The sequence below is a fragment of the Pongo pygmaeus genome, chromosome 9 (genome assembly GCF_028885625.2).
Source record: "Pongo pygmaeus isolate AG05252 chromosome 9, NHGRI_mPonPyg2-v2.0_pri, whole genome shotgun sequence".
In the NCBI taxonomy this organism is placed as follows: domain Eukaryota; kingdom Metazoa; phylum Chordata; class Mammalia; order Primates; family Hominidae; genus Pongo; species Pongo pygmaeus.
Window position 1 is genome coordinate 28,071,248 of NC_072382.2, and position 72,089 is coordinate 28,143,336.

The window sequence follows — 72,089 nt, forward strand, 5'->3', positions numbered from 1 at the left end:
AATGTAAAACCTTTAGTATTATAAATACTATAAAAATACTTTGCATAACTTAAAAATTTGTTTTCCAAGGTTGAATCGATTATATCTTTAAAGTGTCTGGAAAAAAAAACCCTTAACTTCTAATTTAATGTAGATAAAAACTGCTTTATTTCATGACTATTTGTCATCCTAGCATCCACCTCCCTTTTTCTAAATAACCCTTACATACATCATCCTTACATTCCATTCATTACTTCTAGTCTTTCACTGCCTTAATTTCTGAATTCTTCAAAACCATTTTCCATCAATCACTACACCCTTAAACTCTGGGAAACAGCCTTTCTCCCTTTTTGTTTTTCATGATATATTTTGTAGAAAATTTTTTGGGATCCCAAGATGTGGTAGGTATTTTCGAGTTGTAGCTTCATATATACAGTTAGATACCACAGAAGCAGAGAATCATATTATTGTCATTGGGTATAGTACATGCCTGTTTTTTATTTCTTCTCTACAATGATAATATTCTAAAGTATAACTGAAGCACGGAACAGAGACCAAAAAAAATCCAAAAAAAAAGAAGAGGGAACAAAGACACGTTTGCCCTGAAGAAGACAATCACAATTAGGTGTATTAATTCTTGTTATTACATTTAGTTTCCTAAAGGAGTTCCAGAATACCCACCTATTTTAAAAAGAAAATTATATGAATCCCAGTGACAAGAACATTAGTCAGAAGCAAATGTGAAATAGTAGTTTCTATTGGCAGGGATTCAGAAAATAGATGCCAATGTTTCTCAACCTTGATTGTAGTGAAAAAGATAAATAACTACGCAAAAATTCTAGCAGAAGGAGTAGCATATTGTATCTGCCCAATCCTTATGACATAAGCTATAATTATTTGCCCAAATCATCAACTTTGAAGATCAGGTTTTTAGGGTACAAGATATTATTAGTGAACGTCCCGTAATACATCTATGGCAGAAACCTCTCCATATAGAATGGCATACTGTGCTCACAAAATAAAAAGGTGTTTCTGAGGGTAAAACATAATAATGCTGACTGGAAATGTCACCTAAAAATTAAGAGTTTTAGGATTTTTTTCTCTATTGGTCATACTCCCAATTCATCTGGAAAATACAGAAAAGGATAAATAAAGAAAAAAATATATATCATAATTCCACATTTCATAGATAACCATGTTAACATTTTCCTACAATCCTAGAGCTTCATTTCATCACACTCTATTTAAAATTCTGAGTTCTATTTTATTTTTAAAAACATTGTACAGTAGTTCCCTCTTAGCCATGGGGAATATGCTCTGAGAACCCCAGTGGATGCCTGAAACTGTTGATAGTGCCAAACCCTATATATACTATGTTCTTTTGGTAGAACAGAGGATAATAGAGGCTGAGAAGAGTAGGGGGAAGAAATGACAGTTAGATAGGAAAAATAAATTCTAGTGTCAATACCACTGTAGGATGATTATAATTAATAATAAGACATTATGTAGTTTCAAATGGCTAGAAGGAGCATCGTGAATTTTCCCAACAGAAAAAAAATAAATGTTTAGGATGATGGATATGCTGATTACCGATTACCCTGATCTGATTACTATAGATTATATGTGTCAAAATGTCACTATATATCCTGTTAATAGGTACACAGAGTTATTATTGTATGCCAATTTAAAACTTAAATTTAAAAGAAGAGCAGAAACACAGATTATCACGTTTTAATTATAAAAGGTCATTCTGCCACTGACTGAAGAAGGAATAGAGATAGTATAAAGAGGAACAATGACTGCTAAGGCTGAATTTGTAAAAAGTGTATTTCTTCATCATGTACACTTAAAATTGAACATCTTTCAAATAATAAGACACTCTTCAAATTATCAAGAGTAAATTTAAGATTTTTTTATTACAAAAAAATACAAATTAACCAATGATAAAGTTAATTCAGAAGTTAAGCACAATAAAGATTAACAACAACAATAAAACAATTATAACAATTCTCAGAAGAATGCACAATTGTACACATGAATTTTTTATATATGTGATTTTTTTCTTTAATATTTTCAGGCTGTGGTTGACCAGGAGTAACTGAAAAAGCAAAAAGGGACACTTCAGATAAAGGGGGACAACTGCAAACACATTTATTCCTTAGAAATTACGGTGTTTGGGTCAATTATGTTTAAGTATATTCCCATACGATAATTTACTTATGGAGTTTTCTTTTTTATTATGTTAGTCTTTAAAACACTATTTGAGTGATATTTTTTAGATATACACTATTTTCTTAATTTATTGTTTATGTAACATAGTCAATAGGTCAAATCTCTAAGTTGTATGCGGTCCAATTGTTTTGCCAATTAGTTAAGCTAATTTTCCTTTCCACAATGATTCCAGAGTTAGCACACTGACATTAAATATTTTGCTTTTTTCTTTGCTAATTTGTAAGCATAAAACTGTACATGGTTGTTTTATTTTAATACATATTTTATTATCGTTAAAATTTCTTTTATTCTAACTTTTAAATCTTTTAAAATTAATAATGATTATTGCTTTTTTGAGATACATATGTCTTCAAACTTTTTTCATAATTTATTTCATTGCTTTTAAATTTTATTCTGCTTCCTCCAGAGATAACGTAATTGATCAAATATTCTCATATTTTAATGGTGTTATTTTTATGTTTCATCATTTTATCAAATGAGAATTAATTTTTGATAAGGCAGATTTCTTAAATAATCATATATTGAATAACTGTCTTTATAATATATTGGAAATGTTTATTGTATACCAAATTAAAGTATTTTATGTAATGTTATTTGTTTAAACTCTATTCATTTAGTTCTCATGATCTTCATATTCACTTTATAGCAGCATCACTTCTTTTAAGTTATTCTAGTTTTAATATGTAATAATGTTAGGACAAATCTTAATCCTGCATCCCTATTCGTAGTCAAAATAAATAACATTTCTTCCTTTTCATTTGGTTATTATATCACATTCATATTATTAGTATTAATGAATTTTAAAATCAATTTTTCGTGTTTCTCCTATAATGATTGCCCCAAAAATATGATTTTTGAAATTAAGATTACATTAAAGCATTATAAGTTGAAAAGTACCTTTGTGTTTTTCAGCCTTTTTATTCATGAAAGTTTACAATTTTTAATTTATACCGTACATTACTAAGAATAAATGAGATACTAGAAATAGTATATTTTGATGCTTTTTTTATGGCTACAAAATAGTTGATATAATTTATTCAACTGTGATCCATTTGATTATTATTTACTTTATTTACATTTCTTTTAAATTTTAAGATTTTACAAATTACAGTATAATTTTTATGATGCATAGCTTATATATGTATTTATACTCTTTTATCTTAATCACTGTAGAAAGTTTCTTAGAAAGAAAGATGATTAGGTCAAAGGCTATACATATATAGACAATTCTAATTTGTACTTTCTCATTATTTTTACAATAATAATTCCAACAATCTACATTTCCAGTAAAGTATAAGATTTTCCCTCATTTTCTATAGTTGCATACATTGAAAGCTATCCACTTTAAAAATTTGTGTGATGGTACTGAGTAAAAATTTATGTTTGTTGGTTTTGCCTTCCTACACTTCCCTCCCTTCCTCCTTCCTTCCTCCCTCCCCCTTTCCTTCCCTTTCTCTTTCTCTTTCTTCCTTTCTTTCTCCTTCCTTTCTTTCTTTTTTCTTTCTTTTTTCTCCCTTCCTTCTTCCTTCCTTCCTTCCTTCCTTCCTTCCTTCCTTCCTTCCTTTCTTTCTTTCTTTCTTTCTTTCTTTTTCTCTTCTTTCTGTCTTTCTTTCTTTCCTTTCTCTCTCTCTCTCTCTCTCTTTCTCTTCCCCTTCCCTTTCCCTTTCTTTCCTGATTAAACATAAGACATTTATTTCTCACAGTTCTGGAAGCTGGGAAGTCCAAAATCAAGGTGCAGGTAGATCTGTTGTCTGGTGAGGACATTCTTTTTGTCTTGAAGATAGACGTCTTTTTGTTGGATCCTCACAAAGTGGACAGAAAGAGACTAGAACTCTTTCTCATGAAGGCTCCACCCTCAAGACCTCATCTAAATCTAATGACCTTTCAAAGGCTACACTTCCTAACACCACCCCTTTTGGGGCTAGAGTTTTCACATATGAATTTTGGGAGAATATAAACATCTACATGTCATTTCTTTTTACTCATTTCACAAATATTTATTGAATGACTCTCATTTGCTGCTGATTGGTAATAAAGACATAAACAGTGAACTAACAGACATCATTATTTTGGAGCTTACATTTAGTTCAGGAAGACAAATGATGAGTAAATAATTCATAAATAAGATATTTTAGTTAGACAAAAAGTGTTATAAGTGAAAAATACTTAACAAAACTCAGGGAGGGTGGACTACTTGGGTTCTTTATATGTCAGGGACTGAAGTGATGGCTTTGATGCTAGTCTCTAAAAAGCCAGGTAAAGTACTTCTCAAGCCATGGGAAGAGTAAGATAAAAGACACTAGTAGAATTGTATTTTTATAACACATTCACACTCACGTTCCAGTCCAGATACTTATTAGTTGAATATTTACGTCAGTGGTTATAGTCTTGGGCTCTAAGATCTAATAGCCATGGATTTCATTTTTAACTTCTCTAATCCTAAATTTCCCATCTTTAAAATGTAGTTAATGTTATGTATTTTACCAAGCCACTATAGAATTTACACACATAATATATAAAATGTCTATTAAAATATTTATTTTCATTAACTATTGATGTTATTATTATTACTGTCAAGTAGAGACAGCTGATACAAATGATTGTGACCTGGCATTCACAGTTACAATATATAGATGAACATCCAATTTCTGCCTCATAACAGCTGCATAGCCAACTTATTAATTCATTTATGAAACAGATTGGTTTTGTCTTATCTTTGCTTATTCCTGGAGCGCTGTTTGGTATCCAGTTTCTTCCTGCACCAAGATCCCCCCTTTCATCACTATGATACATTAATTAATCCACAAAATTACTCAGTCATTGAGTACCTATGCTTGGTCAGAGATCTCCAACATAAAAATTGTCTGGTAACCCTCCTAAACCCTTGTCTATCTCTTAATCTCTTACTGGTATAATATTCCCTTTCTTTTTCTCTTTGACAGTGTCCCACAAAGCAACTAGAATTTCTGCCTTCTGGCTATTCCCTGAGAGTTCATTTTTTTAGATATCGGTCTTATTGGCAGGGCGCGTTTGCTCATGCCTGTAATCCCAGCACTTTGTGAGGCTGAGGCGGGCGGATCATGAGGTCAGGAGATTGAGATCATCTTGGCTAACACAGTGAAACCCCGTCTCTACCAAAAATACAAAAAATTAGCTGGGCGTAGTGGCAGGCGCCTGTTGTCCCAGCTACTTGGGAGGCTGAGGCAGGAGAATGGTGTGAACCCGGGAGGCACAGCTTCTGGTGAGTCGAGATGGTGCCACTGCACTCCAGCCTGGGCGACAGAGCCAGACTCCAAAAAAAAAAGAGAGAGAGAAAGAAAGAAAGAAGAAAGAAAGAAAGAGAAATCTGTCTTATTGCCAGGCTCTATTTCTAGACTTGTCCCTTTGTCCCAGTGAAGACAAAATCTTATAAGTAAATATTTTATCTACAACAACTATTCAGCAAATGAGATTACAATTGCTTGTATTTTTGGTAGACCTAGAAGTTACTCACAGAAGTTATACCAGTATGAGTTATTGTTCTGAAAAAGATAGACTTGAAAAAAGACTACTACAATGAAATTATTAAGAAAGCTCGAACTAAATTTTAGCTGAAATGTCTTATTTGCAAGATTATTTATAAAATTATTTATTTGCAATTCTTTTCTCAGAAAAAACTGGAAAAAGCAAAGATAGATTTTCAGAAACAATATTCATTTATGCTCTAAGGCAACAATAATAATAACAGAATATGACTGTAATAAGTCACATATTGATTGCTAGGAAGAAACTTATTCCAGTAAATAGTAAGTAGGATATGATATAATCACATCAATTGGAACTACACCCAGATATAAAATAAAGCTAATTGCCACAGCTGACTTCATTTCAACTGAAAATATAGTAATTAAAAAGACTGAAAAGATAAATCTGTATTGCTAGAATATTAAACTATTTCAATAAATTTTAAAAACAACATTTGATGGACAGTTATGTTTAATGTTAAAATAACATTACCTTTTATCTCAAGTGAAATCAGCCACATTGGTATGAAAATTTCTTTGGGTATACTGTTTAGCTTCTAGTTTGTGGTAAATGGCTTTTGAAAATATGCTTCTTAGATGTTAAAGCCGGAGAAATCCTGATAGGATTATATTTAATATAAACAAAAGAGCTTGAGAGAAAAAAAGATACACGAACACACACACACACACACACACACACACACACACACACAAACTTTACGAGATTTGCCTATTTTTCAAAGCCCTTAGTAATTCCTGTTTGCTCAGTGCAAATCAACTATTTCTCAATTTTAAAGGCACAGTAACCATCTTTCTTTACATCCACATTGTAATTATTACTTCTCACCAATCTGTATTTTAGCGTAATTCCTACATAAATGGCAAACTTCCTGTCTTTGACACTTCTTGACTATAAGATTGACTGTGTTAGAAGCCACAGGTAATTTTTGTTACATTTGCATCATATTTTCTTTCATTTTCCTGGAATTGTGGTTGTGTTCCAAACTCAGAATCTGGTCATAAGCTTTAATTGTTGGTGCTTTTCTAGGAGATAAAAATGCATTTATTTTCTCATGATATTCTTTAGACTCTAGTAACTTTGAATCTTAGAAGGATCTGCAGTCATTACAATGGCTAATCATATTTTTTGAAAATGTAAAAATCAATCCAATTCTGAAATTAATGTAGTGTTGTTTGGATCTCTTTATATCAGTGCAGGAAACTTATAGTTCCTTAAGAATCACAAAGAGAGAAAATGGGCAAAAGGGCACAGGCTCCAGTTACATAGAGTTTGTCTAATTTGAGAAAAGAGCTATCAGATAAATATATAATAAAATATATATAAATATATAATAAAAAAGATCACACACACACACACACACACACACACACACACACACTGAAGTTGGAATAGAGAGAGAGAACCCTGTCCAAGGATCCTCAGTGTATCTGAAACAGTATCCAAGGACATTCTAAGGGTATATGGTTCTACTGCCAAGTTTTACTCTGGAGCCTCAAGTTAAAATTCCCATGACTAGGCTAAAGCTATTTAGAAATCCACAGCTGGACAATTTACTAGCAAAGAGACATATATATATTATTTGGAAAGGCAGAAAAGACTGAAAATCATTAGGTAAACACCAGCTGGCAGACAAGATAGAAGAGCAAAAAAGAAAAAGACAGGTGACAGAAACAGATGGAAAAACCAGGATGGAGAAAAGGTATTAATATAAGTGTGTCAGGGGTACAAATTCTATAACTTATGAGCAGGGCCTGCAAGTTAGGCGTCATAAGTATTAAAATTATGACCATGCAATTAAGATTATTGAGCTAAGTAACTGACAGGAAAGAAACAGGCAGATATTCACAAATATATGGAATGAAGACAAAAATTTATGGAGAGGCCGGGCACAGTGGCTCACACCTGTAATCCCAGCACTTTGGGAGGGCGAGGCAGGTGGATCACGGGGTCAGGAGATCGAGACCATCCTGGCTAACATGGTGAAACCCCATCTCTACTAAAAATACAAAAAATTAGCCGGGTGTAGTGGCACATGCCTGTAATCCCAGTTACTCAGAAGACTGAGGCAGGAGAATGGAGCGAACCTGGGAGGCAGAGCTTGCAGTGAGCCAAGATCACGCCACTGCACTCCAGCCTGGACAACAAAGCAAGACTCCATCTCAAAATAAATAAAAAAATAAAAAAATAAATAAAAACCCCAAAAAATTTATGGAGAAAAAAATGGATAAAAAGAGAAACAGAATGATGCATACACTTTATGTTTTCTTGCTGCAACGACTACATCTAAAACAGGATAAATAAAGGATGATGCATGGAGATTGTCCTCTATATAACAACATTTAGATAGATAGCCCTATTCCATTTAGATAAGCCTACTATTTTCCATTACTTAGGAACTGAGACCAAATCAGTTTTAAATCTATGATGAAATGGTTCTGTTCTGCTTATTCCTTAGATGAAATTTCACACAGTGTAATCCTCTCATTATGAAAGTCAATTTGAAAATCCTGACATCTGAGCAAAGTACTGAAGAAGGCATTGCCCAGAATCAACAAGAAACTGTCCATTCAAAAATAAATAAATAAATAATTGAATGTATTGATTATTATGTTCCTGACATAGGCTAGGCACTGAGGATTCTGTTACAAACGAAAGGGAAAAAATGTGGTCTTTATTCTTATGCAGCTAAAGTTTAGAGACGGAGAAAGAAAGAAACAATTTTGCAAATTAGTGTAATAGATACAAGTTGTGATAAAAATCAATGAAGAAATAATGCAAAGACTTGGGCAAGTATATAGCAAGTGAAGGTGGGGAGAGGCTGAAGTGCTGGGGTTTGGGATGAAAAAGAAGACTACCCCGACAAATAGCTGGATTCCTGATTGAAGTAGAACTAGAAATCCACACAGGAGTGGGGAAGATAGAAATAGAGGATGATGGTTGGTGGAGTACATTTAAAGCAAAGTAAGGACCAGAGGTAAAAACACCTGCCTGGGAGGATTATCAAGAAACCAATGGTTGTTATTTGTTAGAATGAATGGGTGTACCGTGTAGGAGGAGGCAGGAGGAGCATGCAGGGATAGATTATGATGGCTTTTGACATTTAGACCACGTTTTGACAGTACAGGTGATGATATGTGCATGAATCATAAAACAAATTTAAACAGAATATTCATAGAGGCTTTAGTAGAGTCCTATGGAAGGACAGTACAAGGAGGGATAATTCTTACTGATAGGTTAGTGAAAGCTTCTTGGAGGGGGTTATATGTATGTAGGGCCTTGACAGAAAGGTGATGTTTTAATTGGAGACTTGAGATGAGATGCACAGGTCAAAAGAATTGTTGTTGCAAAAGCACAGAGGAAGATGTGACTGGGATTGGAAATAATGAGTCTATGTGAATGGAGACAGTTGGTGATAGGGCTGAAATTACAGACTGGAGTCAGATTGCAGAGAATTGTTAATGCCTGACAATGCTGGTGACATGAGAACTTTTTATTTGATCATACCTTATTTTGTAAGCAAGGAGAAAATGCACTATTTAGAGCATGAGATTTGGGTTTCAGTCCCAACCCTTTACTTACCAGTTGTGTAATTTGACAATCTACTTAATATTTATTTACTTATTTTCTTCATTGAAAATGCAGAAAATGACATCATTGGGATGATGCAAGAACTAAATGAATATTCAATAAGATGAAGAATGAAAATATTTAGCTTATGAGTGATTTTTTAAAAGAATTTGAATTTGGCTTCCTCACCAGTAACATGTCTCCTTGCTTCTTTGATGTGATAGTTTTGAGACGGGTGAGAATCTAATAGATTTGTGGTTGAATTTGCTTTGTTGTTATGAAGTCCACCCTATAGGCACAATAACATACTGTTGGTAGGAGTTATTCAAGCTATTCTGGAGATTATTTGGTAAAGTATACTAAAAGCCTTAAAACCATGTATGTGCACTGTTTGAACCAGTAAGCCACTTCTTCAATATTAGAAGACATTAGAAGAAATAATCAGCCTTGTATAAAACTTATGGATGAAAGTATTCATCACAATATTATTTATAATAAAAAATTGCAAATGTTATAAATGAACAATTGGGAAATGGTTAAAGAAGTGATGGTGCATTGTGTGGTAGAATATTATGCATATGTTTAAAGAATCATGTTTTCTAAGATTATTTGGAAGCACGTTTGGTAATGTCAAGTGGAGTACCCCAGATACATTTTAGACATTTATCATCATCATCTGTTCTGAGTGGAAGGCTGTTCAGAGAGGCTAGAGGTTCTTATTCTGGCTATAAATTACGTGAGTAAAATTCTGCTAACCAGTTAAAAATACTGTACACCCATGCTCAATATATAGTCCTGGAAATAGCAATTGAAACATGTCTTCTCACAAGAGAAAATGACAGTTTTAATGATGTATTAGATGAATTTAAACTTTAAGTCAGGTGCTGCAAATTGGAAAGAAGACTTGTGGTGTTTTAAATTGCTATGGACACTTTTAAGAAACTTAGAACCCTTGTTTATTGCTATGCAAATTACAATCTTGAGTGTTTTTTGAAAATAAAGTATTAGAAAAATGTGTAATAAAGATGTAAAATTAAAAAATGGAATTCTCCATTAACTGTGGATTTCACTAAATAGAATTACAGGTGAAGCAGATTTATCCATCGAGACTATCTGGTATGCGTTATGTATGTAGTCTGTTGATGCTGAAAGATGTCTGTGTGCCTGTATCAACATGTGACTTCATGTAAAGTTTCTTCGTGTTCACAGTTCTTAGCAAATGCAGTTACAATCCATAGATAGCCAGCAGTGGATGTTACTCCAGGAAAATGCAGGATTAAAATTGTCATTGTGTAAAAAAAAAAAAAAAAAAAAAATTTAGCTTAGAGATTGGCATATAAAACCTTAATAAATATCATTAATATTAATAAAATAATTTTACATCAGCATGTGGAATATTTATATATACAGTATAGAGGGCTTAAAATCAGTAATTGAAGCCACTGTAGAAAATAAGAAGTGATGAGACCTTGAGTAATGGCTATTGGAGTATAAAGGAGGGCAATAATATTCCATAGACGATATGAAGGAAAACCAAATGCCACTGCGTACCTATTATCACTACAAGGGCACTAAGCTCTGAGAAGTAAAAAATGCCTATGTTTAAGTAACTGAGGCTTAGGAACATGGTGTTTTGCCATTAATTGAAATCAGAGCACAGAGGAAAGGAACCTTGTTGAGGAGGCAGGAGTTGGTGAGTGTGAACAGCGTTCTCTGGGTAGTGAAAACAAACATGTCTGATAAGAGAGGATATGCATTATCGATGACTCGAATTCAATTTGTTCATTTACCCTATAAAAGCTATCAGAAAGGCAGGGTGCGGTGGCTCACGCCTGCAATCCCAACACTTTGGGAGGCCGAGGCAGGTCAATCATCTGAGGTCATGAGTTCGAGACCAGCCTGGCCAACAGGGCGAAACCCCGTCTCTACTAAAAATACAAAAATTAGCTGGGCAGGGTGGCACGCACCTGTAATCCCAGCTACTCGGGAGGCTGAGGCAGGAGAATCGCTTGAAGCCAGGAGGCGGAGGTTGCAGTGAGTCAAGATCGTGCTCCTGCACTCCAGCCTGGGTGACAGAGTGAGACTCCATCTCAAAATAATAATAATAATAATAATAATAATGATAATAATAATAATAATAATGCTATCGGAAATAAAACCATTGTGGTTAAATTGATCTCATGATGTATTCTTAATTTACCTCATGATTTATTGATTTATTTATTCAACCTGCTGCCTGTGACAGCTTGAAACATACCACAGATGCAAACACAATCGATGTGCAATTGTAGAAGCTGTAATTTTTTGTTTAATTTTTTATAAACTATAACGAATGCAAAATATATAAATGTACAGCTTAACAAATTATGATAAAGAGAATACTTGTGTCACTATATAGAAGAAAAAGAGAAGGAACATTGAAGCCTCAGAAGCCTCCCTCCATTCTCCTTCTCAGTCACCTCTCATTTCTCCATTTCCCCAAGTTTTACATTAATTAATATGTATAATTTCATCTATTCATCTTCAAAACCTAACTATTTATCTTCAAAACCATTCTTTTTGTCTTTTTTACTTTTAAAGTTAATGAATATGAAATAAAACACTATGAATTCCCTTCCGCCTGGTTTCTTTACTTCAAACTTTTATGTTTCATCTGTTGGGTTGCTTGTATTTGTAGTTGTTCATTTTATACCTGTGTAGTATTGCAATGGATGAATATACAACACTTTATTTATTACTTGTATCTTTTATGGGCATTAGGGTTGTTTCTATTTGGTGACTATTATAAATAATATGTGTAGACTATATTTGTTTATGTTTGATTGTGCAAAAATACATTCATTTCTGTTTGGTTAACATATTGCAATTGAGTTGGAACAGCATCACTTAAGCATATCTTCAATTTTACTAGACAATGACAAACTATTTTCCAAAATAATTAGGACCATTAGCCAATGACGTTATGGATGAGAATTCCTGGTTGTATACCTCACAGCCCACATCTGGCATTGTAATTTGTTTCATTTATTTATTTATTTATTTATTTTTAATTTTTATTTTATTTTAATTTTTTTGAGACAGGAGTCTCGCTCTGTCGCCCAGGCCGGAGTGCAGTAGCACGATCTTGGCACACTGCAATCTCTGCCTCCCAGGTTCATGCCATTCTCCTGCCTCAGCTTCCCAAGTAGCTGGGACTACAGGCATGAGCCACCATGCCCCGCTAATTTTTTGTATTTTTAGTGGAGATGGGGTTTCACCGTGTTAGCCAGGATGGTCTCTATCTCCTAACCTCGTGATCCACCCGCCTTGGCCTCCCAAAGTGTTGGGATTACAGGTGTGAGCCACCACGCCTGGCCTGTTTCATTTATTTTAATAGGTGTGAAATGGCCTATCACTGTGATTTTGAATTCTTTGAGAACATTTTGCCTGTATTTATTGGTTTTCTACTACTTCTAGATTTCTAAATGTTTTTATTTTGAAAGGATTTAGACCTATTTTAATACTTTATTATTTCTTGTGTCTGTTTTGGTAAGTTTTATTTTTCTATAATTTGTCTATTATGCATAATTTTTGATCTTATTTAAATAATATCTTCATATTATATTCTAATTAACATTTGAATGTGTAAAGTATATGTAGCAATGTTCTCTTTTCATTTCTGAATTATTTGTAACTTTTCTCATTTTATCTGATCATTCATAATAGATATTTACAAATCATATCAAGCTTTCGAAAATAATTTCCACTTATTTTTAAGATCATCTAAAATTGTAATTTTTAATTATATTAATTTATGTTTTTCACATTCTTATTTCTACTTAATTTATATCACATTTCTTTTTCTAACTACACACTAATTTTCAGCAATTCTTTCATCTTATACATGCATGTATCACTTTGAGATCCTGATTTCAGTTCTTTTGAATAAATACCTAGAAGTGGGGTTGCTGGATCACAGGGTAACTCTATTTTTAACTTTTGAGGAACGCCCATACTGTTTTCCATAGTGGCTGCAGCATTTTGCATTCCCACCAATAGCGTACAAGGGTTCCGATTTCTCCACATCTTTCCCAACACATATTGCATTTTTTGAAATTGATAATAGCCATCCCAACAGATTAAGAAGATATCTCATTGTGGTTTTGGTTTGCATTTCTCTGACGATAAATATCATTGAATATTTTCTCATATGTGTTATCCATTTTTATGTCTTCTTTGGAGAAATGTATTTCCAAGTTGATAGGTCATTTTTAAAATCAGAGTATTAGCTTTGCTACTGTTGAGTTATAAGGGTTCTTCATATATTTTGGGTATTAGCCATTTATCAGATGTGTGGTTTGCAAAAAAAAAAAAATGTATCCCATTCTATATGTTATACCATACAGAAAAATCAACTCAAATTAGACTAAAACTTAAAGGTAAGACCCAAAACTATGACACTCCTAAAAAACTGGGAAAAAACTTAATGATGCTGACGTTGGCAATGATTTTATGAATATGATACCAAAAGTACACAGGTAACAAAGCCAAAAATAAACAAGGGGAACTAAATTAAACTAAAAATCAGGACAGCAAAGGAAGCAATTAACAGAATAAAAAATCTATCTATGGAATGAGAAAAATATTTTCAAATCCTATTATCAACAACTCACATTAGTATCATACAATTATTTGTTAACTTACAGGCCTATATTTGATACATTGTTATTAGCTAAAGTCCATACTTCAGATTCTTTATGTAATTCATTATTGTTGTTGTTGTTCCAGGACCTCATCCAGAATACTACCTTACATTTAGTTGTCATCTCCCTTTAGATTCCTCTTGCCTGTGACAGTTTCTCAGAATTTCCTTGTTTCTGATGACCTTGGCATATATTTTGTAGGACGCCCCTCTCTAAAAAATTCACCTGATGTTTTCCTCATGATTAGACAGAGGTTATGAATTGGAGGAAAGAAGATCCCAGAAGTAAAGTGCCATTTTCACTTACATGATATATGACTCTTGATAATGACCCTCATCACCTTGCTGAGATACTGTTTGTTATCTTTCTATACTCTGAAGTGACACTTCCCCTCTCCCTTTCTACACTTTATTCTTTGGAAGAAAGTCACTGTGCACAGTTCACGTTTAAGAAGAGTGTATTCATATTACCTCTCCTAGAGAGGTAATTATCTTAGCATATTTTCAAATATTGACCTATCTGTGTATCATTGGATAAATGCTACTAGGTTGTACTTTATTTTTATATTTTGTTTGATTTGATATGCTAACATCTATTGAGGATTTTGCATCTACATTCATGAGAGATATAGTCTGTTGTTTTTCTTTCTTGTAATGTCTTTATCTGTTGTGGTATTAGAATAATTCTATCCATGAGGATATGTAGGAAATGTTTCCTCCATCTCTGTTTTCTGGAAGAGATTGTAGAGAATTTGTATATTTTCTTTCTTAAATGTTTGGTAGAATTCACTAAAAAATTTTCTGGGCTTGTTGCTTTCTTTTTTGGAAGGTTATTACTTTTTGACTCAATTTCTTTAATAGATATAGGCCTATTTAGGCAATCTCTTTATCTTTCTGTAAGTTTTGGAAATTTGTGTCTTTCAAGGAATTGGTCATTTTTGTCTAAGTTGTCAAATTTGTGAAAAAAGAGTTGTTCATAATATTCCTTTTTTTTAATGTCCATAGGATCAGTAATGCTGACCCCTCTTTTATTTATGTTATTAGTAATTTGTGTCTTCTCTCTTTTGTACTTGGTTAACTTGGCTAGAAGTTTGTCACCATTAATGATCTTTACAAAGAACTACCTATTAATTTTACTGATTATCTCTATTGTTACACTTTTTCAATTTTATTGATTTCACTTTTATTTTAACCACTGCTTTATTTCTGCAAGCTTTAGGCTAAAGTCGCTTTTTCTCTAGTTTCCTGAGATAGAGGCTTAGATCACTGTTTGCAGATATTTATTCATTTTAGTAATATTGATTTAATACTATAAAATTATTACAAAAGACTTTGTTATATCAACATAACTTGATATGTTGTATTTCATTTTCATTTACTTCAAAATATTTGTGAAATTTATTTTTGAGACATTTTATTTATGTGTCATTTAAAAGTGTGTTGTTTAATTTCCATGTACTTTAGGATTTTCTAGTTATCTTTCTAGTATTGATTTCTAGCTTATTTCCATTGTGGTCTGAGAACGTATTATATAAGATTTTTATTAACTTACATTTATTACGATATATTTTATGGTCCAGAATGTGATCTATTTTGGTTAACATTCCATGTGAACTTTGAAAATCATGTATATTCCAATAATGTTGTATGGAGTATTCTGTAAATGTCAGTGAGGTAAAGCTGATTGATAATGCTATTCAGGTCGATGATATTTCTTTCCAAAAGTTTTGAGTATAATAACTTCTTAAACTTAGCTATTTTGAAAATGAAAACAAATATTCAAATTATCAAAGCCTAATATTGTTATTTTGAAATTGTTCAAGGAAAATAAAGTATTTAGAGCCTATAATTCTAAATATACCTAATAATTTATATGATTTTTCTCTGCATTATTAGTAGTATTTTATAAAGTCAGTGTTTACTTAAATTCACCCCACTATTTATGTTTTCATTATATTTTATTCCTTACACACTTCCAAAATCCATGTGGTATAATTTTCCTTTATTTTCAAGAATATTCCTAAGAATCCCTCTTATTTTACTTGTACTGATAGTAAATTATTTGTTTTTGTTTGCCTAAAAATGTCTTTATTTCAACATCATGTCTTCAATCATAATTTTCTTTGGCATAGAATTCTGAATTGGCAGTTATTTTCTTTTTCTCAAATGACAATATCATGTCACTATATTTTGGCTTCCATCACTGTTGAGAAATCATCTGTAAATGTCACTATTACTAATTTGAAAATAAGAGCTCTTTTATATTTTTACTTGACGAGTTTTCTTTAGTTTTATTTTGACGGTTGATGTGTAGATTGTCTTTTGTATCCACTCCACTTAGCAGCAAAAAAAATCTTGAAAAAATGGGCTAGTCATATCCATGCATTTTAGAAAATTTTCATATGTTACCTTTTGTATTATTTCTGTTTCATCAATATACTCCTCACTTCTGGGACTCGAATTAATCATATGCTAGAGATTCACCAATATGCTATTTGTTTCTTTTCTCCTATATAAAAATTTTTGAACTTTTATCTCTAAATGTTGCATTCTGTTTTGTTTGTTCTGGCCAAATGTCAAATGTATTGTTTCTCCTTTGCTTTGCATAATATGCTTTTGAGTACGTCCATTGAGTCTTTGTTTTAGATTGTTATGTTATCCACTGCAATAATCTATATATTTTTCAATATGCTAAGTCTCTTTTTATATTTTTGGTACTCTATCCAATTATTGAATCTTAGTTTTTAATCTCCTTGAATGTAGAAATAATTTTTTTTTAAAACTGAGTTTGGCTATTGTTGCCTAGGCTGGAGTGCAATGGTGTGATCTTGGCTCAGGGCAACCTCCACCTCCTGGGTTCAAATGATTCTCCTTCCTCAGCCTCCCAAGTAGCTGGGATTACAGCCGCCCTCCACCACGCCCAGCTAATTTTTGTATTTTTAGTAGAGATGGGGTTTCACCATGTTGGTCAGGCAGGTCTCACTCCTGACCTCAGGTGATCCACCCACCTTGGCCTCCTAAAGTGTTGAGATTACAGGCGTGAGCCAAAGCGCCCGACTGAAATAAATAATGTTATCTTCAGTCTCTGTCTGATAGTTCCAATATTTGTAATTTCTTTTGAGCTGTTCTCTTTATTCTTATTTTTGAAATTCCTGCTCATGTCATTTTCCTGGCTCATGTCATTTACCTTCTTTTCCTGGTTACATTTGATTGTGTTTGTAGTATATTGTCACGTAAAAAGTACTTGCAGAGGTAAATTTGAGGATGAGGATTATGTTATCTGTAATGGGATTGTGTTTGTAGTATACTGTCACTGAAAAAGTACTTGCAGAGGTAAATTTGAGGATGAGGATTACGTTATCTGTAACGGATTTTTTACTCCAGAAATTGTTTGTAATTTACTTCTGCCTGTTATCCGTAGACTTTAGCAATCATTAATTACCTTAATTCAATTGCATGGTTTGGAACTGTCCAGACTATTCATATTATTTTATGATAGACTCCACTATGTAGGGATGCCAAGTTTATTACATTCAGCTTTACTCTTAGATTGGAATTCTTTGTATTGCAGGAAGGGAGTGGTTACCAAAGTCTACTGCATTTACTTTTTTTTTTCTTAGAATTATGAGGCTGTCCAAAGTACAATCCAACCTTTCAGCCACTTCGTATGGATCGGCAAATACCCAGAACAAATTTAATCCTGAATGTTGTACCTTCATGACCCTTCTTCTATTCCTAGCAGACCAATGCCTCACTATACTTTTAACTCTTCACTTTATCTTAATTAAAAAAGAGTTAATTATTTAGTAAGAAGTAATTAGTAGTGGAAATTCTATGTTTTAAAATTTAGTAGATCTTTGATCCATTTTCTACTCTACCAATAACTGTATCTTCATACATCTTTCAATTCTTATCCTTTATAAGGGTAAATAGAACATTACCATAATTATTTTATTTCTAATTCAAATCTTTCCTATATATTTTGCTTGTAAGTTCCATTCAGTTAACTACAAACTGGTGTATTCCAGATGAATAGAAATATACAGGAGTTTTTTTTTGTTTTTTTTTTTCCCAGAAAATAAGCAACAAAAATGTTATTTTTGAGGTTTAAAGACTATATAAATATGGAATATTTAAATGTGTACTTACTGTTCATTAATTTTTACATTGGACAACATAGTTGGTAATATTTTATAAAAGAATATTATATTATAATCATCATAATATTTGTGATCATTGCCCCTTCTGTGATAGGTGCTGTGCAGAATATTTTCTTTAATTACCTGTATCTGATAACTAAAATTTAGATTTTAAGGATTTTGGTGCCCCTTACTCTACAAGTTAGAATTATTTTTTTTAAAGGTAAGTAACTTATCCAAGGTGCACATGGCATGAAATAAATAAGGCAGAATTAAAAACTTTTTTATCTGATCCCAAATTATTTGTTCTTCACATAATTCCTTTATAAATTGACACATAATTAATAAAAGCAAATTTATCTAATATTTTAAATTGCTGTTGAGTAAATAGGAGCACACATATAAACTCAAATTGCATTTGAATAACTAAATGTGATTTTTTAAAAGAATGTATTGTACATTTCAACATTTTCTGTGTTTTCTATAAAATATTAATAATACAAATTATTTTATCGTTTTACTTAAATAACAATTTACTTAAATAACTTTTTACTTAAATAATTTTTTACTTAAATAACTTTTTACTTAACTTTTTACTTAAATAAATTAAGAAATCTTTGATCAAAAATGTTCTCAAAAATTATAATAGGATTGATTTTCTGAGCATCTAATTATTTTTAAATTTTGTATTATAATTACTTGTCAGCATCAAAATTCACTGGATCAATACTATGCAAACACATTAAGTGATATGATATACAGTGTATCATGTTTAGTAGAGAGAGAAAAATGAGGTAAATTATTTTCAATCTCAGAGTACTAATTTTATTTGAATTATAAATTACTATCACTTTGTAGATCTAAAATAAATTTAAAAACAAAAATGAAGACCAATTTACTAGCTCTGTATCAATTTTTGTTCTGTTTGTTTACTTACATGCATTATAACAATTAAATGTCATGTGTTTTTTTACAGTGTAGCTCAGAGATATTAAAAAAATTGTGAATGTCACAAGGCCATTTTTTTTCCAACCCCCAAGTGTACCAATGAGTCACTCAAATATAGACCTCAACCTTTTTGATAAAGGAAAAATACTTTATCTGACATAGCCACAATTTGTGCTTTTTACATCCCTTTACCATCATTGATCAACTGTGTTTTATACAGATCATGATTTTTCATCTGCTCTTTATAAAATTCTTTATATATGATTTATATGTTGTTTTATGTTTTATATGGAAACTCTCAAAAATGTGAAATTACTAATTTAAGATAACAGCTAGTACAAGAAGAGCGGCAAACAGAATAAAGGTCTCCAAAATGTATGTACTTTCTTATATGGATTTGGTAATTATCAAAATCAAGTTGATTTTATATCTAACTTTGAAGTTTGCATGATGGATATGGATTATTATGCTGCTTTGGGCAGAAGTAGATATCTTTTATCCACAGAGTAATTCTTTGTTGTTGAAATTCCAAGCATACTTCAATATTAAGCAGATGAAATTACAAGACTCTAGCATACCTATTTCACCTATTGATAAAATCAACCTTCTAAATTACCAATAGCAAAGCATATTTAGCATTAACTCTGCTAATTCATGGAAGAAATATTTTGCCTAAATAACTAAGCTAGCACATTTTCTTTTAGAGTGTCAGACTAAGTATACTTATTGGTGAAAGCATATAAACACTTTGAGTGTTTGAATTTCATAAGGAATCAGCCAGGCTTACAGAAAAGTGCGGTGGTCTTTAATAAATATTTACCTCTTACTAAGTGCCATGTGCTGAAGATAAAATGAAGAATATGATGTATCTCCATTCTTTAGAATATCCTATTCTTGTAGAAAGACTTTCATTATTTAAAAATTCTAATACGGATGGCCATAAACTTTCTCTTAGAGTAAGGTTTTGTTTTATTACAATGTATATATTATATATGTTATATATTTTATATATGTTTTATTAAAATATATATATATATAACTGTGCTAGAGAACAGAATTTCATTAATTCGTCAGTTTTTATTATTATTAACAATAGCATTTACAATAGATTTTTGGTGCTAAATTAAATCTCAGAACAGTATAAATGAAAGCATTCTGCCTATGAATCAAGAGACTTAAGTTTTTGGCTTACCTATCTCGATAACCGGCTGTGTGATGGTGAAGAATCATTGGCTCTCATTCTACATCCACCAAGTAAGGAATGTGAAACAGATACTCTGTTGAAAATTTACAAGAAATTAAAAATTTAATGATTGAAAAGTATTATAAAGTGTTACTTAAATATTGGTCAACATCGAAATTATACACAATTACAGTGTATTTCTTACCCTATTTCTACAAACATTGTATTTCTTAGAGGATGGGGTTATGTCTTAATGATTTTTTTGTTAACTCCTATAGTATTTAGCATGCTGCTGGTTGTGAATATGTGACTAGGTCAAACCTGTATCCTTTTTTTTTTTTTTTTTTTGGTCGGCATCCAAAATCTTTTTAATAAAAGGGTAGGATCCAGGGTTATTATTATTTTTTTTGTTTGGAGACGGAGTCTCGCTCTGTTGCCCAGGCTGGAGTGCAGTGACGCGATCTAGGCTCACTGCACCCTCTGCCTTCTGGGTTCACACCATTCTCCTGCCTCAGCCTCCCCAGTAGCTGGGACTACAGGCGCCCGCCGCCACGCCCGGCTAATTTTTTTGTATTTTTAGTAGAGACGGGGTTTCATAGTGTTAGCCAGGATGGTCTCAATCTCCTGACCTCGTTCGTGATCCGCCCCGCCTCGGCCTCCCAAAGTTCTGGGATTACAGGCGTGAGCTACCGCGCCAGGCCCTGGGTTAGATTTTGTGGACTTGGCTGGCCGGTCGGCTTCTAGCACGCTCGAACTTCCGGCCCTTGGAACGGACGTAGGGTTTGGTGCGGCGTTTCCGGGGCCTTGCCGAAATGCCGGTACACCTCTCGGCCTTTGAGAGGACCGGAGAGCAGGACGGTGCCACAGCCCTTGGGGTAGTCCAGGGCCGCGACGGGCCCGGCTGGTCACGCGCAGCGCATACACCTTCAGTTTGGGCACCTCCTGAACCCGCACGTCATCCCTTACGGTCCCCACAACCACGGCCGTTTTGTTTTCCCGGCCAGGAAGCTTCATCTTGCGTATCATCCGGAAAAGGGACAGAGGTGGCCCTTGGTGCGACTCATAAACAACCTCTTCAGCACAAACTGGTTGAATGTGGAGTTGGTTCGTCTGGCCAGAAACCTGTACAGCTTGACCAACAGCCTCAGGTAGGTATCCGGGCTCTTGGGCTCCTTGCGGGGAACCTTTCGGTCCTTGTTGTGGAGGATGTCAACTCCCATGATGGCGTCTCCTATCTTCTTTCTGTATAATAGGAAAAACTGATGCTTTCAAATAAATACCAAAAGGTGTTTCACATATTTTTCTCTGTATTTAATGATTTGATTTTGAAAATCTGAAAAAGATGATATTCAATAATTATTTGCAATATAATTGGGCTATTTTTTTTACTAAAAACATAGATAACCTAATCAAAATTTGATTGTAGACTTGCAAAAATAATGAGTGGTTGCAATTACCAACTACTAGTAATAAAATTATTAGTTTTCTTTTAATCATTCTTGAAAGGTACTTCTCCCTGATTGAAAGGATAATAAATCTCATATCTTATCTAAATAATATGCAGTATTTATTGACACAAAGAAAATTTATTTTTATATATATAAATTGATATGGATGTATGGATGGATTTGTATACATACAGATTGAGAAAATGTGTACATACTTCTGGTTAATGAATAAAATCTTAGTTGAAAAAATCAGTAAATATGTAAGTCATAAATAAGTAGAAAATACAGCATGTGAAAGAACAAAAGCTTTATGAGAATTGACCTTTAATCAGAAACATTAAGTACCTTCTGATATTCTCTATGATGTGTGGATGATGAACGTAACCTTGAATGAAAAATAATATAGTTTATTAAAGTGAATACATTTCTAAGATTTGTTGCTAAATTGAAAACATGTCCTTAGTAAATTATTTTTAAGTAATAAATAACAGTTTATTATCATTGAGTGAATAAAAAAAGAGAGTCTAGAAATGCATGAAACATACAGTAGTAAGGGAAAACTAAAAAAAAATGTGACTATGTAGGAAAAAATGATAAAGATTATTAAAGATAAAATAGAGCATGGATAGCTATGATTTTTAAAGTTATTTTATTTTCAAAAGTATCAAATTAATTTCATGGGTCCACATGGAATTACTTATCAATTTTGTAGTCATTTTAATCAGAACATTAGTAATGATGTTTTAATAGTAATTAATAAATATTTAGAATGTCACATTTGCGTGAGTAGCTTTCAAAGAATAAAGAGTAGACCTTATAATTTTCATCTTGTATAGGGACCTTTTTGTTTGAAGAACTACATTGTTAAATGTGTTTTTAATGAATACAAAAATGTAACAGAAATCAAATATTTCTAAATAGGTGCTTGCTAGCAAAATTAAATAGTAGTAAAATTAGTGTCCTTAATATTTTTTAAATAAGGTCACTGTAGAGATTTTTACATAATCACCAAGTGCATGTAATATATTCTGATGTAAGAAATTTGATATGAGGTTGGATGGATAACCAGCCTTTAATACCTGGCATTTCTATTACCAAACTTTAAGATTTTTTGTTTGTTTGTTTCAAGAACTGATTTTTATTTCAGATATTATTTCTTCAAAAACTCTTCTCAAGTATTCATTTTTCTCTGGAAATATTTATTTTTCTTTAGGAAGTCAACTTTACATTATGTTTTATTTGCAATATATAAACACATATTTCAGATAATGAATACAGAATTATTTAGAAACCAGTCCTTCACTTTGATTTGAATGGTACCATAACAATTAGGAAAAAGACTAGCCACAGCTCTAATATTTGATTTTGCTAGTGTTCAGTTGAAAAGCACTAAAACGTTTATTTTATTTATAATCATGGGACCCATTGTCAGAGATATAAAACTGACATGCTACTTGTTTCAAGGTACAGGTAATTTTTGTTGAATGTTTTAAATATATTTCTCTCTCTCCCATGTGTGTGTTAGTGGAGGGGGTTATTTTAATGTCAACAGAGGTATGAGGTGTAGAATAAGGTAGAAGGAAAGATAAATATTTGAAACATGAATGGCCATTTCCTTCTACCAAGTCACTAAAATTTTTGTCAAAGAAAATTAACATTGCGTGTACATCTATTTTATATATGAGTGTGCATATATGTAGTATGTGTGTGCATATCTTTTGCTTGTTTTGTTTTCTGTAACAAGGAGGAAGGTCTATTGCTTAAGGAGAGCTGGGAAAGGATTTGCAAAGTATGTCTCACTGTGAGCACATTCTCAGGCAGATTATTTTCAGTAAAGTGTGCATATTAAGGATGAAGACTGGAAAAATGGGTTTCTTGAAACTGTCCATATTTGTATGCGCCTCAAAAAGTCTTCTTGTGCTCCACAATATACACAGTGTTTGCTTGAAAATCAGTGAACCAGAGACTTAAAAAAAAATTTCACTAAGAAAATATGCTACATCTGAACCCTAGAAAACCTTTTTATGAAGTTAAGAAGAGGAGGAGGTTTATAAATTAGACTAGGAAGAAACACCCAAAGATGTAGGAAAAAATGAAGAATAGTTAGGTGCACTAGAATCTGAGTGAAGAAACAGTTATGAGGAACTTCTCAGCTGTGTCAAATGCCGATGAGAATTTGAGTTCAATGTGAATTTGGAATTGACTTTTTTTTCCAGGATGAATAGAAACACTTAATAACAGGGGAAGCTGTCATAAAAGCCAAATTGAAATGGGTCTCCAGAAATGAAAAGAGGATCTGGAGACAGGGTAGCTTCTTAAGGAAACTTTCTTCTGAATTTTGTTACATGGGATTGCATAGAAGTAGAATAGTAGTTAAAAAGATAGAATCAGGGGATGATTTTTCTTTTTAAGATTGTAGATCATAAAGCAGGTTTCTATCCAGATAGTAACGTTCAAGTAAAGCAAGAAAAGTTGATGAGACAAAACAGAAGCGGAAAATTATGGGCTGAGTGTGGAGGCTCACACCTGTAATCCCTGCACTTTGGGGGGCTGAGTCAGGCAGATCACTTGAGGCCAGGAGTTTGTGACCAGCCTGGACAATATGGTGAAAACCCATCTTTACTAAAACATACAAAAAAATTAGCCAGGCATGGTGGCGGGCGCCTGTAATCCCCACTACTCAGGAGGCTGAGGCAGGAGAATCGCTTGAACCCGGGAGGTGGAGGTTGCAGTGAGCCAAGATTGTGCCACTGCACTTCAGCTTAGATGACAGAGTGAGACTCTATCTCAAACACACACACACACACACGCACACACACAAATAAATAAAAAATGAAAGAAGAAAATTATGGATGTGAAGTCCATCAGTAAGTGAGAGGGGATGGGATCCAGTGTACATCCCTGAAATGGGAGTAAGTACACTCCAGTCAAACAACAGCATGGTTGGTAGAGTATACAGACACAGTTATAGATGTGTGAAGGGATAATTGTGAGTGTTCTCTTCTTAATTGCTTGAGTAACATAATAAGTAAGATCCTAAGGTGAGAGTAAGGATGAAGGAGGTGTTATTGACAATTTGAGGAGAGACACTGGAAACCCGAGTTTTAGATCACTAGTAAATCAGCTCAGTTGTGTATTTTTCCTAGCTGATTCTCATTGCAACTACAGAAGAAGCCATGTGCTGGATCTTAGTATAGCTGTGTTTTGCTTGTAGACTACAATGAAGAAGAGTACAGTTGGCAGAAGGATTGTGGATATGTGTAAGGCAATGATTATAACAATAAACTGAAATAAAAGTGAGAATATGAGGAGAGGAAACAATAGAAAAATTTCATACAGTCAATATAAACTAGGTTTCTGTGGTGTAATAATTGTTGTGTGGAGTGACTATAAGTGGTGAGTTGGAAACTTTGAAGACAGTGAAAAGAGAGTAAGATGTTTGGACCTGAGATTTGGAAGTTGTGTAGTTTTGAGCTATTGGGGAAGGATATAAAACAGAAAACAAATATACACGCAACTGAGAGACAAGACTGATGAATGGATCATTTATCTTATGTATGGATCTGTAATTGCAGAAATAATTACTGGAATAGGGATGGAGAGTGAGATGCTAAAGTGAATGAGGATTGGTAACTGGGAGAACAATAGATGATAACTTTAAAGATAATAAATAAATTTTCTCTTAGGGGGAAAAAAAGAAATTATAGTCTAGAACAAGGCTGAGTAAATTATAGCTTACAGGGAAAATCCAGACTTTGGCCTGTGTGGCCAATTGTAAGTCGTGTGTGTGTGTGTGTGTGTGTGTGTGTGTGTTTTAAAACAAACACCCAAAGGATTATAAATCATGCTGCTATAAAGACACATGCACACGTGTGTTTATTGTGGCACTATTCACAATAGCAAAGACTTGGAACCAACCCAAATGTCCAACAATAATAGACTGGATTAAAAAAATGTGGCACATATACACCATGGAATACTATGCAGCCATAAAAAAGGATGAGTTCATGTCCTTTGTAGGGACATGGATGAAGCTGAAAACCATCATTCTCAGCAAACTATCGCAAAGACAAAAAACCAAACACTGCATGTTCTCACTCACAGGTGGGAATTGAACAATGAGAACACATGGACACAGGAAGGGGAACAGCACACACCAGGGACTGTTGTGGGGTGGGGGAAGGGGGGAGGGATAGCATTAGGAGATATACCTAATGTTAAATGATGAATTAATGGGTGCAGCACACCAACATGGCACATGTATACATATGTAACTAACCTGCACGTTGTGCACATGTACCCTAAAACTTAAAGTATATATAAAAAAAGTTCTTATTGACACACACAAAAAGAAACAAACAAACAAAAGAAAGAGGAGACGAAGGAGGCAGCAACAGCAGCCACAACAGAGACCATATATCGGCTATAGAGCCTAAGCTTTACTCTCTGGCTCTTTAGAACAAGTTTACCATCCTCTAGCCTAGAAGCAGCAATGAGAAATTCACCTAAGAGTTTACTTAGGTCTGAAGATATGGTTGGCCATGGAAGAGGGTCAATGAAAGCTGCCACTTTGAACGACTGCAGCTAAAGCAATATCCTCAGGTTATGGCTATTTTTAGCTAGATAGGAATATACTTAGAGAAAAATTTTGAGAACATATCAACATATAATGATGAAAGATCATGATGAGTTCTAGAATCACAGTGAAATATTTTGGAGTGTATAAAACAGTAAGGGACTTGAATCAAATGAAAGGATGCACTATTACACATGAAGAAAGAAGTCTAAGAATAACATATGTTTAAACATCCTGTGATGTATCACTGACGTTTAGTTATACTTAAAATCCCTGGGTTTCCTCACTTTTTTGTCTTCTTATGCAAATCTAGGATTTATGAAGTCATTGTCCAGACTCTATCAGTTCCTTTCTAGGGCCACTCATAAGCAGTTTGCAAGCTCAAGATAAGTAACACATTATGAATCTGTAGAATATGGTAATTTCTATACATGTCCATGCTAATCAAGAAACTATTATTCCTGAATGAAAGAAAACCTGTGTTGGCCGGGCACAGTGGCTCACGCCTGTAATCCCAGCACTTTGGGAGGCCGAGGCGGGCGAATCACGAGGTCAGGAGACTGAGACCATCCTGGCTAACACGGTGAAACCCCGTCTCTACTAAAAATACAAAAAATTAGCCGGGTGTCGTGGCGGGCGCCTGTAGTCCCAGCTACTCCGGAGGCTGAGGCAGGAGAATGGGGTGAGCTCGGGAGGCGGAGCTTGCGGGGAGCCGCGATCGCACCACTGCACTCCAGCCTGGGCGACAGAGCCAGACTCCGTCTCAAAAAAAAAAAAAAAAAAAAAAAAAAAAAAGAAACTCTGTGTTATTCTTCTGGGTATTTCCTACTCAGTCAGAATATATTGGTTGAACCGAGTGAAGCTCTCATACACTTAAAAGGTAAATGAAACTTTCCCTTAAATTTTATGTAAAAAAATTAAACCTAAAAATGTTTCAAGAACACTACAATAAGCATCCTTGTATTTATCATCTATATATAATTTTCTCTTTCTTTTTACGCTCTCTCTTCCACCTCCCACTTCTCTTTACCCTTCTTGTTCATATTTTACTGTTACTGCTTTCTCTTTCTTTCTTCCTTCTCTCCTCAGCCCTTCATTGTGTGTGTGTGTGTGTGTATATAGACACAGATTTTTGGTTTTTTTAAAACTGAAGTGGGTAGAACATTGTGGTTAATGATAGAGCATAAATTCTTAATGAATAAATATTTTCTTCAGTATAAAAACAATATAATGTAGCACAATCAAAAGCTTAACATCAATTCAATAGTTCTACTTAATATTTGAACCCAAATTCACTTTTTCCCAATTCTCCTCATAATATCCTTTATAGATGTTTTCTTTATGACCCAGGATCTAATCTAGAATCATTTTACTTGTTATGAATTTAGTTATTCTTTGATCTAGGACAGTTTTCCCTAGAATACTGTTGCCATTCATGACATTAAAGCCTTGCAAAAATATGCAGTTGAAGTTGAGAAACTACTTTTCCATAGTAGACTGTTTTTGTTTGTTTCATACAAGTGAAAATGTGTATGTAAATTTAGCATACAAATTAAAATGATAAGAGCTAATTGTCTCTATTTTAGTGTCCATTTCGGTGAGAGAATGACACAAAAATAATAGCAGTGGGAATTTTTTTCTGAGAAAGCTGACTTTTGTAGTATAATATGTTTACTGAATGTAAAAGGTAATATAAGTAGTGATATTTAAAGAAAAACATAAATGCTTAATCACACACTCTATCTCCATTGCTAACTTTACCACAAAAACTAAGCCAGTTTCTTTAACCAAAAAAGCAATAGAGGTTTTGCTTTGAAGCAATTTTCTTACTATATAAAAATACTGAAAACTGATTAGTGTGATTTATTGTATGCTTTGAAATATAATTATTTGATTTTCTGTACCGTAGAAAAGCAGTGCAATATAATTATTTGATTTTCTGTACTATGCTTTAGTATGTAAAATTTGCCATGTATTTATCTACCCTGTAATTTCATGGTGTTACAATGTTATTACTCAATAATGACATAGCAATTACTCCATAATTGCCCTATCACTGAATAGTTATTATCACATAATTAGAGAATAAATTTTCAAAGATTGGGAAAAAAATATGGCAATTTGGGCCTTGTAAACAGTTATTGTAAACTTAAATATATTTGTAATATTAGAGCTTGCATATAAAATAAACCCAATAAATGCAATTTAAAATCCTATAAATAGTTAATGAAAGTAGTTGAGGATTAAGTTTATGACAAGTATATAATCTTGTGATTATATTAATGGAGCAATTATTTACTTCTCATTAAAATCTATTAGTAAAAGTGTTATTAATAATAAGTAATAATGTACACGATTAAAAACAGGATCAGGAATAATAAATGATAGTCCTATATTAGTGGGAAAATAATAAATGAAACAGCTAAAGAGAATTCCTCCTCTATGTCATTATACAGAAATATTATTTGCAGCATTAAATATGGTAACACTTTGAATAGAAATAAAAATAACTATACATGAAATCATTTGTGCTTCTTAGTTTCTGTACTTTTTTAACTTGTGCTGCATGCTGCTAATATTCATTTGGTGACATGATTTAGCTCTAAATCAAAATTCTAAAGTAAATAAACATTTTTACCAGTCTATTAAAAATACCACAGCTCCTCCAGATTAATTATTAATTTCCAGAATATTACATTTTTATTTTTGCATATTACACTAGAAATCTCCTTCTCCTAGGCCATCTATAAAATGTTTCCTAGGAAGATTCATGAGTCTTTTGTGCCTGAGTCAGATATAAGAACACTGACATTGTCTGTACCAGAACTTTACTATTTCTTCATCTGGAAATTCACTGGTAGAGTAACTTTTTCTTTTTTCTTTCTTTCTTTTTTTTTTTTTTTTTTTGAGACAGGGTCTCACTCTGGTCATCCAGGCTGGAGTGCAGTGGCACAATCTCGGCTCACTATAACCTCCGCCTCCCAGGTTCAAGTGATTCTCCTGCCTCAGCCTCCAGAGTAGCTGGGACTACGGGCACACGCCACCATGCCTGACTAATTTTTGTCTTTTTAAGTAGAGACAGGGTTTCGCCATGTTGGACAGTCTGGTCTTGATCACCTGTCCTCAAGTGATCTGCCTGCCTCAGCCTACCAGGGTGCTGGGAATACAGGCATGAGCCACCGCCTCTAGCCAGAGTAAACTTTCAAAAGTGCATCAATTTCTTTCTCTTGCCTGATTGCCCTGGCCAGAAATCTAATACTATGTTGAATAGGAGTGGTGAGAGGGCATAGGAAGAGAGAAAGCCAGGTTGTCTGTTTGCAGATGACATGATTGTATATTTAGAAAACCCCATCATCTCTGCCCAAAATCTCCTTAATCTGATAAGCAACTTCAGCAAAATGTCAAGATACAAAATCAATGTGCAAAATTCACAGGCATTCCTATACACCAATAATAGAGAGCCAAATCATGAGTGAACTCCCATTCACAATTGCTACAAAGAGAATAAAATACCTAGGAATAGAGCTTATAAGGGATATGAAGGACCTTTTCAATGAGAACTACAAACCACTGCTCACACAAATAGTAAAACATTCCATGCTCATGGATAGGAAGAATCAATATTGTGAAAAGAAAGGTCCATACTGCCCAAAGTAATTTACAGATTCAATGCTATCCCCATCAAGCTACCGTTGACTTTCTTCACATAATTAGAAAAAAACTACCTTGAATTTCATATGGAAACAAAACAGAGCCCGTATAGCCAAGACAATCCTAAGCAAAAAGAACAAAGCTGGAGGCATCACACTACCTGACTTCAAACTATACTACAAGGGTACAGTAACCAAAAGAGCATGATACTGGTACCAAAACAGATATATAGACCAGTGGGAAATAACAGAGGCCTCAGAAATAACACTACACATCTACAACCATCTGATCTTTGACAAACTTGAGAAAAACAAGCAATGGGGAAAGGATTCCCTATTTAATAAATGGTGTCGGGAAAACTGGCTAGCCATATGCAGAAAACTGAAACTGGACCCTTTCCTTACACGTTATACAAAAATTAACTCAAGATAGATAAAAGACTTAAATGTAAAGCCTAAAACCATAAAAACCCGAGAAGAAAACCTAGGCAATACCATTCAGGTCATAGTCATGGCAAAGACTTCATGACTAAAACACCAAAAGCAATGGCAACTAAAGCCAAAATTGACAAATGGGATCTAATTAAACTAAAGAGCTTCTTCACAGCAAAAGAAACTACCATCAGAGTGAACAGGCAGCCTCCCCAATGGGAGAAAATTTTTGCAATCTATCCATCTAACAAATAGCTAATATCCAAATCTATAAGGAACATAAACAACTTTACAAGAAAAAAACAATCCCATCAAAAGGTGGGTGAAGGATAGGAACAGACACTTCTCAAAAGAAGACATTTTTGCGGCCAAAAACCATATGAAAAAAGCTCATCATCACTGGTCGTTAGAGAAATGCAAATCAAAACTCATGCCAATTAGAATAGCGATCATTAAAAAGTCAGGAAACAACAGAAGCTAGAGAGAATGTGGAGAAATAGGAACACTTCTACACTGTTGATGGTAGAATAATTTAGTTTAACGTTGTGGAAGACAGTGTAATGATTCTTCAAGGATCTAGAGCCAGAAATACCATTTGACCCAGCAATCCCATTACTGGGTATATATACATATATATATGTGTATATATATATATACACACATACATATATATACACATATATATGTGTGTATATATATACATACATACATATATACACATATATGTATATGTATATATACCCAGTAATATATGTGTGTATATATATATGTGTATACATATATATGTGTGTGTATATACATATATATGTATATATACACAAAGGATTATAAATCATTCTACCATAAAGACACATGCACATGTATATTTATTGTAGCACTATTCACAATAGCAAAGACTTGGAACCAACCCAAATGCCCATCAATGATAGACTGGCTAAAGAAAATGTGACACATATACACCATGGAATACTTATTACATTTTTTTTTTGCATTTTTTTAGTACAGATGGGGTTTCACTATGTTGGCCAGGCTGATCCTGAACTCCTGACCTCAAGTGATCTGCCCACCTCAACCTCCCAAAATGCTGGGATTACAGGTGTGAGCCACTGTGCCCAGCCCTTTCTTTGTCTTTTGATTGGAGAGTTTAGTCCATTTATACTCATTATTAATAACTATGGAGTTACTCCTGCTATTTTGTTATTTATTTTCTTGTTGTTTCATCATCTTTCTTCTTTTTTTCATTCCTGTCTTCCTCTAGTGAACGTGATTTCCTGGTGATATGATTAATTTCGTGTTTTTCATTTTTTGTGTATCCATTGTATGTTTTTGGTTTGAGGTTACCACGAGACTTGCAAATACTATCTTATAACCCATTATTTTCACCTGACAACTTAATACTATGTAAAAAGATAGCAGATAAGTAAAAAGAAAACTAATAAAAACTCACTTGACTTTGTCCCCTTGATTTTTTACTTTTTGATGTTTCTATTTGTAGCTTATTTTACTATGTCTTGAAAGTTGATGTAGTTATTGTTTTCATTGGTTTATAGATTAGCTTTTCAACTTAGAATAAGAGTAGTTTACACACCACAGTTATAATATTTTGTGTGTTATTACCAGTGAGTTGTGTACTCTCAGATGATTACTTCTCATTAATATTCCTTTCTTTCTTGGTTATTTCTTGTAGGACAGGTCCAATGTTGACGAAATCTTGTCCCCTTGATTTTTTACTTTTTGATGTTTCTATTTGTAGCTTATTTTACTATGTCTTGAAAGTTGATGTGTTATTGTTTTCATTGGTTTATAGATTAGCTTTTCAACTTAGAATAAGAGTAGTTTACACACCACAGTTATAATATTTTGTGTGTTATTACCAGTGAGTTGTGTACTCTCAAATGATTACTTCTCATTAATATTCCTTTCTTTCTGGTTATTTCTTGTAGTACAGGTCCAATGTTGACGAAATCTCTCAGCATTTGTTTATCTGGGAAGGTCTTTATTTCTTCTTTAATTTTGAAATATATTTTCACTCGATATACTTTTATAGGGTAAAAGGTGTTTTGTTTTTTTTTTTTCTTTAGTACTTTATATATGTCATGCCACTCTTCCTGGCCAGTAAGGTTTCCACTGAAAACTCTGCTGCCAAATATATTGAAGCTGCTTGGTATGTAATTTGTTTTTTTCCTCTTGTTGCTTTTAGGATTCTTTCTTTATCCTTTACCTTTGGGTGTTTGATTATTAAATACCTTCAAGTAGTCTTCTTTGTGTTAAAACTGCTTGGTGTTCTGTAACCTTCTTGTACTTGGATATAGATCTCTCTCTCTCTAGGTTTGGGAAGTTCTCTGTTATCCCTTAATAAACTTTCTACCTATCTGTTTCTCTACCTCCTCTTTAAGGCTAATAACTGCTTTTTTTTTTTTTTTTTTTTTTTTTTTTAGATGGAGTCTCGCTCTGTTGCCCAGGCTAGAGTGCAGGGGTGCAATCTCGGCTCACTGCAAGCTCTGCCTCCCGGGTTCATGCCATTCTCCTGCCTTAGCAGGCGTCCACCACCATGCCTGGCTAATTTTTTGTATTTTTCGTGGAGACAGGGGGGTTTCACCGTGTTAGCCAGGATGGTCTCAATCTCCTGACCTCGTGATCTGCCCGCCTCAGCCTCCCAAAGTGCTGGGATTACAGGTGTGAGCCACTGCCCCCGGCTGGTAATAACTCTTCTATTTGCCATTTTGAGGCTATTTTCTGGATTCTGTGGGTGTGCTTTGTTAATTTTTATTCTTTCTTTCGTCTCTTCTAAGTGTGTATTTTCAGGTAGCCTTTCATTAAGCTCACTAATTCTTTCTTCTGCTTGATCAATTGTGCTGTTAAACAACTCTGATACATTCTTCAGCATGCCAGTTGCATTTTTTTTCAGCTCCAGTATTTCTATTTGATTCTTTTTTAGTTATTTCAATCTGTTCATTAAATTTATCTGATAGAATTCTGAATTCCTTCCCTGTGTTATCTTAAATGTATTTAAATTTTCTCAGCAAAACTATTTTGAATCCTCTGTCTGAAAGGTCATATATCTCTTGTTTCTTCAGGATTGGTCCCTGGGGCTTTATTTGGTTCATTTGGTGAGGTAATGTTTTCCTGGATGGTGTCGATGCTAGTAGATATACTGGTCCTCACTGTCTGAGCTTATTTGTATTCATCTTTCTTGGGAAGGCTTTGCAGAGATTTGAAAGGACTTGGGTGTTTTTATCTAAGCTGAGTCTGCTTTAGGGGTTACATGAAGCCCAGTGACACTGTGGCTCTTGCTGACTTATAGAGGTATGGTCTTTATGGTCTTGAACATGATCTGGGAGAATTCTCTGGATTACTAGGCAGAGACTCTTGTTCTCTTCCCTTACTTTCTCCTGAACAAACAAAGTCTCTCTCTGTGTTCTGAGCAACATAAAGCTGGGGATGGAATAACACAAGCACCCCTGTGGCCACCACAACTATGACTGCACTGGGTCAGACTTGAAGCCAGCACAGTGCTGGATCTTGTCCAAGGCATGCTATCACCACTCCCTGGCTACTACCTATGTCGTTTGCTCTAGGCCCTGGGCAGTGACACAACAGTGGCAATGGCAAAACCAGGCAGGCCTGTGTTCTTCCCCTCAGGGTGATGAGGTTCCCTGGGCCCTGGGTGGTCCAAAGATGCTGGGAGTCAGGAACTAGAGTAAAAACCTTAGAAGTCGACCTGGTTTTCTATGGTACTGCAGCTGAACTAACACTCAAAACACAGCAGGCACTCCTTCCCATTCTTCTCTCCCCTTTCCAAAGGCAGAGAAGTTTACCCTGTAGCCACTGCCACCCTAGGCCATAGGTGTACTGGATTACCTCTGATATTCCCTTAAGGCCCAAGAGCTCTTAAGTCAGCTTATAGTAGGTGATGCCTGGTCTTGGACTCACTCTTCAAGGTCGAAAAGGTATAGGAGTCAGGAAGTCTTTGCCACTGGATACTATACTTATATTTTTGGTGTTCTGGAACGTAAGGTATCAATAAGCATTCCTAATTATCTCTCAATATAAAATGAAATGCATAAAAATCTCCTTATAAAGTTATGCTAATCATTACATAAGCTTCCTTGTTGTATCTGCCTCTCAGTTTCTTGAGAATCATCAGCCATCAGCTCCAGTGATCAAGTAAGAAACATCCAAATAACCAATATCTCTGACAGGTATTACAGTAGACTTAAAAACCTGAGGTTTATTTATTTTGCTCACAGAGGATGTATATTGGAAACTTCATTAATTCTTAAGAGGCCAGAAAAAAATGTATTATTGCTTTCAGGTACATAGGAGCTAAAAGTTTTCAAACATCAATGAGCTTCAGAATATATATCAAGATAAAATCAATGTCTTTTAGGTAAATCTCCATTATGCATTTACAGTAGTGAGTGTTTTTTTCTAAGTGTGCCTTTAAATCTTCCAATTCTAACTAAAATGCATTACATTCTGTATGGTAAGCTTTCTCCTAAGAGTTAAATTACAGCACGTATTGAATTTAGCTCTGAAATGAGAGGACAAAAATTGATTAGAGGGCTGTCTTATCAAGAAAGATTAAAGCGAGTACATATATACAGCTAAGTTGAAGGGGAAGTAGGTTAATTTGTACATGTATTTGAATAGGGCAAATGTCAGAGTAAAGAGGAATTATTTATTTTGGTACAAGGTATTATACAGCTCAGAATATTGGGATAAAATATAGAAAGAGATATTTTGGTAAAATTTGAACTGTAAGATAGATGTAGTCTTTGTAGGAAAGTAGTAAAACTAAAATGGACTGCCCTACTTTTAAGAAATGTGTTAACTTTACTCAGGGAGTGGGAAGAAACCAGATGATGTGTTATGCTTTTTATCTCTACTGTTTTTACAACATTTTTTTCGGGGTGTGAGGGGACTTTGAAAAACTTCTGAGACTCTGTTCATTTTTGATTTTAAGTAAGATACATCCACCAACAAAAATAATAATATTAACAAGTTACCTGTAGAAGACCTACTATTACTTGAATTGTAATGCAATTGCATTAATTAAATTGCATCAAATACTTTGGTATAAAAAATACTAATATCTGAATTTAAATTAAGTGAATTTAAATTGAGTAAATTTTAAAATGTTTGCTCTGTACTCCCTAAAAGAAAGAAAAAATAAATAATAATAACAACAAATGTAATCCCAACAACAGCCATTATAATAATAGCAAAAATAATTTTAATTCTAGTACGTCCTGTAGTGAGCCAAGTGTGAGACGTGAATTGGCTGCACTCTCGTTGGTCTCATTTCATGGACTTCCCACAAAATGATTACTGTGTATTAGTCTGTGTTAGTCTAGTGTTAAAAACAAGTAATTTTCATATACTATAGCTTGTAAATAAAAGCTAAGAGCTGTATCCGGTGTGTAATTGAAGAAATGAAGATCTCTCCTACAATGGAGGGAAAGTAGTCTGTGTTAGATATACTGACATGCTAAAAGAATTTTGTAGCGTGCTTTTGTTCTACAGACAATTATGCTTTAAATTTTGACTTTGGAACTTAACCCCTTTATAAGATGCAACTCCACTCTACTCCAGTTAACTCTTGATTCTCACATCATGAGGTAGACACTTTCAGTGACTGTTTATGACAGGAAACTTAAGGAATATAGAGGTTGCATAATTTGACCAAGACCAAATTAGTAATCCTGTAAATGGTAGAAACACTATTTAAATCAAAACTGTTTAAAGTCCAAGTTTGTGTTCTTATACACTTCCATATAGTCCAAGTTAGTGATCTACAAACTGTAGAGTATATCAGAATCACCCAAAGGCAGTGTTACATATCACTTCCCCACTCTGCATTCAGTGGTGTTACATTTGCAACTTGAAATTGGCATAGTGGGAGTATTTGCACCCCAGAAATAGGTAAACACTACAAATCGGAGCCTTTCTTCTTCTTAAAAAGACATTGCTAGGGCCACCACAGAGTTTCCTACTCAATAGGTCTTAAGTGGGTCCCAATAATTTGTATTTCTTAGAGGCCCTAGGTGATACTGTTGCTGGTATCTGAGACCACACTTTGAGTACCACTAATCTTAATCATTTTCTCCATATATAAACAGGTTTATTTCAAGCATTGAATAATGCAGTAAGATACTATGTATTAATAAAATCATATTTATGTTGGCCTTTAATTGGATATTAATATTTCATCAAATTGTAAGAGACTAGAAAAATTTAAACTCATATAGGAAAAAATGTAAAATTTCATTTTTAATGTATATGTTAAGTGAAATATATAGTCTTTTTTCTAACTGTGACAATTTCTACATAAATTGGAGTAAGCTTTCACATAAATCTGAAAAAGGTAACCTATAGTTTTCTATAGACTCAAAAAACAAAACAAAGTAAGTTAATACCTGAACTTATGCACTAGTTCTTAAGAGCTTTAAGAGAAAGCATAACATATAGTCTCAGCAGTTTTAATATTCATAAGAATTATGTTCTTGATTTTATACGTAAGCTTATTGGTTTTATTTGTTTCAGTTTTACTTGTTTAAAGTCAGGGATTCATTTCTATACAATATTCTTGAGTCTATCCTTAGAATTATTTATCTCAAAATGGTTAATCTACTGACAAAAAGGGCAAAATTAATGGTGTGGATGATAGTATAATAAACATTAATTGTGAAATATTTGGGTGAATTATTATTTGAAATATTTAAAGATGTAATTTATAACTGCCATTTAAATCCTGACTCAATTATTTTGCATTTATTTTTGATTGATCCTTTACTAAAATAATAATTCGTTGAATAATATTTGAAAATCATTTAAGGCCAGGCACGGTGGCTCACGCCTGTAATCCCAGCACTTTGGGAGGCTGAGGGGGGCGGATCACGAGGTCTGGAGATGGAGACCATCCTGGCTAACATGGTGAAACCCCGTCTCTACTAAAAATACAAAAAAATTAGGCGTGGTGGCAGGTGCCTGTAGTCTTAGCTACTAGGGAGGCTGAGGCAGGAGAATGGCGTGAACCTGGGAGGCGGAGCTTGCAATGACATGAGATGGGGCCACTGCACTCCAGCCTGGGGGACAGAGCAAGACTCCGTCTCAAAAAAAAAAAAAAAGAAAAAGAAAAAAAGAAAATCATTTAAATAATAAGCTTTTAAGGAAAATATTTGGAAGGTTATAAACAGATGGTATATCAGGTACTATTAATATCTTCTAGGTCAAAATGTAAACAGGATACTTGGTTCTCTCAGTGAGAGAGAGAGTTTGTATATTTTAAAGCCAAAATATTCAAGATAAGTTCTTTGGATCCTGTCTTCTGTGCGTTAGGACCACCATGTTGCCAACCTCCAAGGGGATTACATTGTACACACAGGCAACAAACACTGAGTTGGCAAAATTGCAGCCCTGCCATACATTTTTTAGTTAAATACAGTTATTGGAATTGGTCCTAGAAGATGGTTTAAAACTGTTAAAGCCATTTGCATCAAGTACCTTTTCAATGTTAAATTTAGCTCTTTCATTCTGAGGCTCAAAATCCTGCTTACTACACACTTGTCATGTATCCATGCTTATTGTAACATAATTGATATCGTCACAGGCTTAGATAATTAGGACTTTAGAACTATGGTCTAGTTTGAGATTTACTTACTAATATTGCCTACTTGTTTTCTTCTTGATTAGTAGATCTATAAGAATCTTTCAGGGGGTACTAAGTAAGTCATTCCTTTCAAAAACAGTACATCTTCAGAGAAACTGATGTAATGTTTCCAGTCTTCATGGTCAAATCATGTTTAACAGCTCTGTTTTGAGCTCCACCAATCACCTGCATTGCAAAACATCATAAAACAGTTAAACTTCTTTTGGTGACAAGAGATGAATAAAATATCTTAGCTCTTGGTTCCAAAGGCACAACATGATACAAGTTGGCAAGGAAGACAGAGGCATTGCTTTTTGGCTCCAAATAGCTTCATTGCTGGCTGCTGTAAAAGAAGTATGTTTTCAGCAGGCAGAAATTGACAGGAATACATAAGCTATTTTGGCAAGCACTTTTGCTTTTGGTCTTTTCCAGCTGATGTGCCAAGATGATGAAGGGCCCCAAACAAATTAACAATATTTTGTTTCTTCCTTTCAACCTTACAGCCAATAGAAATACAGTACAGTTTGAAAAAAGATTAAAAGATGGAAAAAACAATGACTAAAAGGAATAACTGAGAGCATGATGGGAACTTTGAAGCAGCTTATTCCACTTGATACAGTGGAAAAATAATTAAACATTTGTTTATTAAATGCTCACTATATTCTGGCATTGGTCAGATAACAAGTTGAATCAGAAGCTTTTGTTCTAATGAAGAGACAGGGCCCATTACCAGATACTTAATGTAATGAATGATGTAGTAATAGTATGAACAAATATCAAGGGGTACATAGGACCTGGTCTGTCTCCACACGTATCCTATATTGTTGCATAATATTGGGCAAATCATTTCATTTCATAATATTGGCAAATCATTTCATTTCATTTCATTTCTTGCAAATCATTTCATTTCTTTTGATTTTTTCATCCCTGTCGCACTGAATGCTGGCTGGAAGAAAATGCAAAACCTCTCAAATTTTGTTTTTAGTTGAGCGAGAAACTTATCTCCCTTCTGAACTGTAAGGCATGGGTGTAGAATGGAGTCATCAAAACAAGTACCCACACCACTCGTCAGAAAAAAAAAAAAAAAGAAAGAAAGAAGTATAGGTCAATGGGAGGTACTAGAAACATTGATCAAATGTAGAGTATATGTCCCAACTGAATGTGTTACAATTTTTTAAAAATAAAGCGTTGTAGAGGTGGGGACAAACATGTACCAAACACATGTGCGCGCACACACACACACATAGTTGTCAATGAAATCTCACAGAATAAATAATATAAGGAGGAGGAAGGTATAGCGGATTTAGAATTTAAGTTCAGCTTTGACACATTAGTATTTACAAAATCATAGAGGAACAGAAAATGTTATTCTAAAATGAGGCTTATGACCGATAAGTATATCGTTTCAGAGACTGAAATATTCACTTGAAATAAAAAAAAATTTGAGAAGTCTGGACAAGAAAATTCAGAGACAGTAGCTTGAAATAAGTTTAAAAACATAGATCAGCTAATTTTTGTATTTTTGTAGAGACAGGGTTTCACGATGTTGGCCAGGCTGGTCTTGACCTCTGACCTCAAGTGATCTGCCCACCTTGGCCTCCCAAAGTGGCAGGATTACAGGAATGAGCCACCACACCCAGCTATGGTGGCATGCGCTGTAATCCCAGCTGCTCCGGAGGCTGAAGCAGGAGAATCGCTTGAACCCAGTAAATGGAGGTTGCACTGAGCCGAGATCACGCCACTGCACTTCAGCCTGGGCAACAGAATGAGACTCTGTCTCTGAAAAAACAAAAACAAAACAAAACAACAATAACAACAAAATATATATATATGTATATATGTAGCTACACATAGATTGGTTTGAAATTTTATTGAAACTATTAATATGAACTTTAAATTCCTGGAATGTATTGAGAATACAGGAGATGAGATGACTGGTAACATTGTTTCATAAAAGTGACAACTTAGATCTACATTATTTGTCCAGATGCTCTTCTTCTATTAAAGTGAGTATGCATTCAATATTTTTCTTAAATCAAAGCCAGTAAATGAAATTTGGTATTCTCTTATTCTGTATGTTTATATTATTTTAGGCTTTATAGGACTTGAACTAAAGTAGAAAACTATTTAGTATGGCTTGAAGAAAATTCTGCCTCATAGAAGGGAGCTAGAAGTGAGAAAGACTTGAAGTTGATTTTTGATCTCCAAATACATGCTTTTGCTTTTCGGCATTAAAAAAACTATTTTATATGTATGAACCTTTTTCTTTTATATATAATGTAAACTGTATCTCCTAATATTGAAAGTGAGACCTGTTAAAAGTTTCATGATATTTTTTAAAGATGCATTTAGAAGCTTTTGTTCAATACAAAAAATTAAAAATTCACAAATAATTTTGTTGGCCATATTTCCAATTACAGTCAGTTTGTCAAAAGAACTTATTCAGCATATTAGCTTCTAATATTTGAAGAGCTGGGAAATCTACCATATTTAATTTATGTTTAAGAAAATTGTTTTTTAATTATTGCTTTCCTCCTGTTCCATTACCATGTCTGAGAAGTTTAATTATCAATAGTCTCAGAGTTACTGATTTATTATTAACACCCAGATATGTTTTTATTCAACCTGGTAACTGTTGTTAGTTATTAAGTGAAAAACAAATAAATTATATTAATTAGGAATAAAAACTAATCGAAGGGATACATTAGAATCTAAAAATGTGATATCAAAAGCAAACACATTCAGAGACTGAATTTAATTAAAGACTTAAAAGTCAACAAATAAATCTGCTCTGAATGCCAACTACTTTGCTGCACCTCTACTATTACCATCTGGTTCATACGTCATGACCCTGCTCCTGAACTATGTCAATAGTTCCTTAAATGGTCTTGCTGCTTTCTAGTTCTTCTGTGATCCATTCTCTAAATAGCTATTGCTTTGTGCTCCAACCATAGTGATTTTCTTTCCATTACCTAAACGTTTAAAGATCCCTTTTGTATAGCACCTGCTGGTCCTCTGTTGGGATGCTGCACCACCACATGCTCACATGCTTGGCTCTTTCTTACCAGCCTCCTTTCTGCTCATGGGTCATCACCTCTGCGAGGCTTCCCTGACCATTACAATTAAAGTAGCTGCGAACCAAATGCACATCCTCTCGTATGTCTATTTTTCTTTAGAGAATATTAATTTCATGAGACTTCCCTGTCTTATTTACTATTGTATTTCCAGTGTCTAAAACATTGCTGGAATATAGAAGACTCTCAAAACTGTTTACTAAATAAAGGAAAACTCTAATTGAGGAAAATCTTAGAAAGTGGTTAATTTTATGAGATTTAAAAGATTTACTGATTATGATTATTGACTAGCAACATTTTAAATTTAGAAGAGACAAAGTACAACTGGAACAGTCTTTTTAAACTTCTTTTTACCTTAGAATGTGCAGATTATAAAAATATTAAAAATAATTATTATGATTAACACATGAAATGACTTGGAAACGTTCTTAGAACATTATGACTAGATTCATACTGGAATTAAATGATTTTTCAAGTTTTAAATATCTGTATATATAATATTCTGATAACCATAAAAGGGTAAAGTGCTCTTATTCTTTCATTTTCTTCTTAATTTCTGTTTGAATAATTAAATGTCATTTTGCCTAATTTCTATGATAAGTTCTACTTGGGTATATGATAAAATGACCCATTTTCATTTGATTATGTAACTGTTTTAGAAAATTTATTTTAAATAACTTAAGAATATTTACTATAATGAATATAATTAATATACATTTGTTAGGTCAGAGGAATCTTCTGCAGGCCATTTTCTGAGTGCATCTTTCCTCTCTTTTATTAATGGTTCATATTGGACAATTTGTTAAAATATGGAAATTGAGGAGATACATTAGAAAGGTAGACAAAAATATAAGCAGTGTTAAGTTTTCAAGGGACATAAAACATAGTGATTTGAGTAAGGCCTAGAAGTTATAAGGCTCTGTGTTTTTTTCTCCAAATGTTATTTAAATAGAGTATCTAAGTGATTTTTATAGGTCTCTTCATTCTTCCATTAGTTTATAATTTAAAACCCTGTGATTAAATATTTCAAACATTAGCATTTTCTGAGTATAAAATGTATAAATGCAAATTATTTGTATTGCCAATGAATTTTTAACTTTCAGAACTGTAAATTCTCCCAAAGTTGGGGATGCTGGGAACCATGAGGATACTGTCACTACTTCATCTCGGCACATATTCCACTTGCTTTCACTACAACTCTCTGTTTATTTTTAATGAAATCTGTAGTGCCTTTAAAATGTGTACTTTGCATTTGATATGCTTTCTCAACATTAGCTCATTAGTCTTCTAGCCTTTCTAACAAGTCATAGAAAAGTGAGTCTATTCCAAGTGCAAAAATCCACAGTATCAATTGAGGATTAAGTTGTTTGTGACTGAAAGCCGTAGAAATTATGGTAGTAATTAGAAATGGTATAAGAAATGCTCTGTATCCTTCTCTTTTTCCTATGTCTTCTTTTTCTCTTCCTGGATTTCTTGTATTATTTTTTCAACATTTATCTTTTAGACAGTAAGTACAGTAAGAGGAATGAGTTGATATTGACTAGTAATTATAGTAGCATACTTTTTATTTAATTTTTCTCTATAAATTTACATTCTCTGCTTAAATTCTCCATCTCATCCTTCATTATATTGACCTCTCATGCTCTATTATATTATTTTAGTCACAGTTATTTTATTGTTCTGGTTTAATAACTGTAAACTGCGAGGACATTAGAGGCTTTGGATCTTGTTTTCTTCCTCTAGAAGGGATTTACTTCAAGTTCATCAGTCTCCTAGGACTGCATTGTTCTCAAGGCCTCTCAGCCATGGCAGTTGTGATGTCCAATTTCTTTCTCTTCAGTCTGGCACAGTTCAGTCTAGAGATTCTGCTCATCTTGTCAGTTCCCTCAGCAATCATTTTTAGTTAGCAGATGCCACAGCAAGAGGAGTTTAGTGTTATTTTAATGTCTCTGTATTTCTCTCCTACATACCTCCTCAGATTTTGACTGCATGAGAAGCTCTCAGGATTCTTCAAATTTTTTTTTTGTATGTTGCTAGCATTGGTTTGATACAATCTCACTTACCACATTCAGAAATAATTTATAAAAAATATAGTTGACTTATTTAGTAGTATTTATAATATTTAATAATTTTAGTATTTAGTAATTGAGTAGTATTTGTAGGAATAAGATTTTAAAATAACAATATTTCTTTTACCATTATTTGAGAAGTCTTTATGTAAGAATCAAACTGTTACAGCATGTGCTCAAAAACTGACTACTTTGTAATCTAAGATGAAAGGTGTAGAGTCAAATGAATAACGTTTTGGGGACAGCTTTTGACTGAGCACATGATTTTAGTTGGATCAATTAACTGTTCTCAGCCTCAGATCATCCTTTTGTAGGAAATCAACTTTTTCAGTCTCACTTCCTCTATGAATAAAGATTATCTGATAAATGAGAAAACCCACTGAGATCCGCAGAAAGAGGGTACAATGTAAAAGCAAAACATTGTTTTGTAAAAGGAGCTATCTCAGTAAGGGATTGCTTTATTGAGCAATCTGAACTAATTGTGATAACCTCAAAGAGTAGTAAAGTACAGTGATCTATGCCACCAACACTGCTATGTTAGCAGATCTAGAAAGGGTGAATAGAGATAGTAGGGAATGAGATCACAGACTTAAAAGAGTACAGGAATGGTGTGGGTATAGATTATGTAGAAGTTTTTTAGGCCACCGTGTGGACTTTGCTATTTAGAGTCAGTTAGGAAGCCAAATTAGGGTTGTAAGAAGAGGAATGTCACGATTAGATTTTCTTTTAAAATATTTCTTAAATGGCTGCAATATTCTCAATAGATTAACGAGAAGTAATGACAGAAACCGAAGGGGCAATAAGAAACTTATACAATAATTTTTGCTTATCTCTTTTATTCTGTCAGGAAGGTAAATGTTTGTGAGAAGCCCTCTAATAGATCATACCTCAGACTCAGTTGGCCAGGATTGAGTTATTTGCTTACTCGAGCTGCAAGTGTATCTAAGAAAGGAGATATCTGGTATTGTCTGTGGATATAGTGGAAGACAGACTCTGCTGGCAAAAAAAAAGGGAGAAATAGCCATTGGTTAGGCAATGAATAATGCTTTTCATGGTGATATTTAGGCTTAGAGCATTACGAATGCCTTGAAGCTGTTAGGTAGGATATTAAATTGATAAAGTTATTTGAGAATAGCCTTTCTGACTGTTCCAGAAAAATGGACCAGTGGTGAGCAAGACAAGAAGTAAGGAATCCAATTAGAAAGATCTTGCCATAATTCAGAAGACACATGATAGCATATGAAAGTGGCCTGGGATTGACTGAATGTGAGAGCTGAGGGTCATGGAGAGGAAGTATTAATGATGTTGCTTACACTAGATTTCTGGATTGGACAAATGGTTATAATATGTTGCCATTATTGACACTTGTGCTTTTGTTTTGAAGGGGAGCAAGTTTGGGAAAGAAATGATGAGATTAGCTGTGATTATGCTGAGTTTAGATGTGCCTGGAAAAAAATCTAAATAATAATATGAAATAAGCAAAGTCTGAAGCACAAGAAAAATATCAAAGCTAAAAATATATATTTTAGAGTTATATACATGCTGATAATTCTGGCCAAATTATAAAGTAGTTAATCCAGAAAAAACTAAGATTGAATCAAGATGGTGTTGTGAATAAACACTTTCACTCTCCTGTCCTATATGCAAAGAAGAGATAGTGAGAGTGAGGCAAATAGCAGATAAAGGGAGGTTCAAAAATAAAATATATAAAGGAAGAATATTTGTGATGAATTGGAAATGTTCAGTCTCAGACTATAAAGAGCATATAAAATATAATCTTTAGAAATATATAGTTTTCTTTTTTTTCGAAGATAGTGGATTAGAGGCTTTCGTGTGTCTCAGCCACGTGGAAACAGGAAAATAGCACATGAAAACAAACTCTGAGAGTGTTAATTCAAGAAGAAAGACAATAATTTACCAGAATAGCCAAGGATAACCCAGACCCTGGAGAGGAGAAGGTGGGCAAGCAGTCCCTGTTATGGCTTTTGGCTGATAAATATATGAGTGAAGCCCCACTACGTGAGAGGGGTAGTTACTCTCCCTCTATGTCTCTCCTTTCCTCTGGGGATCTGTGCAACCCAGGCCAAGAGAGAGCAACCCTTTTCTCTCAAGCCCTGGAGCTAACTTGGGGAGAGGCTGAGAGACAGACAGAGGGAAAGACACTGGGAAAAGCTGCAGGCATTTTCCCAGACCTAGGGCTGAGAAGAAGATGTCATTTTAAACCTAGTCTCATAGAAAATCAGATAAGGAGTGGGAGAGAGACAGATACCACTCCCCTGGAAATCTAATCCTCACCACACTCTGCCCCTAAGGAAGGAGGGAGTGCAGGCTCCCAAAGCTCTTTTGGGTCAAAGAAAACGTGAACATGGTGCCAGGTATTGAATGTAGCACCACAAAAGCCTTGGAATAGACATGTAGGATGTATGATCCCTGCAATGGGGACATCTCTTGCCTCCAATTCACCTCTTCAGTGCACTGTTGTATACTCAGCAGTGGCTCTTCCAGTTAGGGCCTGAGGAGTATGAGCTAAAAGAAACCACTTCTCGGCTGAGCACAGTGGCTCACACCTGTAATCCTAGCAATTTGGGAGGCCGAGGCAGGTGGATCACCTGAGGTCAGTAGTTCGAGACCAGCCTAACCAACATGGAGAAACTCCGTCTCTACCAAAAATACAAAATTAGCCAGGTGTGGTGGCGCATGCCTGTAATCCCAGCTACTCAGGAGGCTGAGGCAGGAGGAGAATTGCTTGAACCCAGGAGGCGAATGTTGTGGTGAGCTGAGATCATGCCATTACACTCCAGCCTGGGCAACAAGAGTGAAACTCAGTCTAAAAAAACAAGAAGAAGAAGAAAAGAGAAAGAAATCAGTTCTCAGGATTTTTTAGCCTCTCCAACCCCAATGAAGGTGAACACATGCTGAGAGAGGACACTTTTTATGCTCTCCATTGCCTCGGCCACCACCCCTATCTGTTGGCTCTTATTCTTAAGTGCCATCTGCTAAACTATAGCCTGAAATATACCACCAAACCAAAATACATCACTGCAATAAGAAACATCTGAGAAAGTCACTGCATGAATCTATCTGCAGCCAAGGAACCTGTATGGAGCCTCAGCACCTTGAAAGCACCCAAAAATAAAGCCAATTGATTATATGCAACATATATCACGGTCATGCCATCAAGAGTAAAAAGAATAAAAAATAAAGAAGTACCACTGAAATTAAAAAAAATAAAAACAAACAAAAAAGTCTCCGAATCATCAGCTTCCTGAGATGAGAAGGAATTGGCACAAGAGTGCCAATTCAGAGTTTCTCATCACCTCAAAATAATACCACTAGCTCCCAAGCAATGAATCTAAATCAGAATAAAATGTCTGGAATGACAGATATAGAACTCAGAATATGGATGACAAGGACACTCAACTAGATTCAAGAGAAAGTTGAAATTCAACTCAAAGAAGCCAGAAAAATTATCCAAGACTTGAAAGGCAACAGAACTATATTAAGCTATATTAAGATGGAACCAAACAGAACTTCTAGAATTGAAAATTTTCCTACAAGAACTTCAAAATTCAGTTGGAAGCCTTAACAACAGGCAAGACCAAGCAGAAGAAGGAATTTCAGAGCTCAAAGTTTGGTCCTTTAAATTAACCCAGTCAGACAAAAGTTAAAAAAAAAAAAAAAGAATTTAAAAAACAAACAGAGCTTTTGAGAAATATTGGTTAATGTAAAGTGACAACATTTACTACTTATTGGCTTTCCCGAGAAAGAAGATAAAGTAATCAACTTTGAAAACATATTTGAGTATATAATTCAGGAAAATTTCCACATTCTTGCTAGAGAGGTCAACATGCAGACATAAGAAATCCATAGAACTCCTGCAAGATAATATACAAGATGACCATCCCCAAGTCACATAGTCATTAGAGTATCCAAGGTTGATGTAAAGAAAAAAAAAAACTTAAAGGCAGGTAGAGAAAATGGTCATATTACCTATAAAAGGAAGTTCATCAGACTAATAGTCTCAGCAGAAATCTTATAAGCCAGAAGGAACTGGGTCCCCTTTTTAGCAGTATTAAAGAAAGGAAATGCCAGCCAAGAATTTTTATATCTTTCCACAGTAAGTTACATAAACAAAGGACAAGGAAAGTCATTCCCAGACAAGCATTTGCTAAAGGAATTCATTGCCATCAGGCCAGCCCTATAGGTATGCTTAAGGATGTTCTAAACATGGAAACAACATAACAATATCTGCTACCACAAAAGCGCACACAAGCACATAACTACAGATCCTATAAAGCAACTATACAGTCAAGACTACAAAGCAACTAATTAACACAACAACAGGAAAAAAATCTCTCATATCAATATTAATCTTCAATATAAATTATCAAAATGCTCCACTTAAAGGCAGAGAGTGGCAAATTGCATGAAAAACAGGAAGCATCCCTCTGCTGTCTTTAAGAAAACCATATTTATGTAATGACACTCATAGGCTCAAAGTAATGAGAAAGAGAAAGATCTATCACACAAATGAAAAATGAAAAAGAGCAAGTCTCACTATTCTTGTATCAGATAAAACAGGCTTAAATGAACAACAGTAAAGGACAGAAGGGGATTTCATAATAATAAAAAGTTTAATTCAACAATAGGCTTAACTATTCTAAATATGCTTTCAACCAACAATGGAGCAACCAAATTTATAAAACAACTATTTGTAGACCTAAAAAAGACTTATACATACACGCAATAATAGTAACATCTTCAACACCCCACTGACAGCATTAGATAGCTCATTGAGGAAGAAACTAACAAAGAAATTTGGGACTTAAATTGGAACTTGACCAGTTGGACTTAATTGATTTCTACAGAATAGTTTAACCAACAATCACAGAATATACATTTTTGTTCATCTGCACATAGAACATACTCTTAGATTTACCACATGCTTGACCATAAATTCTGTATCAAACAAAATGAAAAAAAATTGGAATCATACCAAGAATTTTCTTGGACCAAAGTGGAATAAAAATAGAAATCTCTCAAAACCACACAAGTACATGGAAACTACACAACTGACTCTTGAATGACTTTTGAGTAAACAACAAAATTAAGGAAGAAATCACAAATTTATCTAAAATGAATGGAAATAGAGGCACAACATATCAAAACCTCTGGGATGTGGCAGAAACAGTGTTAACAGGCAAGTTTGTAGCTCTAAATGCCTACATCAAGTAGATTGAAAGATCTCAAATTAACAAACTAATCTCACACCTGAAGAAACTAGAAAAACAAGAACAAACTAAACCCAAAGCTAGCAGAATAAAATAAATAACTAAAATCAGAACATAACTGCATGAAATTGAAACCCAAAAAACCATAAAAAGAATCAATAAAACAAAAAGTTGACTTTTTCAAAGGATAAATAAGATTGATAGACCACAGGCTAGCTTACCAAAGGAAAAAAAGAGAAAATCAAAATAAGCTCATGGAAATGACAAAGATGACATTGCAACCAGTACCACAGAAATAGAAAAGCTCCTCAGAGATTATATTAACATCTCTATGCACACATACTAGAAAATCTAGAGGAAATGGATAAATTCTTGTAAATCCACAACTTTCCAAGATTGAAAGAGGATGAAAAAAAGAATCCCGAACATACCAATATCAAGTAATAAAATTGAATCAATAATATAATCCTTACCAATCCAAACAATGCTCTGGATGAGATGAATATACAGCCAAAATTTACCAGACATACAAAGAAGAGCTGCTGCCAATTCTACCAAAACTATTCCGACAAATCAAGGAGGAGGAACTCCTTCCTAACTCGTTCTACAATACCAGTATCGTCCTGACACCAAACCTGATAAAGATTCCAAAAAAAAAAAAAAAAAAATTGATAACTACCGGCAACTATCACTGATTAAAATAGATGAAAATATGCTCAGCAAAATATTAGCAAACCAAATCCAACAGTACATCGAAAGTTAATTGACCACAACCAAGGGGGCTTCATTCCTGGAATGCAAAAGTGGTTCAATGTACACAAATCAGTAAATGTGATTTACTACATAAATAGGATTAAAAGCAAAAACTATATGATTATCTTAGTAGTTGCAGAAAAAACATTTGATGAAATCCAGTATCCCTTCGTGATAAAAATCCTCTACAAACTAGGCATTGAAGGAAAATACCTCAAACTAATGAGTCATCAATGACAAAACCATAGCCAACATCATACTCCATGGGTAAAAGTAAGAAGCATTACCCCTAAAACTGGAACAAAACAAGGATGTCCATTCTCACCCCTCCTATTCAATGTACGACTGGAAGTCTTAGCCAGATAAATTAGACAAGAAAAAGGAATAAATAGCTTCCAAATGGAAGAGGAACTCAAATTATCTGCCTTCACTGACAATATGATTATATACCTAGAAAACCATAAAACTTCTGCCAAAAGACTCCTAGGTCTAATAAATGACTTCAGCAAAACCTTAGGCTACAAAATCAGTGTACAAAAATCAGTAGCATTCCTATACACCAGTAATGTCCAAGCTGAGAACCAAATCAAAAACACAATCCCATTTATGATAGCCACACACATACACAAATACCTAGGAATACATCTAACCAAGGAAATGAAAGATCTATACAAGGAGAACTACAAAGCACTGCTGAAAGAAAACATATGTGACACAAACAAATGGAAAAGTACATCATGTTCATGGATTAGAAGAAACAAAATTGTTAAAATGGCCATACTGACCAAAGCAGTCTACAGATGCAATGCTATTCCTTTTAAGTTACCAATGCAGTTTTTCACAGTATTACAAGACAGTCCTAAAATTAATATGGAACACAATGGGAGCCCAAATATCCATAGCAATACAAAGCGAAAGTGATACAGCCAGAGGCATCATATTAATTGACTTCAAACTAAACTATCAGACTATAGTAACCAAAATACTATGGTGCTGGTATAAAGGCACATAGACAAATGGAACCACAATCCCAAAATATGTGTGAGAAAATATTGCTGAACAAATAAAGGTAATTTAAGGGAGTTGACCCTAGAATTTCTCTTTAAGAAGAGAAATTGTAGACTTACTGTCTTAGATACAGGAAAAGTAAATTGTCAACAAAAACATGTGTTACTGGAAAGTTTCTTTGAGCATCGAAACCAAATTTTTAGTCATAAATTTAAAGGGAGACAAGCAAATATATGCTGATATTTGCTTATTTTTGAAAATTAGGTGGAATTTTGGGTGTAATCGTAATTGGAGTTTTGCCAAGTGGGTAACACAGAGGGAGAGTGAGTTAGGTGTTTTGATTTTATTAAAGAAGAAATTGTGATGATGGACCTAGAATTACAAGCTGCATACAGAGTATATGGCAGGCCTGTGGACAGTGGTAGACACAAAAGTGGTAGAGTCAATGAATTGTATGATCCAGATAAATTAAGGCCTTGTTGATCTGTGTACACAGTAAATGAGTTGAAATGTTAGGAAGTGGTAGTAAGGGAGTCTGTTTTAAATCAAGGTTTTGGATGCCATATACATATTGGTAATAAAAATATCTAGGTAAGGAATATGAGATAAGGTGGGCAAATGGGATGAAGAAAAATATTTCAAATGAGGATGTGAAAGATCTTGAATTTAAAGTGGTAGGGACCTTGGAACTAGTAAATCTTGAAGGCTACATAATAAGCAACAATTATTAGCAATAAAGAGACGTATGATGACCCAGGTGTTAAAACTTAAATGAAAGCTTTATATTGATCACAAAATTTCAAAATAGCTTGGGGTATAGCCAGATGACATGCGTTTCAAAAAAGTTAGGATTATAGGAAGTAATGAGAAATATCTGAAGCCATCAATTAGGAGCAAGTAGAACACTCCTCTACCTCCAGACACAGGCCTGTGGTAGGGATGTGGTGTGGGAGAAATAAGTAGTCACCCTTAAGAGAGCTATAGAAGAAATGACCCTCAGAAAGTTGAATTATGAGAAAGAATGTGTGGAGAGGAAGTTTAAGGTGTAGGAGAGATCTGTCAGTTAAAACATATGTTTTAAAGGGCATGGTGGAAGGATTTGAAGAATTAAGGAAGAGTCTGAGATGAGGAGATTGAGAGCAGGGAAGAATTGAGATAAAAAATATATAAAACAAAGATACCTTACTTGTCTTTTAATTAAAAATGAATAATTGATTCTCAGTATAGCCTCCTGAAGCTTGATTATGGTGGTGATTATGGCATCAGAGTTGGCTCAAGTGATAGTTCTATGGAAGACTCAAAGCTCTGTTGGCCTCACTTACGTATCACTGAGTGTGGTGACACAGCTGAGAAGTGGCTGAGAACACCACAGCACATGCAGCTAGATGGCTTCACATTACCCCAGAACCTCTGAAACTTTGTAGGCTGTCTTTTAAATAGAGATTTGGGCTGATATTTCCTGTTGCATACTAGTATTTTGTGCATTTAGCTGCTAATGATTGTCTTAATATGTGTATTAGCCAGGGTTCTCTAGAGGGACAGAACTAATAGGATATGTGTGTGTGTGTGTGTGTGTGTGTGTGTGTGTGTGTGTGTATAAAACAGGATACATATATGTAAAAAACAGGATATATATATATACACACACACATATATATATAAAGGTGTGTTTATTAAGTATTAACTCACACCATCAAGAGGTCCTACAATAGGCCATCTGTAAGTTGAGGAGCAAGGAGAGCCAGTCTGAGTCCCCCAGCTGAAAAGCATGGAGTACAGATGTTCCAGGGCAGGAAGCATGTAGCACGGGAGAAAGATGTAGGCCAGGAGGCTAGGCCAGTCTAGTCTTTTCACGTTTTTCTGCCTGCTTTATATTGTAGCCATACTGGCAGCTGACTAGCTGGTACCCACTCAGATTAAGGGTGGGTCAGCCTTTCCCAGCCCACTGACTCAAATATTAATCTGCTTTGGCAACACCCTCACAGACACACCCAGGATCAAGTTGACACCCAGTATTAATCACCACAAGTCCCCCCCTTGTCAACTTGAACCCATACACATCTTCTGAGATCATACACAATATTCAGATAAAGACAATAGTAGGGTTATAATTACACATAATATAATGCAACTATCCTTTGTGCAACCAGAAACACACCAATCACAAATGCAAATACTATCATGTAAAGTTAACAATACTTACATGCTGATATGAAGTCAATAAATCTTATGTCACATGATGAAAGAAAAAGGAAATAAAATGTATTTTCTTAGTACAAGTGTATACATGCACAAACATGTTTTCAAAAAAGGAGGAAATACTCATGATAATTACAGTCCTTGTTTCTGCAGTTGGTCACGTGACCACAGCTGGTATTGGTGACTGTGTCTTTCTACTACCCATTCTGTATTCCCTTTGCCTTCAGCAAGCACCTCAGCAGGTCATAACTCTTTTCCTGGTGGAGTGACCCAAACCCTCATTCCTGAAGGATCTGGACCATTTGTAATCCTGCCTGGATTGGGCTATTGCAGTTTCCCATTAACCTTAATCAGAGGGCATGATAATACTAAGAGACGATCTAATGGATCTCCTGTATTCCATGCATACTCTTCCTCACCTCCCTTGCAGAGTAGTAGACTGATTTCATCTTGATAGTCCAGGTCAGCCGCCCCAGCCAACGCTGTAACTTCCTTCTTAGCCTGTTGAATTAGAGACAGGAGGAGCCCAAAGTGTCCAGGTGGCAATCTTAACTTCCAGTTTAATGGAATCATTGTTCTGTCTTCTGGTGGCAGTGTTCCTGTCCCTGGAACTAAGACCTCTAGGACAGCAGAATGTGAAGTTGCAGGAACAGGAAGCAAAAATTTTGCTAGTGGATCAGTAGGGGTGACGATGAGTGGTGCCACTTCCACTTCCACCCCTTGATTCCTGGACCTGTGAATCCTGGCTATGGGAGAAACAATACCATATATTGGATGCTGATTCAGAGCATACACAGCCTTCTAAGGAAATTTGTCCCAGCCCTGCAAAATATTGTCCCCTAGTTGGCACTGTAATTGTGACTTCAAAAGGCCATTCCACTGTTCTGTCAATCCAGCTGCCTCAGGATAATGGAGAACATGGTAAGACCAGTGAATTCCATAATCATGAACCCACTGCCACACTTCTTTAGATGTCATGTGAGTGCCTTGGTCAGAGGCAATGCTGTGTGGAATACCATGATTGTGGATAAGGCATCCTGTGAGTCCATTGATGGTAGTCTTGGCAAAAGTGTTGTGTGAAGGACAGGCAAACCCATATCCAGAGTGAGTGTCTATTCCAGTGAGGACAAAAGTCTGTCCTTTCCATGACGGTGGAGGTCCAATATCTGCCACCAGCTGGCTGATCACCGTGAGAAATGGTGCCATATCGAGGGCTAAGTGTTAGTCTCTGCTGCTGGCAAATTGGGCTTTCAGCAGTGTCTATAGCCAGGTCAGCATTGCTGAGTGGAAGTCCATGTTGCTGAGCCCATGCATAACCTCCATCCCTGCCACCATGGCCACTTTGTTCATGGGCCCATTGGGCAATGAAAGGGGTAGCTGGTGAAAGAGGCTGAGTGGTGTCCACAGAACAGGTCATCCTATCCACTTGATTATTAAAATCCTCCTCTGTTGAGGTCACTCGTTGGTGAGCACTCACATGGGATACAAATATCTTCACAGGTTTTGATCATTCACAGAGGTCTATCCACATACCTCTTCCCCAAATTTTTTTTTTTTTTTCTTTTTTTTTTTTTTTTTTTTTTGAGACGGAGTCTCCCTCTGTCACCCAGGCTGGATTGCAGTGGTGTGATCTTGGCTCACTGCAAGCTCCGCCTCCTGGGTTCACACCATTCTTCTGCCTCAGCCTCCTGAGTAGCTGGGACTACAGGTGCCCGCCACCATGCCTGGCTAATTTTTTGTATTTTTAGTAGAGATGGTGTTTCACAGTGTTAGCCAGGATGGTCTCAATCTCCTGACCTTGTTCATAATCTGCCCGCCTCGGCCTCCCAAAGTGCTGGGATTACAGGCATGAGCCACCGTGCCCGGCCCCAGATTTCTTTGTCACCAATTTTCCTATCATGCTTCTGCCAAGACCCTGAACATCTAGCCAAACCATTGGCTACAGCCCGTGAATCAGTATATAATCATACATCTGGCCATTTCTCCTTCCATGCAAAGTGCACAACCAGGTGCACTGCTCAAACCTCTGCCCACTGGGAAGATTTCCCTTCACTACTGTCCTTCAGGGATGTCCTAGAAAGGGGCTGCAGTGCTGCAGCTGTCCACTTTCAGGTGGTGCCTGCATATCCTATAGAACCATCTGTGAACCAGGCCCTATTCTTTTCTTCCTCTGTCAATTGATCATAGGGAACTCCCCATGAGGCCATCAGTGCAGGCTGGGGGAGAGAAGGCAGAGTGGCATTCCATGGGCATTTGAGCCACTTCCTCATGTAACTTGCTTGTGCTTTCAGAACCTGCTCAAGCCCAATCACGTATATACAACTTCCATTTGATGATAGAATGCTGCTGTGCATGACCCACTTTATGGCTAGATGGGTCAGAAAGCACCCAGTTCGTAATAGGCAGTTCAGGTTGCATGGTGACTTGATGACTCATGGTCAAATGTTCAGTTTCTAGCAAAGCCCAGTAACAGGCCAAGAGCTGTCTCTCAAAAGGAGAATAGTTATCTGCGTAAGATGGCAGGGCCTTGCTCCAAAATCCTAGAAGCCTCTGCTGTGATTCACCTATGGGGGCCTGTGAAAGGCTCCAAACAGCATCCCTATCTCCACTGACACCTCAAGCACCATTGGATCTGCTGGGTCAGATGGCCCAAGTGGCAGAGCAGCTTGCACAGCAGCCTGGACCTATTGCAGAGCCTTCTTCTGTTCTGGACCCCACTCAAAACTGTCAGTCCTTTGGGTCACTTACTAAATGGGCCAGAGTAACACACCCAAATGAGGAATGTGTTGCTTCCAAAATCCAAATAGGCTCACTAGGCATTGTGCCTCTTTCTTGGTTGTAGAAGGGGCCAAATGCAGCAACTTATCCATTTCCCGTTAACTTTAGAAGGAATATCTCAACAGACCCCACACCACTGGACCCCTAAAAATTTTACTGACCCCTGAATTTTAGTCAGATTTATTTCCCATCCTCTGGTGCATAAATGTCTCACCAGTAAGTCCAGTGTATTTGCTACTTCTTGCTCCCTGGATCCAATCAGCATAATGTCATCAATGCAGTGGACCAGTGTGATATCTTGTGGAAGTGACAAGCAATCAAGGTCTCTCCGAATAAGATTATGACACAAAGCCAGAGAGTTGATATACCCCTAAAGTAGAATGGTAAAGGTATATTGCTGGCCTTGCCAGCTGAAGGCAAATTGCTTTGGGTCAGCCTTATGGACAGGAATGGAAGAAAAGGCATTTGCCAAGTCAGTGGCTGCATACCAGGTACCAGGTGATGTGTTAACATGCTCAAGTAGTGAAGCCACATCTGGTACAGAAGCTGCAATTGGAGTCACCACTTGGTTAAGCTCGTGATAATCCACTGTCATTCTCCAAGATTAATGTGTCTTCTGCACAGGCCAAATGGGAGAGTTGAATTGGGATGTGGTGGGAATCACCACCCCTGCATCTTTCAAGTCCTTAATTGTGTCACTAATCTCCACAATCCCTCCAGGAATACGATATTGTTTTTGATTTACTGTTTTTTTAGGTAGAGGTAGCTCTAATGGCTTCCATTTGGCCTTTCCCACTACCAGCCCTCACCCTACCGTTCAGGGAACCAGTGTGGGGGTTCTGCCAGCTGCTAAGTATGTCTACGCCAATTATGAATTCTGACACTGGGGAAATGACTACAGGATGAGTCTGGGGACCCACTAGATCCACTGTAAGTCAGACCTGAGCTAAAACACCATTAATTACCTGACCTCCATAAGCCCCTACTTTAACTGGAGGACCACAATGATGTTTTGGGTCCCCTGAAATCGAAATCAGCTCACAGCCAATGTCCAGTAGTCCCAGAAATGTCTGATCATTTCCCTTTCCCCAGTGCACAGTTACCTGGTAAAATGCCAGAGGTCTCCTTGAGGAAGGATGGGAGAATGATTAACAGCATAAATTGTCGGTAGCGTAGTGGGGTTATTCCTCAAGGGCACCTGGCCTCACCTTCATTCAAGAGGTTCTGGGTCTGTAAACTGGCTCAAGTCTGGAAATTGGTTGAGGGGCCATGATTCTCTTTTTTTGTAATTCAAATTAATCTTTTATCCATTCAACCTAGAAGTTTTCTGCTTATATAAATTAAGTAGGAATGAAGTCGGCTTCCTGTCAATTTCACTTCTAGGAACACCGTGATTAACTAGCCAATGCCAGAGCTCTACATGAGTCAGACTATTCTATTGCACTTTGCCTCTGCTGTCCATTATGGTAGCTATGCCCACCTTGCCTTTGAAAGGTTGAGGTTCCTTGCCTTGGAAGGTTGAGTGCTGCCACTCGGCCCCTGCCATCTGGGGATCCAATTATTCCCATTGTATTTAAATTTCGTGGTTGAGTGACTGCAGTTCCCACTGTTAGATCTGACATACAGAGAAGAGCAATTACAGGGCTCTTCAAAGATACAGGTGCTGCCCTTACAAATCTGTTTTGCAAGGCATTGATCAAGGGTATATCTTCTGGACTGTCCCAGCTGGGATGAGTACCTGGTCTAAAGTGACTAATCCACTCCACTACCCCAATCTCCCTAAGCCTTTGGATCCCTTCCTCTACATTAAACCAAGGTAGATCAGGCATTTTCAGCTTGTGCACAGTGGGCCGTCTTTTCATCCATATTTCAGCTAAGCAAGCAAATAAATTATTAGAACTTTTTTTAACACCCCAAGCTGCAGCATTAAATGCAGAATCCCTACTTAGTGGGCCCAAATCAATAAATTTGGCCTGATCCAACTCTATATTCCTTCCACCATTATCCCACAGCCTTAATATCCATTCCCATGTGTGTTCTCCAGATGTCAGCTTACATAAATTAGAAAACACAAAGCAGTTATTTTCTAGTGTAGCACAGCTCCTCATGGGTCACATCTGAACCTCACCTCTAGGGGCCCGCTAGGACTTTAGTCAAGTTATAGGTCTAGAAGCAAACAGGGGTGTTGGAGGTGGCTCCTGAGGAGAATCAACATTATCTTGCCTGGCAACTGCCTCATAGTCACACCCAGGATCAATACTTTCCACCCTTCAATCCAATCAAGTTGACACTCAGTATTAACCATCACAATATATGTGTGTATATGCCCCCATAGCATGCCCTATTTGTAAAGTGGCATTTCCTTCTCATTACATTCTATATGAACTTACTATTTGTTACAGTAACTGCTGGAGTGCTTACAAATTTTAAAAATATATGTTTTATACCTATGTGTAAATACTTAATGATAGCATGTATATAAACACAGATGACAAATACATCAATGCAAATAAATGTACTAAATTGCTGTTATTTCATTAAAATAATGTAAATTATATGCAATAGGTAAAATAATATAAATGTATGGTATGCAATAATAAGAGCTAACATTTCTTGTCTCATGTTATATGTTAGATGCAATCCTAAAACTGTTACATATATTCTCTTACCTAGTATTCATGAATGACACTATAAAGTAAGTACTATTATTAACCACATTTTCTAAATAAGCACATTGAAGCACAAAGAGATTAAACAATTTACACGTGGACCACTCACATATTTTGGACAGAGACCATGATTTAAACTCTGACTCCAGACCCAACACTTTTAATTATTATGCTATTCTGTTTCTCAGTCAGTGCACAGCATAGAGTTTTATACTCAAATTATTACATCAAGGAACAATAATTTAATGAAGCAAAACATCATTTACTTTGACACAAGAGCATATATTGAGATATGAGAAAAAGTATTAACTTATATTTTGTTAAAGTTTAAATATTTGCCACTAATTTATTATTTCACTCACTATTGCATGCCTATGTTCATGATAATGTTAAACTATGAGAGGGATTGGTTAAGAGTAAACAAAATATGTTATTTAACTAATAGATAATATATGCTATAAACACAAATGTGTGTGTGTATATGTATGTCTGTGTGTGTGTGTGTGTGTGTGTGTGTCTATGCTAGTTGAAAGAATTCAAGTTCCATGTTACTTGAAAGAATTGAAGCACTAGGAAAGTCGGTGATTCAGGCTAAAGGAGTAATGAGCGAGAATTAACTACAAGGAGAGTTGAGCTGAGCTATGAAGTATATAATATGGGAATTTCAAGTAGAAGTACCAGTGAGCATACACCAAAAGAAAAAATTGTATATTTACACAATGGCAACTAGCTTGATTTAGTTGGAGAGCTATTGTTTACGAAAAAGAAGTAATGGTCAGTAGGATAGAATAATAAATAGAAAAAACATTATTGAAGTCATGGATTAGATGATAATTTTTTCAAGTTTATTTAAGATATAGTGAAGGATCTGAAAATGTTCTATCAAAAAATGCTGTGATGATAACAGCTATATTTTGGAAAGATTAATCTGGAAGATGTTAGTAAAATAAGTCAACACAAGAATTTCTCAATTGTAAAATCACTATGGGGGCTTTTATAATAAATGAGGGAAAAAGGAGGCTCTTTTTAGACTTTTCCATAATTTAAACAGTAAAGTTTGGTAGCTTTAATTTTATAACTACATGACCTTAGAGAGAAATTACTAATCTCCTATTTCAAACCCTTAAAACTTCTGATAGCAATTAAAGAAAAAAGAACCTAAACTAACATTAAATTTTTTACTAAATAATAAAATGTTCTTAGAATATATTCCTCAGTTTAATTTTTTCCTCATAGTTGTTTCTGTGTGAGTGGGTGTGTGAGTACTCCATGGGTGTTATGATATGCGATGAATCCCACTTCCTCTTTGTGTTCTGAAAGAGGCAGTGAATAACAATGAGCAACTCAATATACTCCTTTGCTTTCATCACTTCAGCCTTATATTGGATAAAATAACTGTTTAAAAAATAAAACCTACTATGACTAAAGACCATGTTCTGCAATAGCAGCTGAAGATCTCTCCTGCCAAAATCCATCGCACAAGAACAGCATTTGACAAACCTACATTTATCTACCATCTTTTAAATTTTTGTATTGAAACCTCCACTTTCATCAAATAAATAACATACAAGAAACTATATATATTATATATAATTATTGTATATAATAAAATTATTTTATTTATACTTTATTATATACAATAATTACATATAATTTTATATATAATTTATAAGATAGTATAAAGTATTATAATTATATATAATTTTAAAGTGGCAAGTAGGGCAATATATATGAGAGTTAAAGATTCATACCATCAATTACTTTTTATAGTTGGTTCAGTTCTGTTATATTTTAGGTAACTAAACATCTGGAAATTTCTGACCTCAAGAGAAAAAATTATTTCCAAAATCCTTCAAAGATAAGAATTAATAATGGCTTAAGTGCAAGTATAGTTACCTTTTCTGAAGGAAGTTAAACCCACTGTAGGTGAGTAGTACTGAATATTTTTTTCTCTAATTAGTGAGAAAGCTTTCATGTTTGGTCCCATTATTATGCACAAACGTTTCCAGATTATTATTGCAGGTCTAGTTATTTTTGTAAGGAAAATTGGCCATAGGAAACTACCTTTAAAATAATCCTGACAAATAAAAATGAATTTGCATTTTAATATTCCATTATTATATAAGCATAGAATGTAACAAAAAAACTTGAAGAATTAGCAGAGCTTAGGACTGATAACTACATACTCACCTGCTTTTGTATTCTTTTCTCAGTTTGAGATGGAAAAACAAAAACAAAGTGAAAAGCGTGACATTCATTGTGCTGTATTATTTCTGTGATTAAACATGTAATTTGGAAGTAAGAACACATTGTAAATATGGCTAAACAAAACATTCCTCCTTTATATAGAGGGGGTAATTAGGCATGTGTGGCTGACAATTCCAGGAGCCCAAAAGTGGGGTTTTCTTCCCAGTAATCTAAACTTGTCAAATATATTTTTAAATGAACTGTTTCTCAGCTTTCTTTGTTTTGGAATTCAGGAAGTTGTCAGCATATATTAAGTCCAAATATCTAAATGTGCCGAAAATGATGTGTGCAGTGTCTAAAAATATTTGTTTTTAAGGCAAGCAACATACATATTTAAAATAAATCAGTTATTCATTCTTTTTCCTTGTCTATTTCTAGATATGAAAGCTGAATTAGTCTCCTCTTTAAGCAACAACCTTCAGCTGAAGCTAGGATTTCTCTACAAATGTCAGGACTTTATTTGGTTCAGAGAAATTGGGTAGTCTTTAATGAAATCTAGGAATTTTGTCTATTTGCTGAACTGTTTTACAATATTTCATAAGAGTAATCATAGACTGTCTTTTTGGCCTGCCAAGACATTTGACACTGCTGATATTTTGAAAATGCATATACACCTCAGTTATCTGAAAACAAGATTTTCTACGACCTCAGCTAGCCAGTGAAGCCCCAATGTTTATGAAGATTATCCAGCCATCCGTCAAAATCTGTGTCTTATTCTAGAAGGGATCATTGGCTCTTACATTGAATTGATTGACTCTATTGTAATAATACTAATAAACTTGTTTTGAAATATTCTCTTCTACAGCAAATTATATAAAATAATTTAGAAAAATTGACAGAAAGGTACGTTTAGTACTAAAGATCTCTTAGGCACAGGAAACGAAATGAACGACAACTTTATCAAAGGTACCAAAAAGCAATGATACGGAAATTGTATTCAGTGACAGAAAACAGCTTGTATACTTTCATCACCTTGGACAGTATCACTATATAATATTCAGCTCAGTCACTCATGTTTCTTAGAAACATGAGTCATTTTTTAAAAGCTAAATTAGGTTCCATATATTATTTTTAAAGGGGCATGGCAGTGCATCAAATATTAGATTGATATCTCTCAGGGGGAAAATAATTATTCTTTCTTTTAAGCTTCACAGCTTAAATGTATCTTTAGAAAATTACTCCACAGGTAAAAATTCATTCCCCAAAAATGGAAAGGTGAAGTGGTGTTAGTGGATATAATATGCCAGTTATTGAAAACTGAAATTGGAATGACTTATCACTAATCATTCTAAAAACAATCTTTTTTTTTAACATTGTAGAAACTGTTTTAGTTTACATTATTTTGTTTTGATAGAAGCAGGAGGCAGAGAAATTCTAGGCAGAAAGGGGCGTGTCCCTGGCAAAACCCCACCTTTGAGCCAAAAAGCCTGAAACCCATGGCCCAAAGTGAGAATTTCTATCCCTGCTTGCCCACTCACTTCCAATTGGTTCTTTCTGAATAATGTATTTTTGCCAATCAAATGTTCCCTTTTCCAAAACTACCTATAGTCTGCCCCACTCCCCATCCTGTGCCTATAAAGACCCCAGACTCTGTTGGTAAAGGAAGAGAAGTGGTAGAGGACGAAAAGTCAAGTAGTGAGGCAACTTAACTTCAGAGGGATGGCTGGATGGCTTAACATTGGAGAAGAGCCAGCTGGAGATGGCCAGACTTCAAGGAAGATTATGTGCCTGTTCCATCCCTTCTCCAGCTCTCCTCTCCACTGAGAGCCATCTCCATCACTAAATAAAATTCTCCACCTCCAACATTCTTCAAGTGTCTTTGCAACCTCATTCTTCTTGGACGCTGGACAAGAGCTCAGGACCCACTGAGTGTTGGTACCAAAAAAAGGCTTTCAAAGTGGTCCTTTGCTCTCACTGGTAGAGGGCAGCCACCCTATGTTATGAGGCAAGGGGGCCGTTGAGCTGATAACACACTGCTGTCCATGAAAGGCAAAGCTAAGAGAACATTGTAACATGCCCTTTGGGGTCACAGGTACTTCCACTTGGGATGGGGGCCCACACAGAGCCTGCTCCTGCCAGAGCCCAAAGCAGCACTCATTCACCCACGTCTGGTTGGGCTGTGGGGCCTGTATTGGAGCCTGCTCCCGCAGATGCCCAGAAGGGCTGGCCGAAACCCACACTCACTCTCTGAATTGCTCCTTGTGCTACAAGAGGTTGAGCATGGTGGGCCAAGTAAATGGGGCACTCATGTCACAAGTACAACAAAGCGGTCAAGAAGAACTCCTGAATCAATTTCACAGCCACAACTTTGTGAATTGTATATTCAGAGAAAACTGAGGATTAATGAGATTGAAATGGTTTGGATTTGTGTCCCCACCCAAATGTCATGTCAAATTGTGATCCCCAACATTGAAGGAGGGGCTTGGTGGGAGGTTATCAAGCCATGGGGATGGACTTCCTCCTTGCTGTTTGTCTGATAGTGAGTGAATTCTCAGGAGATCTGGTTGTTTAAAAGTGTGTAACCCCTCCCTTTTTCTATCTCTTTCTCTTTCTCCAGCCATGTAAGATGTGCCTGCTTCCCTCTCGCCTTCTGGCGTGACCGTAAGTTTTCTGAAGCCTCCCAGCCATGCGTCCTATAACCTGTGGAACTGTGAGTTAATTAAACCTCTTTTCTTTATAAATTACTGAGTCTCAGGTAGTTATTTATACCAATGTGAGAATGGACTAATACAGAAAATTGGTACTGGGAGTGGGGCATTACTAAAAAGATACCTGAAAATATGGAAGTGACTTCAGAACTGGGTAATGGGCAGAGGTTGGAATAGTGTAGAGGGCTCAGAAAAAGATAGAAAGATGAGGGAAAGTTTGGAATTTCCTAGAGAGTTGTTAAACTGTTGTGATGAAAATGCTGATAGTGATATGGACAATAGATTCCAGGCTTAGGATGTTTCAGATGGAGACAACAAACTTATTGAGAACTGGAGCTAAGGTCACTTTTGTTATGCATGAGCAGAGAGATCATCTGAAACCAGAACTTATATTTAATAGGGAAGCAGAGCATAAATGTTTGGAAAATTTGCAGCCCAGCCATGTGGTAGAAAAGAAAAACCCGTTTTCTGGGGAGCAAAGTAGTTTAGGTAGTTTTCTATGGCAATGTGATAATGGACTAATACAGAGATTAAGTGAATCGTCCCAAGTCACAGAGCTGATAAATGGCAGAATGTGGCCATACACATAAATGTCATCAAAGCAGTTTTTTTTTTCTGTTTCCTTTAAGACCTTCCGTTTCCACTTTTATTTAGATATTATACATATCAGTATAAATATGTCACATTATAGACTAGACAGAATCAACAGATAAGTGAAACTCACATCTTATTACAGTAAATCATTTTATTCCTTTGAATTCCAAGGTGAAATTAAAAGTACTTTACTATGGCAAAACCAATCGGCATTATCCTGAGTTTCCAACTCTTGCTAAAGAAGCCTGGCTTTAATTTACAAGACACAGAACTCCTGCTAAGGTTGTACATGCGGGAAGGGCTTTTGAAAGTTTTTAGGATTTTAAAAAAACATTGCTCATTCTCCTTTTCTGAAATGGCTTTGTGCCATTGTATATTTCCACCAAGACAGCAGAGGCAGACAAAACAAGGAAATAGGTAAGAGTCTTCCAGAATCAGATTCCATAGATGGAAATCCAGCCTTTCCACTTCCTTAGATTTGTAACTTTTAGCGTTATTTATTGCTAAGTGCCTCATATTTTCTTCTGCAAATGATAATATTAATATTGTTTACCTCACAGCTTGTTGTGAAGATTAATGAGTGGAAACTCATTTATATAGGTTAAAAGTTGTGTGTAAAATGCATCTTTCGAGCATTACAACAACTCTAAGATGTAGGTGTCTCTACCTTTGTTTTGGGGATGAGGGAGGTGATTGAGTCGTAGAACGTTAACTAACTTGTCCAGTATCAAACTGATGGGTGTGGCAGTGCAGGAAATAAAACACAAGCATGATTATAAAGCCTCTATTTTAACCAGTCTGATAATATATTAACCTAGAACTAGGTGGTGTGTGAAATGTCATATTCCCTAAAGTGGTACATTTTTAATGAGTTCAGTAAATGTAAAATTATATAACTTTGCTTTTCATAAAACTAGACACTCCACTGATTTCTTAAAAAAAATATTTCTAAAGGATACCTTAGAATTCAAGGCTAGGTAGTTTACCAAAGATAACACTTTACTGACAAAAGTTGCCCTTACCAAATAATATTAGTTACCATTTATTGAGCAACTGCTATATTTAGCCTCTTTCATACATTATATCCAGATTTCATAAAAACAATGTAACATAGAGACCTATATGTGCAAATGAGCACACTGAGGCTTTTAAAATTTTGGGACATTCACTTAAAGATATCCAAGTATAAAGCTGTAGACCTGTGAAATGAAACCAAGTTGGCTTAGCTCCCAAGTCTATAACTTTTCTACTCTGCAAAAGTGGCACTTACTATAATCTCCCCTGATGGCAAAACATTATATTTACTATGTAAGCACCTACCTAAAGATAATATCTTTATTCATATGAGGTAATGTACCTGACATGCTTCCACATTCTTTTTGCTTTATTGTGAACTCAAGAATATTTATGTTAATTCCTCAATTTAATTTGTCATCCATCCAGCTTCCCATTCAACCATCCCTCCCTCCGTATATGCAACCCTATTCACTCTTTATTTCATATACCCATTGAACTAATAGGTATTGAACATTTCCTCTGTGCTAGAACTCTGCCTGATGTTGAGAAAGAAGTGCTATTTTATTTGTGTGTGTGTGTGTGGGTGGGTATATAAAACAAGTCTAATTTATAAGGGGAAAATAACACTTTCTTGAGAAGTCATGATTAGCTAGAAGCCTAAAATGAGTTAGCTACTCAAAGGCGAGAGGTGGTTGTATTTAAAGTTTTATTCTTCCAAGTTTTCTTGGACCATCCAATCTTCTCTGAAGAGCACATGAGTGTGCTCTATTTTTTGTCTCTGGTACTCAACTAGTCACTTATTTCCATTAAGGATGGGCAATGATAAAGGGGTTTGGGGAATGTTTAAATCATTTGAGAAAGCCATATTGACTTCTTGTCCTATTGCTTGTGGTAATGAACGTGCAAATCATGGCCTAAAGGCAAAAGCAAACAAACAAACAACAAGCAAAAAAATACTTTATATTCTGTCATAAATAAAAATCTGCAGAATTACACTAGTCTTCAAAATTAATGGAATCTTGGGCATTTTCCATACACTACTCATTCCATAATTATTTTATCTATTAATTCAGTTGACTTCTGAAGAAATGAAACAAGCTTTGTATATATGATAACCATGTGAGATAGTTGAAATCGTTACAAAATAGACGGATTAACTCTAAACTCAGTAAATTAGCAATTTTGTATATATGTGTGTATATACACATTTAAATACCTGTTGTGTGTTTTGCATGTGGTGTTTTAAAAAATCCGATTAGCTAGTTTTTCTCAAATCTGGACTCTTTTGAACATATTTTGAAGGAGTAATTCTGTTCTCTTCTGAGTTCTTTTGTTTCTGAGTCTTCCTTTTGCACATGAAATGTTGCGAACATACATTCTGCCATATAATTTATTCATTTATTTATTATTTAAAGAACTATCCATCAAGCTCCTATCATCATCTGTTACAAATTCATTAGACTCTTGGATACATAAGGAAACAAATTAGCATCCCATGACTCATCAAATTTATATTACATGTAGCAAAGACAAACAATAAACCAGCAACTACATGTTCAGTGTGTCAGGTGGGGCTAAGGAGATAATTAAGGTTAGGCAAAGAACATGTACCTCGTGTAAATTATATGGTTAGAAAAAACGTTTCTAATTGAACTGGTACTTGAAAACAGACATACAGATATCTGGCAAAAGGCTTTAAGGCAGATGAAGAGCAAGTGCAAAGGCTCTGAGACAGAAACTTGCTTAGTATATTCAGGATTGTGTTCATTTTGACTGGAACAAGAAGGGAGATAAAGTGGTAGATACTGAGGCTAGAAAAAAGGTAGAGATATTGAGGATACATGCCTAATCGTTCAGGGCATTGTGAGCTGTTTTAAGAACTTTGGGGTTTGTTATTTTTATAGATTTAGAGGGTACAAGTGCAGGTTTGTTCCATGGGTATATTGCATAGTAATAAAGTCTGGGCTTTTCTTACACTGATCACCAGAATAGTATACTTTGTACCCAACAGGTAATTTTTTAGCCCTAAACTCCCTCCCACCCTCTGACCTATGGAGTCTCCAGTGTCTGTTATTCCACTTTGTATGTCAACATGTACCCATTGTTTAGCTCCCACTTATGAATGAGAACATGAGGTATTTGACATTGAGTTGCTTTACTTGGATAATGGCCTCCAGTTCCATTCATATTGCTTGCTGCAAAATACATGATTTTCTTTTTTTTTTATGGATTACTGGTATTCCTTTATATATTTGTAAAAGATGACTGGATAAAGAAAATGTGGTATATGTGTATGTATGTGTATATAAGTAATATACACACACACCATATTTTCCTTATCCAATCTTCTGTTAATGGACACAGGTTGATTCCATGACTTTGCTATTGTGAATAGTGCTACAATAAACATACAAGCGCAAATTTATTTTTAACACAATGATTTCCTTCCCGTTGGGTGGATACCCATTAGTGGAATTGCTGGATTGAATGCTAGTTTTATTTTTATCTCTTTGAGAAATATCCATACAGTTTCCCATAGAGTTTATAACCGATTTCCATTCCCACCAACAGTGTATAAGCATCCCCTTTCTCCACAATCTAACCAGCATCTGTTGATTTTTTACTTTCTGAAAATAGGCATTCGGACTGGTGTAAGATGACACATCATTGTGGTTGTAATTTACATCTCTCTGATTAAGATTAGAGAAACGTTAGTGGTGTTGAGCATTTTTTCATATGTTTGTTGACTGCTTTTATGCCTTCTTTTGAAAAATGTGTGTTCATGTACTTTGCTCATTTTTTAATTTTTTTCTTCTTGAGTTGTTTGAGTTTGCAGATTCCAAATATGAGGCATTTGTCAGCTGCATAGTTTTCAAATATTTTCTTTCATTTTGTAGGTTGTCTGTTTACTCTGGTGATTATATATTTTGCTGTATGAAACATTTTCAGTTCAATTAAGTCCCATTTGTTTATTTTTCATTTTGTTGCATTTGCTTTTGAGACCCAGTCATAAGTATTTTGCCCAAGCCGGTGTACAAAAGAGGTTTTCCTAGGTTCCCTTCTATGACTTTTTTTTTTTTTTTAATAGTGTGAGTTCTTACATTTAAGTCTTCTTAAATTAATCGAGTTAATTTTGGTAGATAATGAGGGATATGGGTCCAGTTTTATTCTTCTGTATATGGCTATCCAATTTTCCCAGCTCCATTTATTAAACAGTATCCTGTTGACTTTATCAAAGACCAGTTGGTTGTAGATATGTGAATTTATTTCTCTGCTCTTTATTGTCTACCATTGATCTATGTTTCTATTTCTGTATCAGTATCATGTTGTTTTGATTACTATAGCCTTGCAGTTATAATTTGAATTAAGGTAATGTGATGCTTCTCACTTTACTCCTTTTGCTTAGGATCGCTTTGGCTATTCTGGCTCTTTTTTGATTCTACATAAATGTTGTTTTTTTCCTAATTCTACATTAAATGATGTTGATAATTTGATAGGAATTGCATTGAATCTGTAGATGCTTTGAGCATTACGGACATTTTAACTATACTGATTTTTCCAGTTCATAGGCATGGGATGTTTTTTCGTTTGTTGTGTCATCTGTGATTTCTTTCATTAGTGTTTTGTAGTTCTCCTTGTAAAGTGTTCCCTCTCCTTGGTTAAATGTATTCCTAGGTATTTTTATTTTTAGCTATTGTAAATGGAATTTAGTTCTTGATTTTGTTTTTAGCTTGATCATTATTGGTATATAGAAATGCTATTGATTTTTAATTAAAACGAATTGAGAAGATAGTAGAGTGATTTTGCCAAGGGAAATGAGTTGATTAGACTTGCATTTAAAAAATATCACTTTACTGTTTGTTTTGAGCATTAACTGTCTAGCAGAGAGTATTGTTAGTTGAGAGATTACAGTGCCTTGGTCTAGGGTACTTGTAACATACAGGGAAAAACACAGAACAAGTAGAACAAACATGCTCTCTATGTGAATTAGAGGTGATATATGCGATAAAGAGAGGAGACCATAGTAGTTGCAGGAATGAACTAAGTGAGTGGAAGGATGCAGCTGCTATTTACTAAGATGAGAAAGACAAAGGAAGTTTTAATGGGTAAAATCAGGAAAACTGCAAGCCAACATCACTAATATATGCCAACACTTTTTATGCATTACTCCATTAGCTCTTACATAAAAACTTACAAATGAGTTATTATCATCTCCTTTGTATAACAGAAGAAATAAAGAATAAGTGACAGTAAAAAATTATATAAATCTCCGCAGATAAGACAGGACATCAGAATTTCAACTCATGTCTCTATTATAGTGGCGTCATTGTCTGCACGATACCTGTCTTTTGCATTCTACTTGGCATTACATAAATGTTTACGAGGCTCTTTTCTGACTCTTTGATCCATCTGTAATCACCTAAGTGTATACATACTGTATGTTTTTCTGAAATTCCCATGAGTGTTTTATTTAGAGCAGACATATGGTGAGAGAGTATGGGACAGAATTGCCTCAGTATTGTTACCATACCTGACGAAACAAAAACAAACAAACAAAAAACTCTTATGACTGCAAGGAAGATAGCCAATATTGCCTTTATGTGACATAACGTGATATTTAAATGTTTCATTTCATCACCTAGGTCAGTTGTTTTAGTGAATAATGGAAAATTGAAGCTGTAAAATTACAAGCCAGCTGTCGTGTACACACACACACACACACACACACACACACACACAGCAGTTAGAATTGTTGAAGAATATTAGTGCTGGAAAGGAACACAGAAGTACCATGTTACTATAGAAATGACAAAATAGGACCCAGTGTGATTACTTGTCAACATCACAAAACTAAAAAATCTGGCTTCAGAATTTCTTCACTTGTTTGCAGATATACACCTTTCCTTTGTGTTGTGCTATATTCATAATATTTAATAATATCAATAAAGTGAGGCTAAGGTTTAAAATGATACAATTTAGAAGCATTTATGGTCCATAGGAATCATTAGCACTGGTTAATATCATGAAAAAAAAATAGTAGATTAGAAGTTTTGGAAAGTTTTTTTTACAAGGTTTTCATGTCTTAGAGTTGTAAATTTGAGGAAGTTTGCTGCAAAGATTGCCTAAATAGTGTTTCTATTTGAATAGGGCATGTCTACTTTGCTTAGGGAGTGGTTATTAGTTTCAGTATTGACCGGGAGTGAAAATATCAGGTGCTGTTCTGAAGGTCTGTCTTGGCATGAGTAGTCCACTAGAATCTATCAGTTGGTAAAAAATTGTTTGCTGATCCTGTGCCACTTGGAAGCTTTATAAAATCTTTTAGTTCCCTTGAGCCCAAATAAGCAATGACTATTTCAATGAATGAAGTAGTACCACTAGGTCTTGAAAAATGATACAAAAAATGCCTCTGAGGAAGACCTAATATGAGGAGAGGTTTTTGGTTTTCTTTTAATTGAAAAATTTTAAAAATGTATATATTTATGGTGTACACTATCTTGTTTCAAAATATGTATACATTGTGGTATGGCTAAATCAAGCTATGCGTTATCTTACATACTTCTCTTTTGGGAAAAACAAAATCTACTCTCTTAATCTCAACTCAACACACTCTCTATTTCACTGTACATGTTTCCAGACATAAAACATATAAACAAAACTCTAATTTCAGTATCATATTGTTTTTGCACAAAGGAAAAATAATATATTTAATAAGTGAGAATCACCGATTATACTGGCATTCTATATACAAAATTCCCTCATTTCTTAAAGCATTGTTGAGGCGATTGTGTTTGAGTATGTTTGTGTGTTGAGTAAGATTCAAGGTTAAGTGGTTATGAATTATTTATTAAAGAAAAACTGATACAGCATTAACAGCTTTAATTAAAACTGAAGCATTCTTTAAAATAATGGAAACTTTGGATTGTTTCACCACTTTTTGGCAAGAATTCATGTCTAGAATGGAGGAGGAGAAATGTCTGAGAATATAGTGATGTAACGTCCTTGCAAAACACATTAGGTAAATTAAGAAAGAAGCTGTAGGCTTCACATAATAATTCTTGTATGTCTAGACTCAAGTTGTCTAGAATAGATGCTGAGTATATTTGAACCTTTTTATTTTGTCCTTCCATTTTTCAAGTTACCATATTTAGGTACAGAATGCCTTCATTATTACAAGCTATATGGCAAATGTTGACCCTTAAAATCACAGTTATATAAATGAAGTCAGTCCGAATTAACAAATGCATGTCTTTTCTGTAGAGCAAATAAGTCATTTATGTTAAATTATTCACAAAGGACATTTAGAAAATCATAAAAATTAATCATCATGGTTATACTTGTGTATGTATGTGTGTATGTCTACATGTGTATATGTGTATGATTAAGCCTTCATTTCTTTAACAGACGAATGCTTTGAAGGTTGAAACTTAAAATACCATGAGTTAATTTGTGTTTTTATATTAATGTGAAAGCAAATTATTAGGGATACTGAACTATATGAAGCACAAACACTGCTGATTTTATTCTATATGTGTTTCACTTATTGGACTGCTTGGGTTTGAATCTTGATGCCAGTACTTGCTAAGTAGGTAATTTTCTTACTCATAAATTGCTTCATCCTCCTGAAATGTTAAATGAAGGCAACAATAGTGACATGCCACAGGTTTGTTGCCATTATTGACATAATTATTAGGTTGGTGCAAAAGTAATTGCTGTTTCAGACTGTGAATTTTGAATCATTATAACTAGGTTCAAACACATCTTTATTAATCAAAATAGGAACCATTACCATCAACACATTTTTGCCAACAAGAAATAAGTTTGTTTATTCCTGTAGCATAAAAAATCTGTGCTGTGGCATTCAAAAAACTCTTGGCAAGCATTTTCTGCATCTTGCTGATTGTGGGAGCGTTTTCCCTGCAAAAAGTTGTCGAGATGTTTGAAGAAGTGATAGTCAGTTGGCAAGAGGTCAGGTGGATGAGAATATGGCGGATGAGACAAAACTTTGTAGCCCAATTGGTTCAGCTTTTGAAGCGTTGGTTGTGCGACATGTGGTCAGGCATTGTCGTGGAGACTTGGGCCATTTCTGTCAACCAATGCTGACTGCAGGCCTTGCACTTTTCAATGCATCTCATCAATTTGCTGATGCAATGTTTTACAATGGGATTCAGAAAGCTATAGTGGATCAGACCAGCAGCAAACCACCAAACGGTGAATATGACCATTTTTTGGTGCAAGTTTGGCTTTCAGAAGTGCTTTGGAGCTTCTTCTTGGTCCAACCACTGAGCTGGTTATTGCTGGCTGTTGTATAAAATCCAATTTTTATTGCACATTGCAATCCAATCAAGAAATGGTTTGTTGTTGCTGTGTAGAATAAGAGAAGATGACACTTCAAAATGATTTTTTAAATTTTCACTCAGCTCATGAGGCGCCCACTTATTGAGCTTTTTCATCTTTCCAGTTGGCTTCAAATGCAAAACAACCATAGAATGGTCAATGTTGAGTTCTTTGGCAACTTCTCATGTAGTTGTCAGAGGATCCACTTTGATGATTGCTCTCAGTTGGTCCTTGTCAGCTTCCGATGGCCGGCCACTATGCTCCTCATCTTCAAGGCTCTCTTCTCCTTTGCAAAACTTCTTGATCTATCACTGCACTGTACATTCACTAGCAGTTTCTGGGCCAAATGTATTGTGGATGCTACAAGTTGTCTCTGATGCTTTACGATCCGTTTTGAACTTGAATAAGAAAATCGGCTGAATTTGCTTTTTGTCTAACATCATTTCCATAGACCAA

At 35.0% G+C, this 72,089-nt stretch overlaps 2 pseudogenes; both read right to left on the reverse strand.

Annotated features, from left to right (window-relative positions):
- Positions 1-1,877: 1,877 nt before the first annotated feature.
- LOC129008506 (large ribosomal subunit protein eL18-like) lies at positions 1,878-21,474 on the reverse strand (annotated as a pseudogene).
- A 31,003-nt stretch (positions 21,475-52,477) lies between these two features.
- On the reverse strand, positions 52,478-56,669 carry LOC129008607 (uncharacterized; annotated as a pseudogene).
- Between the last annotated feature and the right edge of the window lie 15,420 nt (positions 56,670-72,089).